Here is a 72,089-nt window from a genome sequence, read left to right on the forward strand (position 1 = left end):
TGTCCTCCTCTATAACCCCAGCACATCTTATCTGGCTCAGCCTCATCCGGTGTAATTGTATGGGTGTGTTGTAAACACTGCTTGAAAATTTTTTAATAGGATTCCTCCTCTACAAGCATTTATCATATTCCTCCCTTTATGTGATACAGTCTAGTCATTTTGCCATCCAATTCTCACATTTTATAACATACTGAAGTTGTTGGCTTGATGCTAGCGCTGGATAAGTGCTCCTTGATGTTCATTTGTGCATCTCAGTGCCATACACTCATACAGCTTTTGATTTGTATCTCCAAACATCCTTACAATTCAAATGATACTGAACACACATCTTATTAAATGAAAGAGTATACACTCCCTCTTTTACCCATTTTCCCTAATAAAAAAATACTTCTTTCCCACACATATTCAGGATTATTTCATATGATTATCAAAATAATGCTAGTATGCTTTAACAGATCAATCCCACTAAGTATTGGCTGCAAAATGTATCAATTTCTTTTTTAAGTTGTTATATTCTAAGCAAACATGTAGAAAATCTTTCCCTTTGATGCAATCTGATGTTGATGAAAGTGACAAAATATGGAAGTGAGCATAAAGTGTTGTTATTACACCAACTACAGAAGTATGTAATCTTTTCAATGTTATGGGCTTAATGTGAACTGATATATATTCCATGTGTTAAGTCAGTCCCAGTCACACAGAGTGATATTTCATATGTTTGACATCAGATCAACACTGGAGCCAAATACACTAATTTGTGATTTTTGGAGTGTAGCGGTTTAGAAAGTCCATTATGCTTCATGTTTTACAGATGTGGTCTCTGAAAACCCAAACTGAGGTAATGTGTCATTTTCAGTGGTGGACTTCTGAAACATGTCATCACTTCAAAATTGTATAGCTAGAGTCTGGGACTCCGAAAACCTCAAACCTCCCTGTCAAAGAGGGTAGAGAAGCGGGGGACCTGACATGTGGGGACCTGACATGTGGGGACCTGACACGTGGGGACCGACGCCCACTCACTGGCGTGATCCAAGGAACCTTTTTCTGGCACACAACCTTGTCTTTCTGGTGAGTAAATTCAGAAACAATAACAGATCCTCGCCCTTATGCCATACAGGCACTAATCAAAAATGAATGCACTATGAACTGCAGTATTTTTTACATTTTATTTTTAGACACCTTTTAAATTAATACAATGGTTGCTGCTGTTTTCCTGCTCCTTTGCACAATTGTCAGTTGTTGTATGTTATGTAGTGTTGGTGTATGTTTTGTTTGTGAAGTTTATGTCTTCATGATATGGTGTGTATTGTTTGTATTTGTTAATGTGTTGGTGGAAGCCAAAGACAAAATTCCACTAAGGTGGACAATAAAGTCAAGTCAAATTGCAGGCTGGGATTAGGGTTAGGGTTAGGATTAGGATTAGGGTTAGGGCATGCATATTGCAACCCCCCCCACACACCCCGTCTCTCCACACTGACTCTCGTTCTAATGACCTGCTTCTTTATCAATGTGTTATATCTGTATGTATTTTTAAATCTAAATTCTGTTACATGTTCATTCCTATGAGGTGTGTGAGGGTGTGTGTGAATGTGTTTGTGTGTTTTGCTTGGGTATGAATAGTATGTTGGCTTATTTTGAGTGGTGTTAGGTTTTACTCTGTGTTTTATTGTTTCCTTTACCTGCCTAGGGACTGCAAATGGAAATTAGCTGTTAGCTGGTGCAGATCATCTTTTCTCTTTTTTTTTGTTGAGATTAAAAGAAAACAAAACGCAATTAATTTATTTAAAACACAAGACAAGTGGTTGATAGGTGTTTTAACTGTACAAAGGAAATAAGGACTGTGCTACAGACCAAGAAATGGTGATGAACAAAATGTACTGTGACATGTGCAGTAAATAATTAAATCATGTATCAGGGGAGTTTATGTGCAATGAACAATGGTTAGTCCAGTTTATAGAAATATAGAGAGTGACCAGTTCAGGAATTAAAAGGAAGACGTGAAATGTAAAGACCACTTTGATAACAGAACAGTCATACAGCAGATTAGTTAAATACGTATGAAAACAACATGATGTTATCACAGAGTGTGTCTAAGAGATGCTTGGTTAAAGCCCTTTTTGTAACAGGTAAAAACAATTAGCAAAGACATCAAAAAGCTCCATAGAGCTGAAGAGAAACTGTAAAGTTGTTGATTATCCCCTGTGGGTTTTTGTTGCTACAAGTGACACCTTTCACACTGTTAAAATAAAAGTAATGACTAATGCAGCTTTCCAGCCTCTGAGTGGAGATTTCAATAATGTGTTACTTTGGTGACCCCCAGTGTTAGGTTCTAAAAATGCACTTCAGTCGTCAGCTCCTCTCATTATCCTCACTAACAAGATCTTGGCAGTAGACAAAAGCAGCAACCCTGGCCATTAGAGTCTGTTGTGAAGTTGAGGCACATGCGTGTGACCTAATTTCTGTAAATCTTTACACTAATAGCAGGAATGACACACACAATGTCCCATTTACAGCTCTTTATTGGACTAAAGTGGTTTCTCAAACATATGCCCATATACAAATTATAAACTACATAAATGCATTTCAAATCACATACCTGAATACAAATTATAAACTACATACAGGCTTTTCAAACACGTCCCTACATCACTGCAACAGGGCAACAGGCTCTTGTTCTCCAGGCACAATTTACCTGTTACTGTAATGTTCTTGATCTTATTTCCTCCCATAAATTCAAAATAATGTGAATATTTCCATGAAGTGAATGCAGAGATGCAGTGATATAACCGTAGCACATAGCCAGGTGTCTGCCTGCCAAAAAAGTAGTAACAGTGCACAATGCACATTTGTGGCAGATTTTCTTTCCTTGTGGTAAAAAGGTAGCTACAGGAATAGTTGGTTAAAAATAATAAGGATTACCCTTTTTCAAATCATAACTAAACAACTGAGTACTTAAACTGTGGGCCTAAAGTAATCTGAGTACTGTAACGCGTTACCCCCAACACTGGTCAACATTTACAGTAGCTTTGCTCATTTTTGCCAACAGATTTACAAAACCTATATTTGCTTCATTGAGAGTGTTTTTTAAATTGAAAAAACTGACATTGCCTCTAGAAAGATACAATATATTGCTGTTTTGTCTGTTTAATTAATGTTTTAATTGGCATTAACTGACTGGTATTGACAGAGGAAAAAGGACGGGGTAGATTACATGACGCAGGAGATGTTGCAATTTAAGGGCTGGGGGGAAAAAATAAAAAAACTACGATTTTGAAATGGAAAGAAAGACTGTTAGGGAGTGGAGAGGGGATGTGCAGAGGATGCTTGGTCTGTGTGTATCCATGCATGTGTTTGCAGACTGGGAGATGTGTTTACACGTGGGCATGCATGCGTATGTGCGTCCTTCCTCAGCCACATGGTAAATCACAACATGTCCTGATACCAGATCACAGTGGAAACTTGTGGCTGGAAAGTGGAACACAGGTTGAACACAGTGCTGGTCAACATGAAATCTATTTTTCATACCCCTACTTTCCACTGTCTGACACCGTTCTGTTTACATTCACTGACAATATTTGACAAATCATATAAAAACGATACATGTACATATTGTAATTTATGTTTAAACTGAATAAATGGATTACTTAATTCACTTAAATCAGTACATTTAATCAATATTTCAATGTCATATTTTTTGTATTTTTGTATGTATTGTGAGGAGTGGAGATCTTTCTCTTTAATGGAAGTTATTTACAGGCAAAGCAAACCTGAACAAGACAGAACAAAACTGAGCTTCACTAAAAAAAAAGCATCCAACAACACTGAACTGAAAACCAGAACTTAAGTTCAAACTGAACTAATGAATCAAAAACAGTTGGAAAGACACAAGGACAGGCTGGGAGCTGATTGGCTGATGAATAAACAGGGAGCAGGGCAGGGCTAATGAGACTAAATGCAGGTGTGGAGGGTAGAACATGCTGAGGACAAAAACAGAACTTCATCCATGAGTTAAATAATAGTCTATACTATAATCAGGAACAATCCTCTCAATATATACCCAGGAACCTTTACTAAAGACTAGAAACATCAGTCCTGTTTCCATTAAGGAAGTTCTGGGTAAAACTTAGGAGCATCCTCTCACTCGGTCCTCTCAGCTGTTTATGTGATCATTCTGCAACAGTTTCCACCTTTGCGTTATCGCTTATTTTGGCGGTTTCGATTGACGTAACATCCCGCTTTAAGTATAACCAAATCAGCACAGAGTCAACCTCAAGCCCCACCCAGGACTTTTTCAGGGTACCTACCCCGAGGCAGGCACTCGTTTTGCCCCTGTAAAAGTTCTGGGAGAAGTTCCTGCTATGGAGACACACGCCAACGGTCACGGCCCCCGTAAAATTACCCTGAAGTTCCTGCAGTGGAAACAACCCTATCTAATTGCTGTTGATTAACAGGAACCAATACATTTGTCAAGCAGAGTGGTCTGCACGTGACATCAGTTGGACTGACAGACGACTGCTGCTCTTATTTTAGTATGTTTAGTAGTTATGAGGAACATAGAGCCAGACTTGGACAATCCATAACACAATGGATCAAATGTAATGTAATAGAGGTTTATTATAGTAACAAACCCACTCAGCATAATCACTCATTGTTTATCCTAAAAGTAAATGATATGAATACCTGTTTCACCACAAGCGTCAACGTTAACCATAAATATATGATTTAAAGATGAAAAGGGTTGAAAGCAACACAGTCTCCACCAAACTACAAGAACTTCTGCCAAAAGGATACATTTGAAAGAATACAGGGGCTTTAAATACAGTAGAGTTACTTTACACCTCTTAACCACCATGTGCATAAACCACAATGGTATATGTACCTGTGTGATCACATCAAAGCTCTTCTCTCCCCTCCTCCCTTCTAGTGACCCTCCCTGACTCCAGTCCAAAGTCCATGCCTGAGGACCAGGTGATTGGTCTGAATATAAAAGAGACCCATATGTGTGCCAAGTGGCCACACAAACACACACACGCACACACACACTCATCACCTATTATACACAAACATCTTCACTTTTAACGAGCACATGCTGATCCAGTTTTGATTTTTGTAAACACTTCATCACACCACAAAACATTTTCCACTTAACTCAACACTCCAATGCAGGCATCTCAGCTGACACCTTTGAGACTACTTAAATGAAGGAGTCACTCACACTCTCTCACACACACACACACACACACACACACACACACACACACACACACACATATCACTGGCTGCAGTGATAGGGCTGCTGTTTATAGCAACACTACAAGACTGATTTGTTGTTGGTGAAACCTATATGCAAACTGGATTTTTCATGTAAGAGGAAGAGACGCTAACTGGGATCTTGTTACAAAATTCTGTAAGTATGATTCTGTCTATCTATATTTGTTCAGTTATTTCCTCACCTGGCTACTGTCGGACATCTTCTTAGCTGTGGTTTAAGGTTTAAGGTGGATTTAAACCTCTGTTGTATGTGTTAAAAATGTGGTACTTCTAAACCTTTTGCTTGGTCTTTAGAAGCAGCAGTTTAAACTACACCTGTGGTTTAGCCACCAAACTTTAATACAACTGTTATGTCCTTCAATTCATCTTAATACCACTAGAGATCATTGTACCTAAATTTGATCTTAAACCTGCAGACCTACGCTTTCATTTATCAACTATGTATACACTAAATTTCATGCATAGAATCTGATGTATCAGTTCCTTATTGTGCTTGATAGTGCACACATTTATAACCACTGCTGACCAGTCGTACACAGGTGTAATGCTGGGTGTAGCTTAGCGTCACCTTAAATAAAGCTACTTTGGGTTGTGGGTAAGAAACAGCATGGGGACAGCTTCTTCAGAACAACTTTTAATCTCTGTGGCACCGTGGCAGCACCAGCATGACTTCACTGTGTGGTGTATCACTCCACCCAATCTAAACTACTGTAAACACTATGGATAAACTACATAGTAGGATGACGTTTACCATTTTAAACAATGTAAAGATGATTAATTAAATCATGAACTATTATTCAAATCATATACAACAAACAGCCAATACCAAAATCATTCTATTTCAAAAGGAACTCATACCCTTGATGCCACTTTTTTTGTCTTGTTTCTCTTATACTGCTAACTAAAGCATTTAACACTTGTGGCTATATGTAAGAGATCCAGGGATGTGCTAATGACATTCAATAGTAATCAGTCTGCATTAATAATGGACTTCTACCTTTTAATACCATTCATTTTAATTGGTTTAACTAACTCAGGTATATTTTCTGTTATGCTGAAACTGATAAAAAAAAAAGTGAATGTGTGTGCATCTCTGTGCAGTGCAGAGGCTGACAAGCTATTTTATCATGGTCTTCAGCAGGGGTGTGTTTGTGGGTGGAGACTGGCATTCTCCTGTGAAAATAACAAATGACTGATTAACTCCGATTCAGTCTAAATCAAAGTTTTCACATTTAATCATGTTCATTCACATTTAAACATGAATTGTATAGTTCAATAAGCCTACATCACTCAAATGTGAGGAGATTGTACAGTGAATGTCCTGTGAAGGGTCAAAATTGACACGTTTATGCTGAGAGAGCTCTCAGTATACCCTGGAAGTAATTTCATACCCAAGTTGAATGTACCTCCATGGCTTTGAGGTTAGACATTATTATGGATTGAGCCCAGACCTTCTTTGGGCTTTCACAGCTTTTATATTAGCAGAAGACAAGGAGGGAAATGGTTCTCCTTCACAATTGATCTCTTTGTCTTTTATGATGCTTTTCCACTACACAGTTCCAGCACGACTCGACACGACTCGGTTTTTTTGTTGCGTTTCCACTAGGGAAAGTACCTGGTACCTGGTACTTTTTTAGTACCTGCTCTGGTGATGTTCCAAGCGAGCCGAGCCGATACTAAATGTGACATCAACAGACTGCCGGCCACTGATTGGTCAAAAGAGATGTCGCTGGACGAGTCATGAGCCGTCCCACACAGGAATCAAACCCGGCATTTTTAAATACCAGCAACAGCGTTACAGCCATAGTTACAGCCATACGGCTCAATTTTCTTGCTTTGTGTGTGACAAAAAGCCTCATACAGCAGCAAGTACACCACTGCCTCAATGTCCTCCATTGTTTATGTGTTTTGTGTCGCGTATAAAATGTAGTCACGGCAGTTTCGCGGAGCCGTGCTATGACGACCCCGCCCACGTTGAGGAGGTACTTTTTTGTAATGGAAAAGGTCTGTTCTGGAACCGTACCGAGGCGAGCCGAGCCGAGTAGTGCTAGAACTGTATAGTGGAAAAGCGCCATTACACTATCTAGAAACTTAAGCAGGTCTTAAGGGGACTGCTTTAAACCGTTTGCATTGTTGCCTTTTAAACAGAAACTTCTTTGTCTTATTATTGAAGTCGTAATCTTTTATGAATTTAAATGTGGTATTCCACTAGGGTCAATTCTTCCCTCTTTTGTTTTTATTGTATATACTTCTCTGAAATATTGAGCAGACTTCCAGAAATGATGCAAATCTTTGCTTTAAGGACCAAGCTAAGAGTGTTATCCAGTCACAACTCTCAAATTACATCTTCTGTTAATTTAAAAAAAAGTTGTATCTGCTTTTATTTTTTCTTGCTTGGACTAAAAATGGATTTTACAACTATAACTACTTATACTTATAGGAGTGAGGCAGTGGAGTGAGTTGTAGTGGTGATCGATTTAGCGGAGATGTAAAGAAGAGCATCATCAGCGTAGCCATGGAAGTAGAAACAATGAAAACTCATGATGTTATCAAGGGGGAGCATGTACTGTAGAGGATGAACAGGATAGGACCAAGCACCAGAGGACCAGTGACCAGTGGAGGAGGTGCAGTTGTTGATGTTGTTGAAATGCACTCTGTTTATGAGATTTGACTTTAGCCAGGAAAGGGCAGCACCAGTGATGTTGAGGGAAGATTCATGGTTGGATGGTAGCACCGCCTGAGGAGAGGTGGAGGTTGTTGTTGACTCTGAGGGGAGCTGTTTTTAGTGCTATGCTCTGAATGGAAACTGGATTGAAATGGGTCAAACGGGTCAGTGGAGATGAGATGGGCTTTTAATTTGGTGGTAACAACAAATTCCATTATTCTTGAAGAAAGGGGATATTGGAGATAGGCTCCAATATCAGGGTTGAGTCCAGGTTTTTTCATGATGGGATGACAGTAGCCAGTTTGAGTTTTTTGGGGACTGAACCAGACCTTAAGGAGGAGTTAATGGTTTGCTGGGGGACAGTCCTTTAACAAGATTGGATGAGTTGGGATCCAGAATCCTTCATGCAGTCCTAAACAACACTGTTACCTATGCACAAATATTTGGGACAAACATACAGATTGACTGTTTATTAAATTAGCTTTCTTTTTCTGGTTCTGGCATATAAGTGAACACACACGATTACATTTTGTCCGTTTGTCCACCCTCTTGCAGTGGTAATGGATTTGCTCCACAGTTCCGGTGTGAGCAGTACATACTACTTGCAGACCCAATACAACCACAGCCAGAGGTACTTCCTGTTAGTTTCCATGGCAACTGACCTACACAACACCTTCTTCCTGCTGTTCCCCATATGGTTCCATGTACGGCAGGCCGAAGCAGTCAAACTGGTGTGGGTGGCAGTAGTGGGAGACTGGGTCAACCTGATGCTGAAATGGTGAGTCATGTGACTGGAATGATGATGATGATGATGATGATGATGATGATGATGATGATGATGATGATGATGATGATGATGATGTTGTTTAAATCCTATTTTATTTATACATTTTGACACCATTCTTGTTTAGGCTTTTGTTTGGAGAGCGCCCCTATTGGTGGATTCAGGAGACACGTTTCTATGGCAACTCTTCCCAGCCTATGATAGAGCAGTTTCCCATGACATGTGAGACTGGGCCAGGTAGGAGCACACCATAGTAGTAACATGTTTAAGATGACTTTGGCTGAAATACAAATTTTAATATCTACTCAAGTCAAACTTTTAAAATTCACTTCCTCTCCTGACAGGAAGTCCATCAGGTCACGCCATGGGAGCCGCTGCTGTGTACTACACAATGATGTCATCATTCCTCACCACAGTGCTGAAGAAAGATGGAAATCAAATCAGGAAATGGTAAGATCAACTTCTCCTTTATCCGGTGTGTATTACCTATTGCACTTTGCTTTTAGTCATAATGTTAATGTGTGTATTTCCCCCCAGGTGTGTGTGTGTCTCACTGTGGACGCTGTTCTGGTGTGTACAGGTGTGTGTATGCATCTCTAGAGTCTTCATCGCTGCTCACTTTCCACATCAGGTCATCATGGGAGTTATTATAGGTATGGACAGCACACATAATGCTGTTGTTAAACTCTGACATCTGTGATCTGGATTTTAATTAAATCTACAAACTACAGTTAATAGATGAGAACTGTTATTAACTATTATCATTTTTAATTAATACATTTTGTATGGATTCATTGCTGTTTGCCACCAGAAAGAAAATCAGAGGCTGAAAAAATTCCCACGTCTCACCTAGTGACTGTTTTTTTGTTTGTTTTGTTTTTCTCAGGCATCAGTATATATTTAAAGCTACCCTTACCTTTGTTACATTTCTACACATTTTTTTGTTTAGGTTAAAATGCTATTAATAAGGTAATGGCACTCTCAAATGTTAGAGAGATCCACCAGGCTTATAAACCATTATTCCATTCTCATAATATTCTGTGAAAACTCTGACCAATCATATCATTTGGTCCGAATGATATGATTGGTCGAGCGACCTGCCTGTTTTCCCCATCCGCATTACGTAATCGCGCGCACACCCCCACCCAGAAGAGAGTCTGTTGTCTGTTGTGGATCCACGGCATCATAATACATCCATGATCCTCGGAGATAGCCGTAAACAGACAGTAGCGACTGACAATTACCGACAAAAACGAGCCAGAGCTTCCACCTCCAGCTGCTCCCATGGGGAAAAAAGAAAACTATATATATTTATAGTGCACGTTTGCGGACGGGAAAGGAATTCGGGGGTGGGACATAGGAGGGAGGAGGGGTTGTTGCTGTTCAAGTTTTTTCAAAGTGCTGTGTGAAATGCAAGAAAGATAAGAGTAGTTTTAAATGTGATATGTCTTTGAATGCGGCATAATGTTGTCTACGTGTATTTCTGTGTACATTTCTTCTTTGTTAAACTGAAGCCCACATCTCAAGATTCAAGATTCGGGATTCAATTTTATTGTCAATTACTATAGCATCCAAGATACCAAGAGAACGAAATTACGAGCAAAGCTCTGTCAAAAACACATAAAATAAATTGAAATAGATATATAACTAATACATTTTTTTTCTGGCAGAAATTAGCTTCCATACAGCCAACCTGCTACCAGTCACAGTTCTGCTTTTAAATTCAAATTTGCGTTATTTGTATGGCTGTAATATACTTACCAGGTTGTACAATGTTAACAGTATGAGAATTAATTTTAAGAGGGAAAAAGTGGTTTGCACATCACGGCAAAGAATAGTGTAATACAATAAAGGCAAATATTTGAAATCTCATTACTGAAAATTGAAAAGAAAAAACCTATTCCTCCCAGGTATCCTGCTGGCAGAATCCCTCAGCCGAACCAGGCAGATCTATGAGGCCCGTCTGCGTTCCTACCTCCTCACCTCCCTGCTCCTCCTCTCCCTGGCTCTCCTCCTCTACCTGTGCCTCCGGCTGGTAGGCGTCGACCTCCTCTGGAGCGTGGAGAAAGCGCGGCTCTGGTGCCACCGAGCAGAATGGGTCAGCGTGGACACCAATCCTTTGACCAGCTTGTTCAGAAACACTGGGACTCTGCTGGGCCTGGGTCTGGGACTCCACTCTCCCCTGCATGTGCACACCAGCAGAGTAGCAGTCAGCAGGGGGACCGATGGCACCATCTACAGGTTTATCTGTTTAAGTGTGACGCTGCTGCTGCTGCAGTTATTTGACTCTTTATTTAGGCCGCCTGTCCACAATGGGGTTCTGTTCTATCTGCTGTCATTCTGTAAAAGTGCCACTGTGCCTCTGGCTACTGTGGCCTTTGTGCCTTACTGTGTGGCTGCAGCACTGGGCTACAAGGGGGAGAAGCTGGCGTGATGCAGGTGGTTACACAATGCATGCACTGTTGGCAGGATGGACCTTTATGCATCATGTCAAATACTGGTGAAGCAGTGGCTTGAAATCTTCTCTATATGGCCAAAAGTATGTGGACAACACTTTAATGTCCTTTAGGTATTTCATGGTTTTGTCTTTGTATCCAATTAATTCAAATCTAAATGCTGCAGCACACAGTGACATTTTACATAACAGTGTACTTCTAAAAGAAAGAAGAAAGAACTCAAACTGATCTCAGCCATATCCAACACCTTTGGGATGAATTGGAACACTAACTGGAGACAACATCATGTGTCAGGATCAGCAAAGCTCAGACTTACAAATTAAAGGTCCTGATGAAAACATACTACAACATAGTTTCTGTATTTGTTTTTTTGTCTGAACTTTTCTTACTTATTTTTTTTCTGATTTGAAGAAAAAGTACGTATATACTGATACTTTTGTTACACCAATCAGGATTTAGCATTATTTGAATCAAAATCTGATGAGAGTGGCAGATTACATGTGTGGTTTAACACATGAGGCAATCCAAACTTTAACTTTGTTTGTTACAGAGATATAATTATAATTTGAAAGGAAGTTTTCAGAGGCTGATAATATATATTATATATTCTTTGACTTTTCATTCACTGCCATCATTAGAAGTTTGGTTTACTGTATGACTAAATGCCTTTCTAATCCCAGGAACATTGCACACTTGTATATAGTATCAGGAATTCATGTATATTGTAGATTTATATAATTGCAGATTATTTTACACAGAGATTGTTTATTGTAAATAGTATTTTATTTTTTAAATCTCTTTCACCATTACATGCCTACTTTTGTGTCAGTTTTTGAAATTCTCCATGGATCAATAAAGATACCTTACCTTACCTTTATCTTGACATTTCCTGCCTAAACTCTTCACATCATTTCATTTTAATAACTGCTCAAGGCTAAAACAGAGATCAGAGAAATAATAAATAAATAAAATAAAAGCTTTTGAGGCCAAACTTTTTTTCTCTCTTTCCTCTCCCATTTATCATCACACAACACCTCAGCTGTATCCTTTGACCCCTCCGAGATGCATTGCCCCTATACCATCTCAACAGTAAAATGCTACTTACTCTATAATGCATCAGAATCAATGATTTCCTACATTTTTCTGCAGAGGAATTACTCTTACTTTTTGTACTTTAATGAGCCCTAGTCAAAAAGCATAGCATTTTCATCTTTCCCAATAGGATCCTATAGGATTCCCATTCATTTCTAAAGACCCTGTAGGAATTCTATAGGAACATTTTTTGTTTCTTTTTGGATTTGCACAGTTCTTTTGGAAATACGTTTTTTTCTCTTTGGTTCCAATAAAACCCTCTAGGATTCATATGACTTTCAAAAAAATCCTCTAATATAAAGAAATTAAAACGACACTTCCAGTAATATGAACTTAAGACCCCGAATGGACGAGTACTATTAGTATTAATAGTATTACAGGTCAAAGTGTCCCATCAGAGAAGACAGCTTGGCAATCATTCTCCTTTCTCCCACCACCTCCACCAGGTCAAGGGTCAAGTCCTAATTCAGAATTTCTTTGACAACAGTATCAGCAATGGTTATTTTAGTACACACTTATAATATCATTTATCATACAGTACAACTGTCATAGTATTGTGTATGTTATACTTTTGTGTTATGCATTAACACATAAGCAACATGTTAACATTTTAGTCAGTCATTTTGGAGCTTTAAACTATTTCATGGTCAGAATAAACAACAGTTTCAGTTTTCCCATAGAATTTGTTTTATATTTCATACATTTGCTGATAATACTTTTGGCTCGCCCTCCCTTGCAGTGAGGAGAGATCAGCATTGTTTTTTATTCACATATAAAGCTTTGTTACAGTTACTGCCACCCTATATTTCATCTCTGTTAACCCTGAAATCACACAATATTGGTACCTGTTCGCAGGATTGGTTGTTGCTTTATACTCCATTATTCATAACCAAAATGGGAAAAATGTCTTTCTCTTATAATAATGCACCTTACACATGGAATCATCTGCAAAAGGTCTTAAAATTAGATTTTCTTTTACCATCAAAACAGCTGTTCAGCTTGTTTTATTTGATTGTAACTGTTTTAACTACTATCTTGAATGTTGAACTGTATTTATTAATTGTTTTATTTTTCATCATATTTTCTTTTATTTTTTTATATTTTCTTTATCTGATATTGTTTTGTGTTTTGTTGTGTTGCTGTAAATGTTTCTTGACACCATTGTAAATGAGGACTCCTCCTCAATGGTCTTTCCAGGTAAAATAAAGGTTAATAAATAAATAAATAAAGCAGGACTTTGAGTCATATAATGGAGTAACGTGAATCAGTAAAAGATGAGTATAAGGAGGAGACAGCGTCCTTCTGAAACGATGCTGTAGTGCTTGTGTTACTATTGGTTAAGTAGAGAGACAGATTGGACCAATAGCAGCGTTATCTGGACCAGAGGCGGTGTCACAGAACAGAAAGCGGAAGTGACGCTCGCTTTTCCGGACACATGGTACAGGTGGGCGTGTTCAGGCCGCTGATGTAAACACAAAATACGCCTCATCCCTCGTCGGATAAGAGTCACAGTGGACTGAATTGGTGAGATTAACCCGAATAGCCGTCGTTGGCCCGCGAAAAACGCTCCGTGTCCGTCGTGAGTAATATGCGTTAAGGAGCAGACAGGCGACGCCATGGACTTCTACATCAACCTGAAGGTGAATTTCAGAGGAAATTCCAAGAATTTCCTGCTGTCGGGATCCGAGACCAAGAGCTGGGAGTCGATGGAGGCCATGGTAAGCAGAGGGGACCGCCGGGCCCGAGTACCGCCGCTGCTCCCGCTGTATGCGCTAGTCAGTACCGAGTGTGATCCATGACTCTGTAGTGACACATCACAGTGTAGTGTAGTGTAGGGTTGTCTTTCAGCAGATAGGCTGTCAGCTCCAGGTAACGCTATCACAGAGCTGCCATTGAATGACTGGAACATCACCATCATGCAGCTTCTGTCCTGCCAGCTGATTTAAAAACGTGAAATGTGTCCGCAGACTTGACAGCACAGCGGAAATATCAATATAATATATAAGATTATTATAGTGATCTGTCGTCATGGAAACACTGTTTACCAGCTCAGCATAAGTGGTCTGACATGTATTTATGTGGTCACACCTCATGGAAACATAAAATTAAGTTATTAACAGCTTATGTGGGCTAACAGAGAGAATGAAAAACATGAAGTTTCCAAATATTCAGCCATGTAAATTAAGTGGGATATATATATATATATATAATGTTACAGTTTTAGGCCTACTCCCGTAATACATGTAATACAGAGCAGGGACACTGGTCTAACATCCTTATAGCCTTATAGTGGCATACCAGATGATTAAAACACTATACAGGCTGCTACATTCATTTAAACAGGCTTATATTAGAGACATGCCTTTATTTTGAAGTCTTCATGAGTATATATGTTCATATTCTATCCATAACATCCTCCAAGTCCTAATTCAGACTTTTACTTTGACAACAGTATTGAAGTATTAGTAGCTAATGGGTGGTTTTTTTATTATACATTTTTTATATTATACACTTCTAATATCATTAGCAGTTGAAGCTGGTCATGTCACAGCTTTAAACAATTTCATTGTTGTAGAGTTTAAAAGGAGAAGCACAATTTTTCAAGCCAGTGTCTGTCTTGCTGTGATCGTTCCTCCTCCTGTTCACACTGACCATTAATAGAGTCTTTCATAATGCAGTTCCAGTGTAAGTGATCGGGGACCAAGTCTTTATACTTCATAACCAGAGGCGTAGCCAGAAAAGAAATTGAAACTGGGCCTGAATAAAAGTGGACAGGCCACACAATTCATTCCATAAATAGCTCAGTAGCATTTACACAAAGACGTGATATGGACAAATGAAATATCACAATACCTCGATATAGATATTGCAGCAATATTGTAGGAATGACTATTGGTGCCGTCACCAAGTAATTAAACAGTTAGATTTTTTGATAAATAATCATCAGTAATGTGGATATAATGACTTAGTGGCTGACGATATCTAGTCATATATCACGATATCGATATATTGTTATATTGCCCAGCCCTAATTTTCACTAGGTTACAATCATGAAAGTGTTAAGCGTTGACTGTCATCATACTGATATCCATCAACAGCCCCTAAAAATCAAACCAATCCACTCTTTTCAGTTACTATAACAAGACGCTATATCCAGAATCTGAACAAGCACAAACAGCTGCAATGGCAACAACTTGACAGATTGACTACGGCAAAAAAATGAGCAATTCTAGGCCCATGTTTGATGTCTCGCTGGGGTCGTATTAATCCATAAATCGGCCTACAGGATGAGGCATAGAACAGAAGTCAGGGATTACTGTTGAAGATAGATATGATTTCATCGCGGTCTGATGAATCTGACTGTTCCCGTTCAGAAGACAAAGGGGTGATGTTGTTCATAGGGTTAGGAGTTCAGACATCTTGGGGAGGCTAGAAGTAGAGCATCTGGTCCGGATGCCTCCTGGACGCCTCCCCCTAGAGGTTTTCTGGGCACGTCCAACTGGTACGAGACCTCAGGGCAGACCCAGAATGCTCTGGAGGGATTAGATTTCTCTCCTGGCCTGGGAACGTCTTGGTATCCTCCAGTAAGAGCTGGTGAGCATTGCTGGGTTGAAAGACTTCTTGGTTTCAATGCTCACCCTGATGCCACCACGACCCAGCCTTGGATAAGCATCAGAAAAAGAATGGATGGATTCGCCATCAATCTGTGTATGTGATATGTGGTCACCACAGTGTCTCTCTGGCATTTTTTTGATGATGTGCCAATCACTGATATCAATGTTGCTCATCAACTCTTAAGTTAATTTGAGCTCTTTGTAAAAATCACCACCTGTATCTGAACTAGGAAAAGCTGTTTTTTGTTGGGTTTTTTTGTTAGAATTTTTATCAGATCAATCCAGACTGAGACACATACGGTAGAACTCTGTAGAGCTTCTGCTGCTGAGTCACTGGAGTCAAATAGTTTGTCAAATGTCAGAAGCAAAAAAGATCAACTTTCTTTTGCTGTAACAGGGACTCTGTGTGTTCATCTTCCTTTTGAAAACTCAGTCACACTCTCTAGTAACGTCTAGTAGATGCATCCACAGATTCCTATAAGACTGAAGTCAGGCAACTGAAGTCTGTCAGGCACAGCAAACACCACAAATGCCACAAATGTAAACTTGCTTGCATTCTTAGTCTGCAACATGTACACTGATATTTATCTGTGGTTTATCACCTCTGGGCAGTATCCCTGCCCAGAGGTGGATACACACTGTATACCTGCAGCATCACAACTCTGCTTAAAACTGACCATACAAAGATAACAGGCTGCTTTTTAGCCAATCAACTTGACTCATTATAAGGTGACTCATTTTGTTAGATCAAAAGTATTAACAGCTCAGTTTGTGGAGGCTGGATCACCTCATGCACATCTTACAGAACAGATCCACTACAGCTTGTGTGTCACTTTTACTTTATGGGCAGAACCGCCACCTGTAGTATATTTTTCGGCTTCGTCTATTATCTTCTATTTTGCATGTGTAACTACGGTGATTTTGTGAAGCCTCTGAATACTGCTAAAATGTTTATTACCACAAAGCAGGGCTGAGCCTGAACGCATCCTGAGTGACACTGAAGCTGCTGATTCCTCATCCAACAGTGTTACCAACATTTGTTTGGTTACTTTTAACCCTGATTCAAGATTTACATTTTATTCATTATTCATTGAACAATTAATCCAAATTGTATCGAAATTGCATCATAAACTGCTGCAATTTTCAAATCATAGCAGGGGCAATATTAGTCAAAGGTGAAATGTGTCAAAATACCATTTAAAGTAAGAGATGTCCTGACCTACACATCATATTCTACAAAGTTGCACAAAAATGACACTGAGACTAATGTTATAAATATGATCATTTCCTCTAATATTGCAATTCCAATATCAGTCAAAAGAATCGCAATTAGATACTTTTCCAAAATTGTGCAGCTCTGGTAAGAAGTAAACAAAATATTCAGGCTTTATTGAGACAAAAGGGAAACAAATGTACCTTCTTTTCCCCCATGGATTTAAGTGAAATTTTACTTTGTACTTATGATTTTAATCATTATAATGTAACATATACTTAGTTTTCAGTATTCCCTTTAAAAATCTGTCATTATAAGAGGCTTTTCTGTTCTTGACCACAGAAATACTTCAGACATTAGGGTTGTTGTAGTAGTCTGTAGGCCTGTCACAATAATTACGTAATTGACTTATCATGCAATAATGTAATTATCAACATAATCATGTCTATATGGGTCAATGAGGTTTTTTTGTGTCCATGTGGTTTAGTTTAAATTTAAAGGGGTATCACATTTCTGCTTTTAATCCATTTTGAGAGAATATATTAGAGGATTATGGCAAAAATGTCTAAGTGGTGTAACCATAAAAACTTTGTACCAAATAATTCAACTTGCTTAAAAACAGTAAATTGTCAATAAAACACCATATCAACTAGTTTAACATGATCTTACATTATAACTTTTATATTAAATAAAGGTAATGGAATACAATTGTTCTAAATATTACATTTACTCTGGGTTACCATGGAGATCAGGAAACATTTTACAGGTTTTAAATGAAGTCATTATTAGTATAAGTCCACTTAAATACACTGTAGGTGATAAAATATGTAATATTTATCATTCTTTTGTGGTTACACCATTTGACATTTTCAGGAGCATTCAGTCTTACTTTTGGTAAAAAATGGTGCAAATATCATTTCAAATGACATAAAACCAACAAAAATACTAAATGTACATTTTAACAAACCTGATGCTGCTTTTAAAACTAGTTTTAACAAATCTTTGAATTGCTCATCATTTCTTTACCTCCATATTGCCACACAAATGACAATAATATTGTTTATCACCACTATTTCTGAGACAATATATCGTCCAACTAAAATAGTTATCATGACAGGCCTGTGAGTGAGACCTCTTGTATGAATAAAAAGATAGTGTTGTTGATGACTCAGCACATGTACAGCATTATACCGAGAAACCGAAACAGTAAGTCATAAAGTTCATTGCTTCAGGTTATGAAATGACTTGTTATGCGTGCACCTCCCTAACCTTGATCATGTCACACTCAGTAAAGTGCTCAGTGGAGTAAAGGCGAGTCCAGACTGTGTGTGTGTGTGTGTGTGTGTGTGTGTGTGTGTGTGTGTGTGTGTGTGTGTGTGTGTGTGTGTGTGTGTGTGTGTGTGTGTGTGTGTGTGTGTGTGTGTGTGTGTGTGTGTGTGTGTGTGTGTGTGTGTGTGTGTGTGTGTGTGTGTGTGTGTGTGTGTGTGTGTGTGGAACAGAATCAGTCTGTCTCTGTGGCATTGAAACCCGTGTGTCTGCTGCTGCTGCTGCTGATGATGATGATGAGTCACTGCGGACAGCACGAGTCACATTTCAGGCAGCTGGACTGTTGTTGAGCTGTTAACCAACTGCTGTGAGTCTCACTCACAGCTGATTGGTAGAAAAACATATTCATGTGGAAATGGCTTTGGATGGAATGAGAAACGGAACGATGTCAGTGTAGCAAACCAATTTGAAATTGTCCAAAGGCTTTCAGGATTTTTCTGTCTCTCACCAGGTTTGAGTGTGTTTGATAAGGCATGACTCACCTGTTGTGTAGACTAGACTGTGTGTGTGTGTGTGTGGCTCAGATATTCATTTGCACTGCCAGAGGTCAAAGGTGAACATGGCCAAGCTGGTAAACAGGAAAGACATGAACTGCTGACACTAAAAAAAACCAACTTTGGATTCATGACTACAACTGTTAGTAGATACAGATCAGAATCAGTTCAACTCTATAGCAGCTTTCACACAGGTGATTGGAGTGCTTCACAGTTGATTGACAAGCCGATAAGAAGACAGAACAAGTGTAGACTGAGGACAACATAAAGACAAGGAAGAACAAATTACAAAGAGGTTAAAATGAAAATAATGAAATAAAAAGAGATAAAGTTGTAATCTGTTGATCAGATTTAGAAATCAGTGTGTTACTAGCCTCAGTTCCACTCACACAGTTAACCATGAGTTGATGAAGGTGTCAATAAGCTGCCAGCTCCACCAGTTATTACACCTGACCATGAAACAAACAGGAAAGAAGACATGCTGTTTCACTCATTCTGTTACATTGTAGAGGATCCAACAACCAGAACAGCTGTCATTACTTCAACTTCAACTTTATGTATAATCAGGGTTGGGAAGGTTACTTTTGAAATGTAATAGGTTACAGATTACTAGTTACTCTATTTAAAATATAATAAGTAATGTAACTATTTCAATGACTTCATCAAACTAATGTAACTTATTACATTTGATGACTTTTCTAATGTTCTAACCAATGTTTCCAGCTGTTAGGGTAAATGTTCCCATTAAGCACCAAAATCTAAGTGCAGCTGTTTTTCATGGATACTGACATGATTTATAAGAGAGATCATTTCTTATAAAGCAACATTTATTTATTCATTTTATTCATGTGTGCTCCAAATAAACCCATGTCATGATTTATTTACTAAATAAATAAATTGATTTCAAAGAATTAAAAACAGTAATATATGTATTCAGTAACATGTTAAATATTAAAAAATGAGGAAAAAACCCTCCTGAGCTAAATCTTAAAGGTGTGACTTCAGATGTAACCTCCTTTGTAATCATCATCATTTTCATCAGTAACTGTCATTTAATGACACATTTTTTTTCTTAGTAACTGTAACAGATTAGTTACATTTAGTTTGTAATTAAATGATATAATGAAAATAACATCCAACTAATTACTCCCCAACACTGTAAACGTAGCACTTTAATCACAGCATAGTTGATCAAAGTGCTTCACACAGAGCTCTCACAATGAAGAGAAATCACAATGATGATAAAAAATAAAAAAGTCCTGGATCTGGTCTCTGGTCAGATGATCTTAGTTCTCTGCCAGCGTGATTTTACACACGGCTCTTACTGTTTTATCATTTCTTCATCACATGTAGCTGTAAACCATCATCATTATTGCTAAAATGTAATCAATGATCAGTCATGCTCATATTGACACTCACTACACAGGATGTGTTACAATTGGGGAAAAAATAAAAAAGAATGAAATGGGAAATTAAATATAAATACAATTGATTAGAGAAAAGTAATTTATATTGAGTCTATAAGTGTGACTCTGATGGTCTGCTGTATAGATACATACAAATCACATTATCATTGTAGTTGGTTATCAACCTTTAAAAAAAACTGTTTCAGCTTTTAAATTCCATCTCTCACTTTATTTTTTCCATCCTCCACCTCATCACAGATCTCACAGCTGACACTGGAAGCTGACATTCATGCTGGTCTATTATTATAAATACCAGTTCAAGCACATTTCTTTGTGCGTGCCCAGGAACATACATCATACTGTACATACATAGTCAAACCCAATCTTAACATGATGAGTCACACAAACACATGATGACAGTGCTCATTCACAATCTCTCCTTGATGTCATTCATGGTGTTGCATTTCAGTCCCACGAGACATTAAAGTCCAGAGCTCGGTTGTATACCACTATAGTTGATTCATTGATTAGTTGCCAACTATTCAAATAATTGCCAGATATTTTGATAATCAATTAGAGTCATTTTTAAGAAGAAAATTGCCAAAGTCTCTTAATTCCATTGTCTCAAATGTCTCACATTTTCTGATTCTTTTCAGTCTCCTGTGATATTAAACTGAATATCTTAAGGTTCTGGACAAAACAAGACATTTGAGGACATGATCTTCGGCAGTGATCGACATTTTATTGAACCGAACAACTAATTGTCGACAGATGAATCGATAATGACAATAATTGTTAGTTGCAGCCCAAATCCACTATATCAGACGCCCCCCAATGCTGCCAGCCTCTGAAAGTACCTGGAACTTAGCTGTAGTACCACCTCCTGAGCAGCACCCACATTTAGTTCCACTTGTTCCCAAAGTGTGTGGAGAACAGTGAAAACACAAGCAGAGCACATGACAACAGCTACATGGTTAGTCCGTTTATTTGTTTATTTAACCCTCCTGTTGTCCTCCAGTCAAGGAAGGAAGGGAGGAAGAAGGAAGGAAAGGAGGGAGGAAGGAAGGGAAGGAAGGAAGGGAGGAAGAAGGATGGAAAGGAGGGAGGAAGGAAAGGAAGGAAGGGAGGGAAAAAAAGAAGGAAGGAAGGAGGGATTGAGGAAGGTAGGGGGAGGAAAGAAAGAGAGAAGGAGGGAGGAAGGAAAGGAAGGGAGGAAAGAGAGGAAGGAAAGAAAGAGAGAAGGGGGGATGGAGGCAGGAAAGAAAGAAGGGAAGGAAGGAAAGAGGGAAGGAAAGAAGGAGGGAGGGAGGAAGGAAGGATAGAAGGTAGGAAGAAAGGAAGAAAAGTGGATGGAGGGAGGAAGGGAAGAAAGACAGAGGAAGGAAAGAAAGAGAGAAGGAGGGAGGGAGGACAGACGGAAGGAAGGAAAGAAGGAAGGGAGGAAAGAGAGAGGAAGGAAAGAAAGGGAGAAGGAGGAAGGGAGGAAAGAAGGAACAGTCAAAACAGACAGGGTCAATTTGACCCGGGAGGACGACACAAAGGTTAAACAAAATTAAAAATACACAGTAATAATAAGCACAGAGGAATATGAGGGAGAATCGCCGAAAAACCCCCGCAGGGGCTTACAGAGTGGCATTCTCCAGGCAGCGAGATTACAAACACATAGTTCCATCTTTCAAAGAATGCAAGTATACATCACATCATCACTGCCACACTGAGAACATTGTGTTTTAATAAGATAAAGTCAATCAAAAACAGTAAAATAACCAAACAATGTCAGTCATTTAGTTATTATATGAACATGACATTGGACTCAGATTAAGTCTGTAAAATGTCAATGGAATCAATGAATGACAGGGCGTTTTATATGAAAATGTATGGTCATCTTATTGCCAGCCCTCTCCTGCTCTGTGACCAATGAGCTGACAGCACACTCACACACGAGAATGACAATGCAGAATCCGGCTCTTCTCATTGGTCGAGGTACTGTTGCTTGCAAGAAGATACCGGAAGACAACTTTTCCACAGACTTTCTGTTTGCACTTTTACTTATTGCACTAAATGTGCACTAATACAGGAATGTTCTGCTTTCTATTGTTTTCTGTTATTTGATACTGTAGGACAGTTCTGTTAAAGAAAGATTTATTGTATTCTGTTAAGTTAAGCAGGACTGAGTTCTGTTAAAAAGATTTGTTATTTTGCACAAAAAAATAAATAGTTGAATAATAATTAGTTTTCCATGTATTCGTATCACTCAAAAACATGCATCGAATTAAATTCAGGCTCAAGTCAAATCATTTAAAAATCATTTCACACACACAAAACAGCAAAAAATGTCACCAAGCAGGGAGGGGTGAACGCAATCGGGTCGGCCGGCCCTGCCAACTAGGTGTCCCTTATTTATTTGTCAGGGAGTTGGCAACCCCTAATACTGGTTAGTTAAAAGAAGTGATTTCAAGGCTCTTATAAACTGCTGTGGGGGTAATACGTTTAGACCCTCTGTATAAAATACTAAAGTGAGACAGTGAAGTACAGGTAGTTATGTTTGTTAGGTTCCTGCAGTGGAAGGCTATTAATAGTTAATAGCGTACTAATAGTGTACCAGTGAGGTACCGGTGAGCTCCAAAGAGCCTGGAGCCACTGAAAATTGTCCAAAAGACCAGAAGGCTTTATTGTTTTTTTTTATACGTGAAATTGGAAACAGCCAGTGTCATGAAAAAAGGTGAACTATACACCGATAGCTCTGCACCTCTGGATTTACGGTCAGCCACAGCACAGTTCATTTGTCTGAGTGCTGCTGAGTCACAGCTCTCAGTTGTAGTCTCATCAATGAAAAAGATGCAATTGGTGTGTAGGTTGAGATGTTATCAATTGTTGAATCGTACATGCAACATGAGTCCGTGTGGGTTCGTGTGAAGGCATAATGAAGTGAGAGCCACAGAGGGAGGGGCGTTACCTGGGTTACAGCATCCAGCTTTCAGCCAGTAAAGAGCCAGTAGGAGTGTGAACGGAGTCCCTGAGCACTGCTAGAGGAATCAGTGCTCAGGGACAAACTGTCTTCTCAGAGGTCATCTTTTTGATGCCGAAGACACACACACACACACACACACACACACACACACACACACACATGCAGAGAGAGAGACAAACTGTGCTTTCCCAATCCCCCTGGCAACTAAACGACACGATCAGCAGCATCAGTGAGATAAACACACACACACACGCCTCAGTCTGAGCCACTGAGTTCATACTAATTTGGTGTGAAATCGTCACTGCTTTATTTATGTCCACTTATGTCCCCTTTCTGTGTGTGTGTGTGTGCAGGTGAAGCGTTCGTTTGGCCTGTGCAGTCTTCAGCTGACCTACTTCGACGAGGAGAATGAAGAGGTGAGAGGATCTCGAGTTTGTCATCACGTTGGCTTTATTTGCTCACTCCCCGTTTTCAATATTTGCCTTTCTGTAATTTCACAAGGGTGCTCTTGTGGTTTAGTGCTGCACTTTTATTAACTTGGGGGATGTGCAAGAGACCTTTTCAAAATTGGTGAAACAGAGACTTGGTTTTTAGTTACTAGTGTAGATTCAACTTAATAGAATCTTTCCCTGTCTGGTAAATATTCACATCTTTCAAATTTCACACTCTCAATTGGTAACACAGGCTTTCTCTTATAAATGTGTAGTCCCTTTGCTGGGACAATCCTGATGACATCACTATGACATCATCAGTGTTGGTCTTTGACTGTGTAAAATTGGTGGCCCTTAAATCCTGAAACTATCACCAAACCAATAACAATCTGACAACACACTAAAAATGTCACAGATCTATATAAAACTTAACAACTTTACATATTTCTGTTTTCTTCTTCCAGGTGTCCATTAACAGCCAAGGTAAGATAACATCACCAGTCATAAGACCACAAAAAAATATGTGATATTTAAAATAAATTACAAATGAATGTCATATTAAAAATGAATGTTTCTGCTTCCATTCCAGTGGAGTACGAGGAGGCGCTGAAGGTAAGCAGAAATGCCAATTTTGAGACAAAAGGCAACTCTACATTAATCCATTTTAGCTGCTTATGAAGGGCCCTGACAGAGTATCAGGTTTCAGGTCAGGCTCAGGTGTGGCTCTTTTTGCAAATGGGAGCGTCCATGCCTCATGTGTTGCAAGTAGATACACAAGTGGAAAGAGTGAAAGAGAAAGAGTGCAGCCAATACTTGTTGAACCAATGGAATGGATTCAATCAAGTAAAAATACTGTATAATGTTAGGTGTATGGTTAAAGAAACCTGTAAATCCCTGAAATTGGGCCTATTAACCATAATTTCCCCCCAAAAAATGTGTAAAACTTGTGGTAATAAGTTGGAATGAAGTTGGCTAAAAAGGTCTAACACAAAATTGACCTGGGAGGACAAAATTTGAACTGTCAACGGGAAGACAACAGGAGGGCGGCTGTGGCTCAGGAGGTAGAGCGGTCGTCCACCAATCGGAAGATAGGAGGTTTGATTCCTGGCTCCTCCAGTCTGCATGTTGATGTATCCTGGTCCTTGTCCATGTACTTGGGCAAGATACTTTACCCCAAATTGCTCCCGGTGGATGCGCAAAATGTGTGTGAATGTAGTGTAAAAGCACTTTGAGTGATCATAAAGACTAGAAAAGTGCCATATAAGTATAGTCCATTTACCATTTTACCATTTAAAATGTGTTTTTATACCACAAGGGCACTTGGACATGTGTACAGGAGGGCCCAATCCCAAACCAGCTCCATCCACTTCCCATTTGTTTGCATGTTTATGTGGAGGTTTTGCCATATTAAGGGCCGTCCCAATCAAATTAGCACAGAGTGTAAGTGTACTGTGAAACCCTTAAATAGTGAGTCTGCATCAGTCGGTGCAACAGGAGAATGGAGGAAACAACCTACAGATGCAAGAGTACCGTCTTTCTACATTGCCATAATTTGGCAAGAAGGGCCCTCCACAGTTGTGAGTGTTACTTGATTTGGAGTGACACCTAGTGGTGAATTAGTAGTGGGTAGGGATTGTTATGGGATTGGTCCAAGGAGGTGGGGACTGAACTCCAGTGACTAATGGACAAACCGCTTTACCTCCTCACACACATCTGACCCCAAACAATAGCAGTGTTAGGGTCTCAAACCTTTCAGTCAGGGTCCGTCAGGTTGGGTTTGGGTTTTAATGATGTGAGTATAAGCTGAGTTCATATCTCAGTCACAAAAATAATTTTAAAACCAAGTAGCCCAGATCACCGTCACCTTAGCCAACTCCTCCAGTTCACCTTTGGGGTTCCTAAGGTTCTCCCTGGTCACGCTGGATACATACTATAATCCTTTAAGTGTTATTTAGATCTGTCCCAGAGTCTCCTCCCAGTTGGACATGCATGGAATACCTCCACAGTGAGGCGTCCGGTGGGAACCTCAGTCAGATGCTCAAACCAACTCAACTGGTTCATTTCAACATGCAGAGGTTCTAGTCCGACTTGGTTCTTGACATGAGCTCCTGAGTGTGTCTCTAAGAATGCCGCCCTGTGAATACCTATTTTGAGCATTCGTGTCCGAGATTTCAGTCATGACCTCATACAATGGATGAAGGTTGGAGTGTGGATTAACTGGTTGATCAGGTTCATGCTCAGCTTCCTCCCCTCTTACTACAACAGTCCAAACCTTAACCCTAACCCAACTCTGAACAATAACCTCCCTGTCAAAGCCATTGGTTTTGTGGCCAATACTTCATTTGCTGCTCTAGAAGCCATATTGTATAAAATCAGATCAGCATAATAGTTGTACAATTTACCCGAAATTTTCCCTAAAACCAAGAGTGTCTTTTTACATTTTATGGTTACCCTCTGCATGCTCGTGTGTTTTTAATTCTGATGCAGTCGGCAAATGGAATCAAGTGAGACTAACCCATTTCTGTGTTTTTCCAGAGTGCAGCGAGGCAGGGGAACCGTCTGCACATGAACGTGTACGAGACTCGGGGCCAGCCAGCAAGGGTCTCCACCACCAAGGCCAGTGGAGCAGAGCCCAAGAGAGGCTTCAGACCCCCACAGCACTGCCCTACTCTGGCCCAGGTGGTTAGTCGCAAGGTCCAGGCTGCAGTGCCAGAACAGGGCATGGTAAGACCCTCTACACAGGACTTCATATTGGACACAATTCTTAGGCAATTTATCAGTTATTTAATCTGAAACTAAGGAAGCATTTCTAGAGTTTGTCAAAGATTTAATCACTTTGGAAATGATGCATCTCACCAATCTCAGTGTGAATACACTTATACACTCAAAATATTATTTGTAAGTTCAGAAGTACAAGATTTGAGAAACAGCATAAGTTTGTCATAAATTGCCTCAGAAACAAAACTACAAAAAAAAACAATAAAGAAGAATGGTAATGGTCAGGTATGTGTAACGCAGTATAGATATTCAGGCTACTGTCATTATCTGTATCTGTTATCTGTACCCCTTTATATATGGGTCAATGAGGTTTTTTGTGTCCATGTGGTTTAGTAAAATTTAAAGTGGTTAAAATGTAAAAATTGCACACATTCTTTGGTAGTTACTACTAGTACTAGTTTGGCATCATCTTACATTATAACTTTTTATATTAAATATAGGTAATGGAATACAATTGTTCTAGATATTACATTTAAGCATTTCAGTTTTAAATGAAGTAATTATTTGTATAAGTCCACTTAAATACACTGTAGGTGGATAAAATATTTAATATTTATCATGGCCGATCTCTTCTCTCATTTCCAAAAAAGAGTCTAGTGTTTTCTGTTCAGTTTTAAAAATAGCCCCTGCATGATGAAGGCATATCGATTTAACATTTTATGCCTGAGCTCACCTCGGCCCAGTCACCCAGCTTAAAAGCATTGATTTGTGCAGGTTGTCTCTAGGAGAGCAGAGCTGACAAAGAGAGGAAACCAAAGTCAGTCATATTTGCGTAAGAGAAACAGCATATAGAAGAAAAGGCTAGCATCTGACAATTGAATGTTTCTCTCTCAGTGTTGTAACGTCACCATTTTATGCATAGAGGTCTGTATTTTGTCAGGTTAGTTTCACTGAATCTTAGAAAGAGCCACGTGTGTGAGGCTTCACATAGAGTCAAACTGATTAAAAAGAGAGAGACAATGCGTATATGGCAGTTATATGACAGTTGTTTGTATTGCATTTTATAGCATAAAGGCTGGTAACACATATTTTGGGAAATTATGGACAATGGGTCTCATTTAAATGAAACTATATCTCATTTTCTATTGTCCTCCTGGGTCAAAATTGACCCTAGGACAACAGGAGGGATAATAAATATCTTAATTACTGATAATATATTAAACATGTTATCATACAGGTTCTAGTTAATGAATATTCTCTTCTGATCAAAGCAGGTGATCATGAAAGAAGTAAAAGGGACCAAAGAAGAAGACAAGACTCCTCCAGCCTGGTTTACCTCTTACATGGAGAAGGTAAAGAAATATCCAAAAACACAATCAATTTGCTTTGATGGATGAAAAGGAGCAGATGATGCAGATTACAAGCCCCAAAAACACTATCAGTGATCACTCTCCTCTCCTCTCCTCTCCTCTCCTCTCCTCTCCTCTCCTCTCCTCTCCTCTCCTCTCCTCTCCCAGTTTAAGGACCAGGTGGTTCGCGAGGCGGTGGAGAAGATCTGCCGGGAATTCTCCGGACAGTGTTGCATCCACAAGCCTTTGGGGGGTGGAGGAGGAGGGGGAGCGGTGGGAGGCAGAGGGGAAACAGTTGGAGGAGCGGAGGCCCAGCAAGTCCCTGAGATTTCCTCCTCCACCTTACCCGGAGCGCCATCCTCCTCCTCCACTCCTCCCTGCTCGTCCTGTAGGGGGCAGACTACAGGGGGAGGCTACCAGTGCAGGTACTGACACCAATTCAGTTCAACACAGCGTTTATATTCTTTCACTTCTACTGCAGGCGTGCTTGATTTGACTGTAACTGCAGAAAACCGGGCGGAGATAAGCCTCCTGAATTTGCAACCAAAGTCCTCTAAGAACTTTCATTTACAATTTCCAACTCAGCCTCCATACTGGGAAAGAGGCCGTTAAAATTATGAGCCATAGCTCAACCATGTCATGTGATATGTTACTTTAGGACACTTTACCAGCAAATATTACTGAGACCACTACAGAAAAATTGTAGATGTATATCCATGAATTCAAATTATAGATACTACCACTGACTATCCCTGCAATAAATTGGCCACAATTTCACATAACACAGAGTTATTTACCTTTAATTCCATAAATTCTGGGCCAGAAATCCCTCCTCAGCTATTAGCATTTAGCTGAACGTAGCACTACAGCCTGACTGAGCTGCTAGCATGTCTGTAGGGTCTTACTCTTGTTTGTTTTCAGAATTTAAAGTGTTTAATTTATTGACCAGTTAGAGGTTAAAATGCTGTAAACAAAATGGTGACATATTATCACCTTACTGTGAATGTGTCGACCAACATGTCTCTTTAGCTGCTAAATGCCCTGCTATATTCGCCAGCTAGCTAGTTGCTAACTGTAAGGTAGTATATACTGTAGTTATCCTCCTGCTGCTGCTGGAAACAAAGATTGATAAGATACATGATGATGTTGATAATTACATTATTGTCTGATAAGTTGATAACGTCATTATTGTGACAGGCCTACTTATTAGAGTTATTATTATGATATTATCAATAAACACTATGCTTAAAGGGTAATTCTGTTTTTTTAAGACTCATTGGACCTCCTCTTTAGAATGTTCTTTTTATTTTTTCTTCTCTCAGATTTACTTTTAAAAATAGATATATTATAAATATTATATTAATATTATAAAAACATGATTTTTTGTCAATAGGGTGTTTTATTAAATGTCTCTGGCTATAGTGCAATACTTCACCAGCTCTGGATTTGATCTTTCTTTGTTGAGTTAAGATCAAACCTGACAAACCTACCATGATGTCAAGAGTCTGGGAAGTTGCACACAGTCACTGATCTCTGCTGTTATTCATCAAGAAATTGTTCCAGCATGCAGCTTCCCGCAAATTGTTGTTTTTTTGTAACCTTTATGAATAAAACTTGTCATAGAGGTGTTTGTAGTTTTTTTCTGCTTCCAGCTAGCCTAAACACATCCTGACTTGGGACTCATCTCACACTCGGAAAGAAAGAAAATTTCCCAAAATGTTGAACTATTTTTTTTTAACCTTACTCTACTGAAGTATTTATTGAATTGCCTAAAATATTTTCCATTTTCACTTTACCCATTTAGATGGTTACTTTTTATCGTCTTAACATCTATTAATATTTACAAGTTGTTTTACTGGGCGTCTTTGTTCACAGGGATCTAAGTTTTAGTCATGCTTTATTCTGTAAATGTAGAGAATGATGAGATGGGAACAAAAGGGAAAACAGTGTTGACTCTACATACAAGTGTTTTCTTTTCCTAGTATATGAAACTAAAAGATGGAGTTCAGTTTCTGTTTACGTGACAGCGTGACTCCAGCCGCACTACTTTCTCTTTACTTAAAGTAGGATTAGGGTTAGGGTGACTTAACTCAGCTTGTCTCAAAGGTCATTTTACAGCCTTTGTAGTTCATAAAACCTTGTGAGTGTGCACTCTTAGTCATGGTGTCATTTCAGTAGTTGGAATTACCCCCCCTATCTCTCCCTTCTTTCTCTCTCCCTTTCATTTTCTGCCTTTTTCTCTCCACCCTTTCTCCCTCTCCCTCTATCTTTCTTATATTCCTGTCCATCTTTGTGTGTGGTCAGTGTGTGTACAGCCTGTACTCTGTGTGAGCCCTGCAGTTTCTCTCATGATCCCAGTCACAACCTGGTGAGAGCCAGGACTCCTCTGTCCATCCCGGAGCACGGATCACCTGCACCAGACCACAGCAGGTAGGACACAACAATCATATCGCAATGACTTCAAAATGCTATAGTTGAATATTTTTCTATATATATTTGAGATATAATATTCAACAAGAATATATGATAGCATGCATTTGAACAGAATTTGAATTGTGATATGATGTGAAAGTGAAGAGGCCACTGGTGTTGACTAGGGCTCGACCAATACTGGATTTTTGGAGCCGATGACGAGAGTTAAAAAAAAATCTGATATCAATGTATTGGCTGATAATCTTACATATACTGAATATATACATACACACATTTCTTTGTAATAATCCCTCATATGTGGTTATCAAACACTTGTGACTAAGATGTATGATATTAGAGAAGGGTAGGTAGGGTAACTTTATTGATCCTTCTAGGCGGAAATTCAAAATTAAAACGACAGTATTCTTGAAAAGTGATAAAAAATCAAATAAAGTAAACAATAAAACAATCTCCAAATACTATAAACAAGAAACTATAAATATAAAATACATTAGTGGGAGTAGGGGGTACTGGGAGCTGTTTAACAATAAACTGTAATATAAAATGACATCAGTGCACTGAAGGAGTAAACTTCACTGGGAAATTGACAATAATAAATATCTATCAATAAAAAAACAACCAAAAAACATCTGTATGTATATATGAACTTATGTAAACAGAAGTATATAACTTTAGTTTAGAGAAAGGATGAAATACACTTAAAATGCTGTCTACTTTATACATATTGGTACATATTGGATCACATGTAGGCCGATACTGATATATCTGTGCCAGATATCGGCTAACCGATATATCTGTCGTGTTCTATCGTTGACATCAATGAATCATCACTATGTTCGACAATATTTAACACATTTGCAAGAGGATTTGCAACCAGGTTTGAAAATGACATGCTAATATTCAGCAGCTATTAAGTGTACCATAATGACTAATGATTAATGTATCAAGTTAGCATGCTAATAGGCTAATTAGCTAGTTCTACAGGTATTTGATTACAAACCAAAGTGGTGGACTAATTGATTTTTTTTTTATGATGATGAGTCTGGATGAAAAGTTAAAGAATCAGAGTTATTACAGTTCATCCTGTTGAGAATATGAATGCTTGAACCAAGTTTTATGTCAATCTGTTCCAAAAGTCAGGATTGTCAATCTGGACCAATGAGGTAACCAACATCCTTCCATCCATCCATAGAGCCATGTCACTAGAGCTACTTTAAATACATATTAAATGAATGTCATGTTTACATTGAGTGACCATGCTCGATAAATGGGAAAAAAATCAGCCAGTCAGTGCACCACACAGAAACACCCAGAAGTGACTAACTGAACAGGGTGACATGTGTTCACATATTAGTCTTTAGTTATGACTGGAGATGATGACATCAGATGCTGTCAGACTCTATTTAAAAGCTTCCTGACACTTATGTCCATAAATATTACAAAATATTCCCGCCTTTTATTTGTGTCCTGTACACAGATGAGCAGAGGGGGTAATGCAATGCTCTTTTTTTCCTGGACTACCAAAGCACTCACACACAATAATGTGCACGAGAAAATAGAATAGTGCAGCTTTCTTTATTAATAATCTACCTATGATGTGGGCTCAGTTGAAAATGTATTTATTTTAATCTGGCTTTTAATTACTGTCATTTAACTTATTTTTACTAATTGTCTAATTTTTGCAAGTGATCTCATTTTAATATTTTATGTTTATTTGCTGTTTTTTTTAAATATATACTACATGCCTTGTATGAAATGTGCTTGATAAATAAAGTGTATTATTACTGTTATTATTATTAGTAGTAGTAGTAGTATTTTTGGGGGGGTTCACTGCTCCATTTAAAACAACACAGTGAAAACTGTACACCTGTAGAGTGCTACAAAATCATACTGCATTAAAATGAGAACTAATATTAGATACATCATTAGATAGAGATTTAATGAGAATTATTATTATGAAACTATGAAATCATATAGATGAAAGATGAGGTGGTTAAAAAAGTACATTCTTTTGTTTCACCAGGTTGTTTACCATCATATTTTTTATCATTATTTTATTGACATCTCCTCTTTGTCCAGACACACACACACATTTTTTTGTAGTTCACTTTCAATGGTAATAGCTACATCACTTATGACATTATTAAAAATGTTAAGTTTTAAAGTGGAACTACATTCAGTGGTGACTGCTGTGTTGTTATCTAACAATAGCAAACTGCTGGTAAGTCATATTGAAAGCTGAAAATAGCAGATATCATCTAAATTGATCCTGTCCATGGTTCCGGATGCAATTTAGCTTCTGAGCTAATGTTTGCTAATGTTATCATTTCATTGACTAACAGAATAAGCTGCTGCCCTTCTCTTAATGTCCAAAGATCCTGATTTAAGTTTATCAAAAAATATCATTTCATGTGCTTGAACGTATAACTGAGGGATTCTGGTTCCTCCTTCCAGGTTTTACAGGCGAGGCGACCGCAGTTTCCGGAAGGCGGAGAAGCAGCGGCTGAAAGCGGAGAAGCGCCTGCTGAAAGCTGAGGTCAAAGAGATCAGGAAACAGCTGAGGATGGAGAGGCGGGGCTTACAGTGGAGCTCCTCCCACCGAGATGGAAGCTCCTCCCCCGTGCTTCTGCAGCCTCGAGCCACCCAGCATAACAGCCCTGAGTAGGTCACTGACAAAACACAACTAGTCTAGAGAAGGTCTTGTTATTTATTGAGGAGAGTCAGCTGCTGAATGTTGGTAGCTTTAAGCTGCATGATTCAAGCGTAGATTCATTTCAGTCTGCTGGGAGAGACAATAAACCATCTAAGCTGGTCTGTGCATTAGTAAAAACATCTTTAAAATAACAACTTTCGCCAGGCGTCCAAAGCGTCCCTGTCCACTGGTGGTTCCAACCATGACTGCTGCATTTCTGGACGAGAACCTTCCCGACGGAACCCGACTGCGTCCTGGGACCAAGTTCATCAAGTACTGGAAGATGAGGAACACTGGAACAATCGGCTGGAGCGCCGATACTAAGGTAAAGAACCTTTATGTAGTCCAGTCTGCTCTTTTCTCTTGGCGGGGTCAGTGACAAATAAGTGTTGGCATGTTGAGCAATTCAAAAATATGTTAAAATAGTTTCAAAAGCAGCATCAACTTTGTTAAAATGTACATTTAGTATTTTTGTTGGTTTCATATCATTTGAAATGACATTTGCACCATTTTGTACCAAAAGTAAGACTGAATGCTCCTGAAAATGTCAAATGGTGTAACCACAAAAGAAATATTAAAATAATATTACATATTTTATTCACCTACAGTGTATTTAAGTGGACTTATACTAATAATTACTTGAAATGTAATATTTAGAACAATTGTATTCCATTACCTTTATTTAATATAAAGTTATAATGTAAGATCATGCTGAACTAGTTGATATGGTGTTTTATTGAGAATTTGGTGTTTTTAAGCAAGTTGAATTATTTGGTTATTAAGTTTTTATGGTTACACCACTTAGACATTTTTGCCATAATCCTCTAATATATTCTCTCAAAATGGATTAAAAGCAGAAATTTGATGCTGGGTCCACAAAAAAAGAATGTGTGCAAGTTATTCATACGTTTATTTACATTTAACCCCTTTAAATTTGACTAAACCACATGGACATGAAAACTTCATTGATCCTGGGGTCATTTCAGTATAAAAGTTTAATCCTTTTGGAAGTACAAATTGTGGTCCTTGATCAGATTTTCTTTGTGTTTGTCACTATGAGCATCATACATCACATTACACAAAGTAAACTGATCCTTTTAATCATATAAAACTATAGATTTTTACACCTCGAAGAAACAGAGTTAATTCTGCTGCTGATAATTATATTGTTATATTGTATTACAGCTGAAGTTCATGTGGGGGAACTTGGCGGTGGGATCTGGGGACCGTTGGAGAGAAGTGTCTGTTCCCTTTCTCCAGCCAGGACAGGTGAGATGGCAACATGGAGTTTTTATTTTCACTAATATTTAGAAAAAGAACCCTGAACTATCTCTTTTTTTCCCCTTTTTTTCCTCTTTGTGGCACTGAATCCCATAAACAAGACCAAAATAATAAAATAAAAAATCAGCAACAGCATGTACCAGTAACAGCATCTCTTCCTGTTTGTCCAGGTCGGCATAGTGAGCGTGGCTCTGTGTGCTCCCACTGTGGAGGGCTCCTACACCTCCCACTGGCGTCTGGCCCACGCCGGAGAGCAGTTTGGACCCAGGGTCTGGTGCAGCATTGTGGTCGACCCTCTGGCTCCGGCGCCTATGATGGTTGATGGGATACTGGTGTCCCCCTGTGTCACGCCACAGGTAGAAGGAATATATGAATGAATATGTGAATGAATGACAAAAACACCCATAGACTGATACATAAAGGCTTACTGTAGATATGGTTCTGTGTCAAACTGACTTGACTTTGTCTGCAGGGGAAGAACCCAGTGACAAAGGATGGGAAAGCCTGTGCAGCTTCGAGGGAGCAACCTCTCATGTCTGTGGACCAAGAAGAATACTACATCCCTTCTGTTGACCTGCTCACTGCACAGGTAACCCTCTGCAGTAATTAGCCTGCTGTATACTTTGCAATGCTGCAGGTAGCCAATAAGTCTAGAGATGAACTGATCCAATTTTCTTTTTCTTTTATGCAAGCATCTTTTATGCTGTTGGGGTCATTTTGCTGGTATGGTTTGAGTCCACTTGTGCCCTTACGTCCTAAACACACCAAAGAGCAGTGAAAAGCGTTTTTGCGGGAAAATTGCTTCGAGACAAACCTGCAGCCAATCAGTGCACAGAGTCGTCTGACATGTCGGTTAATGTTTCAATACATTTCTTCCTGCCAGAAACGCATTAAACAATGAAAGATAAACTTATCGTGGCTGATTCTGCACACTTCATACGGGATGACACCACGTTGTACAATTCTAGAGATGCAGAAAAAAAAAGAAGGCTTAATGGACAGAGATCAGCATTCTGCTTGGTGTGACTGCTGAGTGTTGAACTGAGATGTTAGAGCTGCATGTGGGTCAGTCTTTGGATGTGCAGTCTTATCATTTTTCTTGCACTGGCTCGCCCTTCTGCTTCAAGTTGAAACCCACCTCACACACAAGTGATGAAATAGGGGGAGACCTTTGGGAGCCGAGTGGTGCATGCCGCATTATCGCAGCATCCCTTGTTCAACTCTGGCAAGAGACCTTTGCTGCAGGTCATTCTCTCTCTCTCCGTTTCCTGTCTGTCTCTATGCCATCTACTGTCAAATAAAGGCAAAACATTTATTTATTTTTTTAAAGTGATGAAATAAGCTGGTGGTGCACATATGTGACAGCACATAATAGAAGGTGCATGTCCATTGGTAGTTTATTACTGTGGCACACAGAATGACAGAAATGAATGGTCACGCCCCCCCGCAACAGAAAAAAAAACAAAACCTTTAACCACTCTTCAGTATGTTCATGTAGTTAGAGGGAAGTTTCACTGCTAATGAGTGATCAGCTTTATCCTATGATGAAACATTCTATCCTGATGGGAGTGGTCTCTTCCAGGATGACAATGACTCCATCAATAAAGCACGATGGGCTCACTGAATGGTTTGATGAATATGAAAATGATGTGAATCATATGCTGTGACCTTCACAGTCACCAGATCTCAACCCAATAGAACACCAGATTTAGACAGCGCTCTCCTCCATCATCATCATCATCATCAAAACACCTAATTAGGGCATATCTTTTAGAAGAATGGTTTTCATCCCTCCAGTAGTGTTCACAGACTGTAGAATCTATACTACACACAAACACACGTTATGTCACGGAATATGTCATGTGACTGAAGCTAAAGGCAGTGATTGGTGATACCTGCTCCACTTTATACACTCAGTATTGGATCAGTGCGTCCCTAACAAATCAGTTTCTTATTATTTATGATTAATTTATTAATCACACAGTCAATAAAATGTCAAAGTTAGTAAAAAAATGGCCATCACAATTCCCCAAGGCATAAGGTGACATTCTCTCACTGCTTGTTTTGTCTGACCAATATTCTAATACCACAATATATTCAGTTTATAATGAAATACAACAGAGAAAAGCAGTAAATCATCAGGCTGGAGATGCATCATCTGTTCCTTTAGTATCACAGAACTCATAGTCCTACAGTATTGACAACCACATGTGCTTTTCTCTCTGTCTCTTGTTTATCTCTTAGGATCTTCTGTCTTTTGAGTTGTTGGATATCAACATCGTCCAAGAGTTGGAGAGTGTCCCAAATAACACTCCTGCTGGTAAGAAAGGCTGTAGGTGGTTTCTAGTTGTTGGGTAGTTGGTTGAGGAACATAGTTAGCTTTTACTGCTAGTTTTCTATCAACAATGCAGATATGTGATATTTCAGCAGTGAAAAAAGCCTCTGATGCTGGACACACCTGTTGCTCTCTAAAGGGAACTGACTCATCATCAATCTCTTGTCTCAATCTCTCTGTCTCTGTCTGTCTTTTCTCCATCCAGACATGACTCCCTGCATGTCTCCTCTGCCTCAAGAGGGCCACCTACAGGACAAGAGTAGTCCTTCTTTGGGTCTGATCCAGGAAGAGACAGAAGTTATCAATAGCATCATGGGTAACTGGAGTTTCCTATTATACTCTTTTAATTATACTGCTATAATGTACATCTAAATGAGCTACAAACGTGTATTTATGCTTGTAAACCCACAAATGTTAGAAATACATATCTCAACTATTTAATAAATCCGCCCTACATGTCCAAAACTTGTTTTTGTGTTTGTCCCTGGTCCTCAGATGTCCCACATGGCGCAGGATCTGGAGCTGAAGGGGGCGGAGTCCCGGCTCAGGAGGAAGGCGAGGATGACATCAGCGGGACTCAGTTTGTTTGTGAGACCGTGATTCGCTCAATGACACTGGAGGAGGCCCCTGACCATGCCCCTTTAAGAGGGTCCCGCCCAGGTACAGGTAAAGGTCAGTCTGCAGGTCAGAAGCTGTCATTTTTAGTCGTGTTGAGACGATCAGTAGATATACTTCTATTCTTGATTTGTATGTTCAGCTCCGGCAGTATTTTCAGAATCCATGTTTCTTTTCCTTTTGAATCTGATTGAAAGAGAAAAGTTCATCAGCTGTCTCTAACATTCCATGTCCTGCTTGCTCTCAGTGGTGCGTCCAGCTGCTCAGGGCGGCTCCTGCGCTAAGAGCAAAGTGGAGGAGAGCCCGGACAGCAGCCCCGACAAAAGCCCCCTCAAACCACCTGCTACGCTCAAAGCTTCCCTGCCATCCCCGCTGAAAGCCTCCCTGCCCGCTCCCCTGTCTGTGGCCCCGACCCCAGGGCTTGGCCCGAGCTCAGCACCGACCCCGCTCCACGCTCCGCCCAGAGCCTCCACACTGCAGGAGCACATAGCCACAGGTGACGGCAGAATACACCACAGTGGGTTGGTGGTTGAGTTGACATTACTTTCATTTCAATTTGACAAATCCAAACCAGACCAGCAGCTGGAGTTTGACCTAAAACCAGAAACTTGTGACTTCACTTTGACTTAAAAGTCACAGGATGCTTGATTTTAGAATAGCATTTGTGTGTTTCAAGTTGCAGAAAAAATCTAATTATGATAAAAGATCACAGTTGATTTTGAAGTTTTTCTCACAGAAGTCCAGATGCTTTCAATTACATGCAAATAAACAACAAAGCCAAGTGGTGTTGGTTGCTATGTCAACGAACAAACAAGATGGGAAACAGCGTATAAATAACTGGGAAAATAAGCCCCTCACTGAAAATACAACAGAGCAGCTTCATCACGTTCAACCCAATAAGAAACCGAAATATCATTAACCTGAGCATTACTACACAGATTTACTCAACAAGCCCAAACATTATGTACATTATATGTAGGTAACATGCATATGTAGTTCTGTCATGTTGCCATCTGAACTGCACTGTTCACCAGCTCACTTTTTTTTTCGTATCCAGTTCTTCTTTCTCACTTGGAATAAACTATGTGGAAGGTTTATAGTGAAGATGCCAAACGTCACCTGTAATATTACCAGAAGTCATATTCTGTCAACAAATTAGAGTGCTGAGTGTCAATCAGGCCCAGGTGGACCAGGTGTTCTTTCTGTGACAAAACTGTACAGGTGTTTGGGGACATTTCTAACATCAAATACACACACTTTTAAGTTAGAAATTAAAAACATGTTTATGTCCCTGTATCTTTTTACCATTTGACTGGAATGACTTGAAATCCTACCCACACCTTAAGATTGAAAATGTATGTTAACCTTCGTCCAGTGTTTAGGACAAATCTGACCTGAATATGATTTACAACTTTCATCTGGTTGCCTCAAGGCCTCATGATTTCCTCCACACTAGGCATTTGAACGTATAAAATAGCTGATTGCCATTTTAATTGAATATTGAGTGGTTTAGTAAACACCTGAAAAATGACCACCATAAGACATGAATGGGTAAGACTATAATATGTTCATCTATTAGATGGAAAACATCACCATACACACAACCACTCATCCACACACGTAAGCCCTTCATGTGAACTACACCCTCCAGACCAAACAATGTATCATATCTTTTCACAGACACCATGTACAAAGCTTTATTTGCACCTTCCTCTCATTTTACAAATGAGGAGGTAACTGATTCAGTGATTTCTGTCAGAGAGACTCTGGACCATGTTACTCATGTTAACCACTAGTCTGAGACATTGTTTCACAGCTTAAAAAAGTCTTAAACAGATTATAAATCATCACCAACATTTGGTGATGATTTATAGTTTTTGTTTTTAATATAAGAGCATGAACACTTACATAAGGGGGGAGCAACGAACACAGGAGGAACGTTAAAAAAGTATCCACCCAGTCAACTTTTCTGTCAACTGATGTACTTTGAATCAATCCAACAGCATCCAATCATGTTGCTCAAAGCAGGAAGAAGGTGCATTTGACACGCACACCAGCACATTATCACATTAGGACATTAAAATAAGGACAGTTTCTTTGTTCTTTTAGTAACTCGCCAAAAGGGTCAAAGTGAACCTTTTGGCTGCTGTCTCTGCAAAGTACTGATCATTTGTGAGATAGAAGTATTAAACAAGCTCTAAAACCCCAACTGTACACTACCTGCTCAGCACTAAACAGCAAACTGACACAGTTAGCTGACTAGCTGGTGAACATAGCAGAGCATTTAGCAGCTAAATAGCCAGATAATTCACTCAGGAGTTGGTAGAAAGTTAAAACAAAGCTAAAAGTGAGTGAATATTGGACTTATATTCACTAGGTGGACAGAAACATGACTCTAAATTAATGATAATGTTGCTCCATAACTTCTAGTTATGCAACAGTTAGCTAACAAGTTCAACATATATGTATATCATTAGCTTAAATGCTAATGATATGTCTGTTGTTTCTGCTGGTTTAAAAGTCATGAACGCAAATGATTTAAGAAGCATACATTATTTCTGTAGATTTACTATCACCATATCATTTGCTTTCATGATGAAACACTATTCACACAGTCTGCTGTAAATCTACAGTGATATTTTCTATCAATGATTTGTATTGGTGGCAGTTGACATATTAGCTTTTTAGCTCATTTGCAATATTGACAACAGAATCACTTAAATTGGGTCAAAAATATGTTGAGTAAAGACATAGAAAATGACTTTGACTTGTATTTGGCCCAACTCATCTTGTCCTTCAAGATGCTCCAATCAGCCCTATTGATTCTGTCTGGAACTGATAAACCTCAAACGTGGAAACTCAGATGTCTTTGTCTTCGCCCTCTGTATTCCTTAATGTTGTACTTTTTTGGGCTCTAGGTAAAAGTTTGTCCATCTTCAGTAATAGATATTGGACAGCAACAAAGGATATTGCAATAATTTAAAAGATGCATATAAGGTCATGTTAACCATGTTATTTTTTACTTTTTTTTTTTAGCTTTCTGTTTACCTCAGTGGAATCAGACTGAGATAGTATTTTCCTTGCTTGAAAGAAATAAAGTTTTTTGGGATATACACTTATTTGGTTCCTTCCGAGAATGAGATGTTCAGTACAGAGGCAGAGTCGGGACTAGTTTAGGACTACTGTTATCCTAGCGTAGCTTAAAGACCGGAAGCACAGGGAACAGGGTCATGTGGATCTGTCGAAAGGTCAAAAAAACACTTATTTGTTGTTGGTTTAAACAAACAGAAAATGTAAAAGGTTTTTGGTGAGGTTACATGCTAAAACTATATCTTGATAAACAATAGCAGCAGGAGATGCTACACTGTAGTGATGGGTGGATGGATACACTGCTGTTCCAATGCATAACTCCACCAAAATCCACAGACTCTGATTTTAACATTTGTTTTTGTCTGGATAAAAATTAGCACAAATGGGCTAATTACTGAGCTAGGCTAGGCTAACCATATCCTGACCCAAGCCTCTTACTAGGTCTGTTAGACCTTTAAACAGCATTTTATAGCAATAACATTGTTCAAAGAGTTAAAAAGCTAGATATAAGAAACTGTGCTGATTTATTTTGAATACTTTTTATTTGCAGCCCCGACAGAACTTAAAAAATAGTCCCTGTATCCTCAGTGACACATTTCCTTGATCCCAACACAGGTGAAAGCGAGGATCCCAACATAGAGAACATCTGTGTGGAGTCCACAGCGAAGGACAGCGAGAAGGAGCCAGAGGAGGGGAAGGAGAAAGTACTAGAGGAAAAGAGGAGTCGCTCCTCCTCCACCTCCTCAGAGGATTACATCATCATCCTCCCTGACTGCTTTGACACCAGTCGGCCACTGGGGGATTCCATGTACAGGTACTAGACTTGTGGGCTTGACATTAACAGCGCCTGTGTTACACTGTGCACTTACAGTTTGTGTCATCATGGAAATCTGTACCTGCAAAAAATTGGAAACCTATTCATATACTTTCTTAGAATTATTTCAGAAATTGAATACACTATGTTTTTTAGCCCCACCGCAATTCCCCATTCTTTGTCCCGTTGCAGCTCTGCTTTGTCCCAGCCTGGCGACATCTCTGCCAAGACCCCCACAGACCCTGACAACCCATCTTCTGAGCAGCTGGGCAGTACCACCTCTGATGGGGAGCTAGGCGAGGCAGATGAAGGCGGTGCAGCTTCAGTGACGGGCATGTCAGGTGCCAGCAGTGCCAATGACATGCTGTGTACCTCTCAGACGCTGGATGATGAGCCACTGACACCTGAGGTGGTGGCACCGCCTAAAGCCATCGTCACACCAAGGTCCGTATGAAGGATATAAACACAAAGCTAACACCAGAGACATGCATTCATTTTCTAATTATCCCAGTTGTATTAAATAGTAAATTGTATCATATGTTCCAGTTTTACTTTGCTTTGACAATTGAATGTACTGTTCTTATTCTCTAATTATTTCCAGTTGCATTGAAGCAGGTTTTCTTTTCTTTTTATCATTGTTAAGCTTCTGTCAATGAAATCGAACATTTCCTGCTCAGATGTGTCACATAAAAAGCCCAGCAGCTCTAATCAAATAATCTCTCCCAATCCTGATTGGCTTTTAATGTGAAATATTTGCACGAAGGGTTATTTGACAGAGACTGAGAAAGGAAAAGAAAAAGTAAAAGCAGATGGAAATAGTGGAATTGATGTTGTTTCACTGACAGAATTACTGATGTAGAAATAGTGTGGAATATTAACCAGTAGGAACAGAACTAGAACGGTAAAGCTGTGGGTTGTAAAATCCAAAAGAATGCACTGATAGATGCTTAGCTCTGGGGAATGGCTATTCATAGTAGGCTATTAGTTTGTTAGGGGGCTGGTGTTTGTTATATTGGTTGTAAATACTTGAAAAATATCTTTCTCTCAATGTTGTACAGTCCAGAGAGCAGCGGAGAAACAGACGTTGATGCTGCTGCTGCTGCTGCTGCTGCAGGAGGAGAAGCTGAAGACTCTGAACTGTACCAAACTGAGGATGGTAAGCACATTGCTGTATCACCACCATTTAGGAAAGAACAAGACTGCAGCAACACTTGCAGCACTGTAAGCGTCATGCTGATTATGCCAATCAGTGTATTATTGTCTCACAGCCTCTGGTTCTGAAGAAACCCGGACAGATGCTGCTGAAGCTACTGAAGACACAGAGGAAGAAAACCCTGAAGACCCCAGGTCTCACACACACTCAAACTTAAAGGATACGTTCACAAATTTTCAAGTGTGTCTTCAAACATCAGTCAGGTGTCCATATAAACAGTCAAAGAGGTTTTCCTCTCTGTAATCATTCCTCCTGTTCATACTGACTATTAATAGATCTCCTTCAAATGTGCTTTCAATGGAAGTGATGGAGGTGTAAATCCACAGTGTGTCCACACAGTCATTTCAAAGTAGATGTGAAGCTTATATGAGTCTTCATCAGTGTGAGTTAGTCATATCAAGTGATATCTGACACATTTACAGTCTTTTTAGCATCAAATTCCCTCTTAGTGTTTCCCTGTTGAGCTGTGGTGGAAGTATAGTAACAAAAAGAAGAGGAAGGAAGAATGATTACAGCAAGAAAAACCAGTTTCAATGTTCATGAATGCTCCTGACTGTTGTTTAAAGATGGACTTGAAAAAATGCAAACCCGTCCTTTACTATAGCATGTGTGCTTTAGTGTGTAGACTTAAATGTTAGTTCGGTCACTAAAGGGACACAGACTTCTTGTAGAACAGCTTATACAAATGTGGATGGTGTCACACAACTAACAGGCTATCATAGCTTCCTCTATGTTGGACTTTCCACTGTCTCCGCTGTCAAGATGGCTTACTATTGTCAACGACTCTTAAGTTCATCAGGATGTAAAACTAATTGTACAGAATTACTTCCTCCCAGTGAGAGAACATTTCATTGTAATAACTTGATTTTCAAAGTTTGAAATACTGCTGTGACCAGGCCTCAACACAATATAAGAGAAAACAAACTACTGTGTGAAAATGTTGATTCTTTAAATGCATTTCTTGGAGCCTTTGATTGGACCGATTTCAAAAGACATCTCCTAAAGTCCTATTACCTGTCACAAGTGAAAAACTTTAAACCTGAGGCACAACGTTTGTCTGTGTCATTCAACTTTAAAAAAATGTAATACATCATTATTTCCATGGAAATGCTGAGATAGGAAATGCTGTCAAGGCTTTCAAACTGTAAATGTCCCATTTTGGATGTAACCTCCTTATTGTCTCTCTTTAGGCATCCAGGCATCACCAGCGGTCTGGTGAAGGGAGCTCTGTCAGTAGCTGCTTCTGCCTACAAAGCCCTGTTTACTGGACAAGGACCCACACAGGTCAGCAGTCGTACCTCATATCACACGTGTGTAGTAAAGACATTCACCGCCCTCCTCATGTGCTAAAACTGACGTGTTACGCCACATACTCTTCATTCTGTTCATTGGAATTCTTACTCAGTGCCTGCCTGAAATACCTGCATTTGACTTTCATCACAAGTCTTAAACTCTAAAAGTGACCAGGAATAGTACAGTATTTGATCAGATTCCTGGGTAAGGTGTACACTAAGGTATCAGACACATCAACCCTTTTCACAGCTGGCATTCTGACTTGTAAAAAGCAGGAAAAGCACAGCTGTAAATGATAGTATTCACAATGGTTTCATTCCATTAAATGCCCCCGTAAACCATGTCCGTCATCACGTTTCCAATCAAATCTCTCTTTTCAGGTGGTTCATGTACAGTATATCATTTCACTAAAATATTCAGTTATTATTTCCAAATAAATTCTTGAAAGTTCTCTGGAATTAATTGTAATTTGGTAATTACTTGGAATAAAAATTAGCGTTTATAAGCAGGGGTTAGAAGCAGAATCACTAAATTAAATTGGTTCTTCATCTAAATTAGTTCTTCGTATATATGTCCAACTGCATGCTTGTCTGTCCAAAAATGTGACAATTTTGGACGTTCAGCTGACCTGCTGTGCACTAATCAAAGGGGTCTAGCTCATACTAGCTTTGCATTAAACTGGAATTTAGTATACGGGATGTACAAACTGAATTTTTATCCTTTTATTACACTTTTGCTTTTGTATTTTTGGTTTAGGAGAAGGTAAAAAAAACCCATCTTAAACACATTCCTTCAACATGTAGAGGAATCCAGAGCTCGACCAGCCTATCATGTTGTGTAGTTACAGTTGTTAAGTTGTGATTGGACAGTCGCTTTTCTGGGAGGGGTTTAGCAAAGGGTTAGTTATCAACATTGTCAGTTGATGTAATGCTAGGACACAGGTATCATGGACTGATCAGGTGGTGTTGTTGTTGTGCAGCCACCAGTGGACGCGTCTACCCAGGACACCATGATGGCCGTGCTGGTAGAGATGGGATTCGGGGACCGTCCGCTCAACCAGCGGCTGCTGAAGAAACACAACTACAACCTGCTGGACGTGGTCAACGAGCTCGTTCAGATGACCGACAATGATTGGTACTCCACACGCTACTGACCAGGGAGAGAGGACATGGAGGGAGAAGAACAAAAAAGGAGAGAAAAGGAGGTGAAAGAAAAATTGATAGACGAAGACAGAAGAGGAGGAGGCAAGACTGGAAGAGAGCATTTTATTTCTGCTCATCTACCTTTTTAACCTTCCTCCTTCTGCCCATCTCTGCTCTGATTGGTCCAATTGGATGGAGATCAATCTACTCTATGACCATATAAGGAGACATTCCAGAAAACTCTTTGGGAAACTGTACTAGACCATTAAATACCCACTGTCTGTAATATTACATTCAGCATAGGCCTTGATAGTGGCAGGTCGACTACTTTGCAAAGGAAGTTAAGAGAGATGAAGAATGTGACTCTCAAAAGAGCTATGTGTAGCATTCCCTAAAAAAACCACATATCCTATGAGCCTTGCTGCAGCCTACAAACGGATGATGTTCTATTTATTTTGAAAAGTGAAGCAGTGAAGCAGCAGTCTGACAGACTTGACAGTTAATGTGTGATGCAGCTCAGAGGCTACAGTGGTTTAATACACCAACATTAAAATAAAAGTAGTCATTTGTTAGTGTTGAAATGCTACACACAGCACCTTCCTGCTTTAACCTTTTACCTGGGATGGTGATCAAATAGGAAATGTCCACAGCCGCACTGAGAACAGTTGTGAGGAGATCCACATCACAAGTCACTTTTGTATCTAGCCATTTTAAGCAGAGCATGTGTACACATGCAAGTCAGTCACAGTGTATATTTTTGCCACACAGCAAACAGCTCAGAGCTCTGGTATACTTGCTTTTAACAATATCTTTGTGTGAGAGTGATGGCTTCCCCTCATATCCTGCGTTTTTCCTAAATTTGAGCAAATCCTCAAAAATGTAGATCCAATTCAGTCCATGAACAGGATGTGATTGAAGGTCAGAAGCAGACTCTGAACAAATGAAAGCAACAATGATGAAATGCTTTCAATGGAGATTTATAAAGCTTGTTGCTCAATAACTATCTCAAATGTTAAGTTATTATAATGTGCAACATGAGAGGTTCTCAAGGAGTGTTGTCCATGTCTGCCAGGCATGATTTGGCCTATATCAATCTATCAGCTGCAACAATTATTTTCCTCATCAATTAATCTGGATTATTTGACTAGGTTTTTTGGTCTATAAAATATCAGGAAATGTTTAAAAATGTTGATCACTGTTCTCCAAAGCCCAAGGTTATATCCTCAAACAGTCCACAACCCAAAGATACTCAGTTTACTGTTATGGAAGACTGAAGAAATCAGAAAAGATACACATTTGGACTTTCTTTTCTTAAGATTATGACTCAAAACAGTTATGAGAATAGTTGGTGATTAATGTAATAGTTGGTAATTGATTAATCAACTAATTGTTGCAGCTCCCAGTCACACCAGAAAGCAGCAAAGTAAGTTTATCCTGGTGATAGATACTTATTGATGCACGAATACAATCGTGTCACTTTTGGTCTCACAGATACATTTTATCCAATTATCACTCACACTTATTCAAACAAAGTAAGTAAAGCAAGTATATGAGTGTCAAATGCCCTTGCCTACACATTGATGTTGGTAAAAGCAGGTATATCGTGGGCCTTCGATCTTGGTACAAAGTGATTGTCTGTGCCCCTTTTAGGTTTAAGTATCTTTGACTATGGCTGCAAGTTTGATTCATTTTTCTGTTTGTTTCTTTCATAACTTATGTCCATATCACTGGAACATATTTCTTAAGGATTCCACACATCTTTCACTGTACTGTACACGTAACCTGCTGAAGACGAGTAGATGACTACTGAAAGCAGAACCACATTCCCCTGTGTTGCTTTGGACTTGGAGATAGCATTTGCGCATGAAAGCTGACAAGACACAGAGACAATTCATCTAACCCTAACCGATATAGACTTCTTCCTGGGCCACGTTTGTGTCTATAGGTTCGAGCATCTTTCTTAAACCTGTTTGTTGTTTCGAACATGTTAGCTGGATCTCACAACAGGAATCCTTTGTGTTCTCCGAACCTCCTGGTTAGATTAAAGGTTTCGGAACGCTTTAAATGAACCAGTTCGTAAAAGACAAGACACTGTTAGATTATCTGACAAACACTTTGTTTGAAATATACTGAGGCTTGAGGTTCCAAGTGAAAGCTTTCCATTCCAACGGTTTAAAAAAAATCATTTTTTTTCTTTTCTTTTTACATATGACAACGATCTTTACAAATCAACCTAAGAGACCAAGGCTGCTTTAAGTTGAGTTAGATGGGCTACGTTCAATGACTTTGATGCAATAATTTGACATTTTCGGAAACACCCTTGTTGCTTTCTTGCTGAGCGTTCATTGAAAAGATTAGTATCACTCCCACTGGCTTGGAGCGTATTAATCTTCGCACCCAACTCTTGGCAGGAGGCAAATAAACGTGTCTTCCCCCTTAATGTCGAACAGTTGCTTTAGCCAGCACGCAGAATTCAGATGTGTCCTCATGACTTGCATCTCTTCAGCAAAGCTCATATTTCTATAATCTTGCATTCATGTTATCCGTTTGTGCTTCTTCAAAGGTGGTCAAATGTAGGGACTGGTACAGTCCTAAAGGATGCACAGACTTTCCTTTGAGCACATTAAGAGTTTGTACAGTAACAGGAAGGTCATTCCGCACTTAAACTGGAATCTAACAATGTGTAACAATGTGAAATGTGTATTTTTTTCCCTTCACAAACGTATGAATATACAGAACCTCCTAGTCGGAAGCAATGACTATCAGTTGACTTCATTAGTTACGGTTAAGATTTAAGATTATTTAAGGTGTTTTATCTTCGAATGCTTGAAGGCTGTTTGGAAATGTAAAATAATAGAGCCGTGGATGTTGATGTATTTTTTAGGCTTATTGTGCGGTGGTTGAATTTGCTCTGCTGTATGTTGCGTTAGTGTTTTCCTTTGTAAGAAAAGATTAATTGAAGATTGTTTTTTATTTTGCACATGAGAGGACTATACGGGGTTGGAGTTTTAGAAATCATTTTTAAGAAATCAGCACTTGTTGTAGAATTAGGATAAACCGTGTGCAGAAAAATACATTTATAAAACAGTGGTCAAAAATAACTTCAGCACAGAAACACTAATTCTGTTTTGTTTTTTATTTATTTGGGTTTTTTGGCAAAGCTGCAAAGTCAAATAAAAATCACTGTCATCAGCAAACAAAAGACGTAAACCCTGCATAAGGGTAAGTTTAAACCATATGATTCAGCGTTTTTTCTACTTTGTAGCAACGCAGAATAACATAGATATCAGGTTTTGGATACACACACACTACACTGATAGTAGATCCAATCATTGTTGGTTTGGGTCTGCACATGAAATTTGTTGACAGAAGAAAAAATGTCACCACCCTTTTTTTTTGGGACTCTTGGTGAATAGCTCCACACTTTTTGGTTAGCCTGGTTCTAACCAAAGTGTTAAAAAAAATAATGTGGGTTATGTGCTGGACTATTTGTTGGTGCAGTAGCTTCCTTGAGTCTTGTCTTCATTGTGAGGATACTAGGCAACCATCTCCATGAAGCTACAGCACCCAGCCAAACCACTCTTAAGCTAAGATAAGCTAACCAGCTGCTGGCTGTAGCTTCAGAACTACCATACAGACATCAGATTGATATAAATCTCCTCAACGTCTCAACTCTTCCTTCAGGAGGTTAGACATCAGATGTTAGCTTTAACGTTGAGTGATTACCAGCTTTGCAGCTCAGCCAAAAAAACCAAAACAATTAAAAACCCACATAACTTGATATTTGTTGGAGATTTTAATGGGACATTTTCCGCTCAGCAGTGTTCATTCTACAAAAACCAAAGTTCTGACTGAAAGTATACACAACAGTGTGTAGCTGTCACCAACAATACAACAGTACAGTTTTATACAAAGACATCGCTGTTGACATTGGATAGCCGAGTTTACTTACTGTGTAATATGATGTGGAGGAGCTGTTAATGTAGTGCTGCCAGCAAGATGACGATAAGTAAAAATAGATGGTATTTATGAAGGAAATGGGAAATGTGTCAATGAAACATAGTGTTTGTGTTTTTTTTCTTTTTAATCAAGGTGTCCCATCCTGATAATGTTGTGTTTCAGTGTCACTGTCTAAATTGAATGCAGCACTAAGAATACAGTATCTAGGGGGAAACACAGTTTACCTGAACTTCACATCATGTATACCAGGGTTTCTAATCCATTTTGCATCACATCGACTCATCTAAATCTTGCCACAGTCCTATTAAAAGACAACTGTTCATGATCTCCTGTAGGTATTCAGTGAAGCCCTGCTGCCCGTGTCTAATCCCAACTCCTACGTGGTCAAATGAATCCTGGATAAATGTGCACTTAATGAAGGTGAATCTCTGACATTCTCAGACTGTACTGTATTGTTTTGCTTTAACTAAATTTATGTGTTCCATGATGGACGGTCAGGTGAAATATTTTCATATTGAGATATATATGAAAAGTGAAGTGTTTTAAGCTAGAAGAGAAAAGCTGGATGGTTTGAGCTTTTTTTCTGTGTTGCACTTTATGACATGGTTATGATGTACAATTCAGTCTGTCTCCAAATAAAGTCATTACACTACATGAGGGAGTTCTGGTGCATTTCTTTTTTCAGTAACATGAAGACATGACTGCAAAAGGAGCTGAGTATATTACAAAAGGATGAACATAGCGTCACTGACATCTGCACTGTGCATGACTCAAGAAATGTGGTTGCCTACAGTATGTGGATAGCATCTATATGATTAAGACTGCTTTTGGTATCGGGCTGTTTGAGTGGGTTTGGGTCCCTGTAGCTGGATTTAAACTTGATGTGAGGAATTAATGTAGTACAGGAGTCTGGATAAGTAGTTTGGAGTAAATATGTAGTTTGGATTTATAGTTGAGCATCTGATTTCCCCTGTTGTTCCCCCGTATCACCATAGCAACGTCTAACATCACACCACAGTTACATCTATAACTGTAACTGTTATAAAATAATATTACCCACGTTTACATGTATTCATTCATAGAGAGCAGTGATCACAGTGAGTAAAGGGTTTAAAGTAGAGATGAGCTATAACAGAAAAGCCTTTTTGTCAATTGTCTTAACACAGTCTTTAGAATGAGAACAACAACAGCCAATCAGTTTTTTTGCAATCCCTATGCAGTATTTTCTATTCATAGCCCCAACATATAGTTTCATATTTGAGGAGGCGTACATCAATGAAAGCATAGCTTCTGTCCCTACATTAGTAGATTCACCATAACCCCTTTAAAGACAGGCTCACTATTTATCAAGTCTGTCTTAAAACAATAATCGGGAAACCAAATGAACATTGAAACCTGTTTTTCTTGCTGTAATTATTCCTTCTGTTCATGCTGGCAACTGGTGTTTTCAACATTCAACATTTTCAATAATGTATTTCAATGTAATACAGATGAAGGGGCCCACTGAGTATGGATATGCACAGGGCCTCATTTATTGTGCTACACCATTAATAGCATTGCTTAGAACTGCTGACTTATCACACCGCCTGTCTGAGGCTGAAGTTCAGTCAACACTAAATTAATTATTAATTAAGAAAATGCTGAATAACTGCTGCGGTAAGCTTCCACAAATAGACAGTGTAATACCGGAAGTAAGGTAGTTTCGTCTTCAAAATAAGAGCAGACTGAAAGCGTGCGATCACAAGGATGGGTTCACGTGAAATGTATCACGTTATAATTTGAAACTCATATTTGAATGAGGAAACGGTGTGTGGAGAACGGATATTAAATGTGGCTCATTTACACGAATTGATGAAGTTGTACTCAGTGGTGTAGTGGTCCCTGGAGAAGTTGGTATACTCTCAATTTTTGCCCTTTTTTAACGCAGCCCAGAAAAACGCCCTGTTTTACAAACAGTGACATGTAAGACTCTATTTAGTTTACCCAAAAATCTGTCAGTAGTATTTGCTCATTGTCACATCATTTCTGCTGCTTGATCTCAGGGAGGAAGGATTATGTAATGACTAAACCAATACTGGCCCACAGACTAGTGAGAGACAACTATGCATTGTGAGTGAACTATTAGTCCATCTACACTGTGGATGGACTAAGGAATAAGGAATGACACCTATTCTCTCACTCGGCAAGTCAGTAGTTTATTTTGTAAACTGTCTCTTTGAACAGCTGATTAGCAACAGATAGTGTGGGCCAGATGTGCCACTGTTATAAAATGAACATGACTTGATCAGGAGCAGTTTGTAGGTATTAATGGTCACACAGGCAGCCTGCATGAATGTAAAATATAAAAGAGGCAAACATGGTGTTTCAGTTATTTTTTGAACATACTACTGAATGGTGCGCATCAGGGGAGATTTAGAAGTGGGTATACGCAATGCTGACTGAAAAATAAGTGGGTATACGCCGTATACCCGCGTATACCCACTTATTATACGCCGTATACCCTGGACTACACCACTGATTGTACTTCATGTTTGAGTTGAGACATGATGAGATCCTGCTGACTGCGCACAGTGGATCATACTGTGATCAATATGTTTACACTGACAAGGGTTTAAAATGTATGATGGGGCTGTGTACGGAGGGTCAGGCTCATTCATACAGCATACAGAAGGATGAATGAGTGCGACCCTCTTATGGTCATTCATTCACTGATCTGACGTGAGGAGCCACCACAATCCACAAACACTAACACACATATTAAGGAGCACACAGGTTGTGATGTGACTTTAGTGTGCACACAGACAGATCTCTCTCCTTAGCCTTCGTGGTAGGATGAAATGACCGCAGCATGTTTTAACCAGAGATAGATCCACACTTCTAACACCCTTGAGGAAAATGATCCCATCAGATAGAGGACATGATGTGTGACTCTCTCCACACATCAGCAGCAGACCGTTTCATGACGCCGTGCTATATGGAGAAAGTGTAGTAATACATCACAGAGAGTCCTCTGCCTGAGACTAACTGACTTTCACATTAAACATGAGAAGTGTCACGTTATACGTATACGTATCAATTAAAAATCATTTAAATTGGAGTTGTTTAATGTTTTTTATGGATATGACATTTTCCTAAAAAAATAAAAAGGTTTATAATGCTACAAATATTGATATCTTGATAAACAAAACAGGAGATAATACTTTTTTCATCAATACAATTCTGATGTGTACTTAATGGAATCGACTGTGTGATGGAGTCTGCTCTGACGTCCATTAGAGCTTTACTTTGAAATGCGTGACAGGAAGTGGTTGAGTGTTGCATTCAGGGTGATGTGACGCTGTCGGATTCAGAATAGCGTCTCACCCTCACGGGACCGAACAGGACTGTGTTGACTCCCGGCAGGACTAAAAATGAAGACAATGCTAACGTCTTAATCTAAACGCTCTTCAAACAGGTAAACTGTCAGCAGTCAACTGCCACTCTCTAATATCTGAGACATTTGCAAGAGGCGGGAACACAGGAAATAAAAGTACGACGTCGTTTTAAAAGCGCGTTACGATATGTTTCGTTTACCGAGAAATTAGCTTTAACATTAAAAAACAAACATATAACCCTGTGTACAGTGACGTGATAGTATTCAGAGAGACATTTCTTATAGTTTTTCTTTCACTTACTACACAGTGTTGTTGTGGTGCAGGTTGTTCCACTACAAAAAGTGTAAATGTTGCTTTCTGGGTTAAAGTTTCATGTGTTTGACATTAGATGTGTGATATCTATGTGATTGATAACATGTCCGACCCTCACACATAGACCCTGACATACTCACTGACAACACAGTAAGTGCGTAGTTCTTACTCCACCATGTGTGTGTGTGTGGGTGTGTGTGTTTGTGTTGTGTCTATGCAGTGGAACACAAACTTGCATTAGCTATATTTAAGTATGGAAACAGGAATTGTTAAAGAAGGTGTAAATCCCCTTTAAAATCCAGTGCAGCCATGTTTTTCAGCCATCTTCAGTCTCCAGTAACAGGCAGAGTCCAACACTCATATATTCATGTGGACATGCTGCTTATCTGAAGTCCATTAAACATTCCACAGATCCCTTCTCAGTGACAACTCCTATCAACATATCTCCTCCTTTTATGCGAGTTAAATTTAGTCATCTGACACAGTTGAAGAGGTTCAGTATCATACACAGAAGCTAACTCTAAATGAAAAGTCAAGATGTGAAGATAAATGCCCTTTTAATTATTTTAGATCCCATATCCGATTACATTGTTTACCTATTGTAACAATAGAAAATATAATTCTCATTTGCAATCCAAATTCCTCCCAACATGATGTCCTATCTCTTTCACTCAGAAATATGTCACTGTATGGAAGTTCAATACCGTCAAAATAGTTTCATCTGGACTTTGAGGCTTATAGTTTTTTACTTTTTGTCATTATATTTATTTATATATCTGTCTTTTAAGGGCTGCAACTAACAATTGTTTTCATTGTCAATTGATTAATAAATGAATTGTTTGAATTATAAAATGTCAGAAATGTGTTGATTTGAAAATTGTTGATCCTTGTTTCCCAAAGTCCAAGATAAGGTCCATAAATATCTTCTCTTGTCCAGTTAACTTAACTTAGCTGGAATCAGACAATTTTGACTTTTTTTTTCTTCATCAATTATCAAAGTAGTTGGTGATTAATTTAATCGTTTACAACGAATTGATTAATCGACTTATTATTGCAGCTCTACTGTCTTTCACTTTGAGTCTCACTTTTCTATATTTATTAATACTTAAGCGTAGTTTCTTAATACAAAATCCACAACAAAACAACCGTAATAACAAAATACATATAAACATTTCAACATGCTTACAATAATTTACTAGTGCAATTATTTTGTAATGCAAATTATGAAACTTTTTTTTTTTTTACAATCTTGAATCCATTTTTTTCAGACCGAGTGAGTGCTCGGCCCATCTTTTCTTTTTTATGCAGTTCACTTTCCCCCAGCATTGTCCATTCATCCTTAGATAATGAGTCCGTTTTTCGATGCAGTACATTTCCTCTACTAGGGATGGGCACGATTAATCCATGATCGATAATTGATCGTTAAAAATGTTGTCGATCACATTAAATTTTTATCGATCAGACGCTGGTTTCCAATAGAAGTTGTGTTGCGTAGTGTGAGCCTTGAAGCAATGCAATGAATTTCACTATGTGGCAGCAATGAGACATCTTACCAACGGGGGGCGATATTTGACAAAGAAAAACGGCTCAGCTTCCTACCAGCTGCCGTAGATATCAAACGTAAACATGAAGAGGTCAAGGCGAAGTTTGCCGTGGGACCCTTTCAAACTAAAAATGACGGAGTTTATTGTAAATCCTGCACCTTGGCCAGGCTACCCAGGATAGCACCACAATGCCTCTGCATCCCGGCTACTTCGGTCCATCAGAGTGTTTCAGCTGCTGGACTGACTGTCACCAGGCTGCCCTTACTGATCCCTGAGCATGCTAAAATGCTAACATGCTAATCAACAAGAATCCGTAGGCTGGAGTTACTTTACTTTGTTAGCAGTGGACAGTCACCACTGTAGCCTTTAGGTGAGTCTCTCTTGTTGTTTTACGAGGCTCTAGTTAAATAAGCATAATCGTGAAGTAACACTATCTCTGTCACTCACTCTGCCTCTTTCTCTCTCGGCTCGGCTGGGGGCATTTTGGAGTCCTTTAACGTTATATTTTGGCAAAAACTCTCAGTCTGGAGTAATATTCTGTTTTTGATTAAGTTGTTATTAGATTTGATTGTTTTTTTGGAAGTGTTTTCTAATGGCGTTTTTCCACTACACAGTTCCAGCAAGACTCGCCTCGTTTTTTTTTTGCGTTTCCACTAGGGAACGTACCTGTTACCTGATACTTTTTTAGTACCTGCTCTGGTGAGGTTCCAAGCGAGCTGAGCCGATACTAAATGTGACGTCACCAGACTGCTGGCCACTGATTGGTCAGTAGAGTTGTCGCTAGGGGGGGGGGACATTGGATCATGTGTATTTTGTCTCGCAAAGCTATAATTAAGGGCCACTTAAGCCACTTTGTAACTAATTTGGCGGTATGCTTAGGGTCATTGTCCATTTGGAAGACCCATTTGCACCCAAGCTTTAACTTCCTGGCTGATGTTTTGAGATGTTGCTTCAATATTTCTACATAATGTTCTTTCCTCATGATGCCATCTATTTTGTGAAGTGCACCAGTCCTTCCTGCAGCAAAATACCCCCACAACATGATGCTGCCACCCCCGTACTTCACAGTTGGGATGGTCTTCTCAGGCTTGCAAGCTTCCCCCTTTTTCCTCCAATTGTAACGATGGTCATTATGGTCAAACAGTTCAATTTTAGTTTCATCAGACCACAGGACATGTCTCCAAAAATGAAGGTCTTTGTCCCTGTGTGCATCTGCAAACTGTAATTTGGCTTTTTTATGTCGCTTTTGGAGTAATGGCTTCTTCCTCGCTGAGTGGCCTTTCAGCCCATGTCGGTACAGGACTCGTTTCACTGTGGATGATGACACTCTCTTACCAGCTTCAGCCAGCATCTTCACAAGGTCTTTTGCTTTTGTTCTGGGGTTGATACTCACATTTCACACCAAAGCACGTTCGTCTCTGGGACACAGAACCCGTCTCCTTCCTGAGCGGTATGATGGCTGGACATTCCCATTGTGTTTATACTTCCATATAATTGTTTGAACAGATGAACGTGGCACCTTCAGGCATCTGGAAATTGTACCCAAGGATGAACCATACTTGTGGAAGACCACAATTCTCTTCCTGATATCTTGGCTGATTTCTTTTGATTTCCCCATGATGTCACACGCACAGGAAGCAGTGTGTTTGAGGTGTGCCTTAAAATACATCCACAGGTGTGCCTCTAATTAACTCAAATGTTGTCAATTAACCTATCAGAAGCTTCCAAACCCATCACATCATCATCTGGGCTTTCCCAAATAGTTTAAAGGCATAGTAATCTTAGTGTATGTAAACTTCTGACTTTGAAGAAAGTAATAAATAATTGTCTAAAAAATTATCCCTCTCATTATTCTGGCATTTAGCAAATATAAATCATTTTTGTAATCCTAACTGACCTAAAACAGGAAAAGTTTCGTCTGATATAAAGTCAGACAGTGAGAGAAAAAAAAGGTTATGTGTCTTTTTATACAGTGTATGTAAACTTCTGGTTTCAACTGTATTTCCTCATTGAAGTTTCTTAAAAACATAGTTAAAATCTCGTCTCGTCTCGATCTCGTGAACCCAATATCTCGTATCGTGAGCTGAGTGTATCGTCTCACCCCTGGTTGTCTCTGGAAGAGTCATGAGCCGTCCCACATAAGAATCAAACCCGGCATTTTTAAATACCGGCAGCAGCGTTACCATAGTTACAGCTATACGGCTCAATTTTCTTGCTTTGTGTGTGACAGAAAGCCTCATACAGCAGCAAGTACACCACTGCCTCAATGTCCTCCATTGTTTATGTGTTTCGTGTCGCGTATAAAACGAAGTCACGGCAGTTTCGCCGAGCCGTGCTATGACGACCCCGCCCACGTTGAGTAGGTACTTTATTGTAATGGAAAAGGTCTGTTCTGGAACCGTACCGAGGCGAGTCGAGGCGAGTCGTGCTGGAACTGTGTAGTGGAAAAGCGCCATAAAATAGGCTCAAAGTTTAAGAGCACTGTAGTGATTGATATGTGAAGAGGTTTGGCTCGGAGCTTCGGGCTCAGCTGCTTTTACAAGCGACTCGTATCATGGCATTTTTAAGATAAAAAATAACGATTGATCGATAATTGATCGTTAATTTTCCCGATGATCGATCAAGAAAATGTATTCAAATGCCCATCCCTATCCTCTACAGCCTCTGTCCTGGTCTTGTGAGGTTACATTTCAGCCAGCTATCTGTGTGATAGGCTTTTTACATTCAAGTATCAGGATTTTGAAGACATACTGTAAACATCCTTCTTTTACATTTTGTTGATTATTTGTATTTAAAGCAGTACTAATAGATTTTTGGAGGCTTGAATGAGCTGAATAAAATCCATTCACATACAGCCCTGTATCAAGAGGAAAACAGGTGCACGGTTACACTTGGTTACATTTTTGTCCAAGACTTTCATAAAGCTCCTGAAATATGATGAATATATTAAAAGCATCACAAAGTACATTATCATCCATATCAGGATCATTTAGCCATCATGTTTTTGTCCTACTGATGAATATTCAATAAAACATTGAGACCAATGCAGGCAAGAGAAAATAAAGATGATACAAATGTTTAGAAAATGTAAATAAAGTAAGATAAATAAGAAAATAAATAAATAAAAGAGTAAGAGATAAAGATTATTAAATGTGAAAAAAAAGTTGGTTAAAATAGAATAGGAAAAAAAGTACAATGAAATAAAAGAGATAAAGTTTAATAAAAGCTGGACTTAAACTAGGTTACAAAAGAGATTGAAAGACATATATATTTGTGTAATTTATATAATAGATTATAATGATGGTTGGAGGACACATGTAAATGAGCATTTTTAAATGTCAGTTTTTACACCAATTATATTGCAGTACTGTAAAAGCTATTATTATTCTGGTGGCAATTTGGGGATTTATATTCCGTTAATACTAAATTAAGCAACTTCCCTTTAATGTAACACCAAATTTAAATTTAAAAAAAAAAAAAGTCCCTCTGAATGACAAAAATCCCAACATAGTTTCATCAGCACACATTATTAGAACTGCTTTTGCATCTATGGAAATAATAATGCTAAAGTAACAAGTGGTTACTGATTTCTTCTTATCTGGAAGAGTTGAATCATCAATCCATGATGTCATCAGTTAAACATCTATTGCATCCCTTATTAACATGTGACAGCATTACACAGTGGTACAAACACTAATCATCACTCATCATGTTTATCCTACTTCTCTTTTCCTCACTGTTTGACACTGTGAAGGTGCTGCTGGGAAACTGAAACTGTCTATGTTGGTCTGTGTACTTTCCTCATCTGCAGCCTATCAGTGTGTGAAGCCAGTGTGCACCTGCAACATTCACTACAGCCACACACAGTCACTGTTACAATGGAGACGGTTCATATTTAGAAACTAGTGTCCTCCTTCCTCTTTCTTTCAGTAAGTCACCACACCCTGTGTGTGTGGGTGTGTGTGTGTGTGTGTGTGTGTGTGTGTGTGTGTGTGTGTGTGTGTGTGTGTGTGTGTGTGTGTGTGTATGTGCATGTGTGTGTCTAAAATATTGAGAATAAAAAAGAAAAGAAAACCATCATATTGAAAATACAAAAATTGTAATTTTACAAAACAGTTGTAAGATTTTATAACAATCATGATGCTATTAAATACATTCTTAAATTAACAAAAAAAACAAAAACCGTTATTTTATTTTATAGGAAAGATAACATAATTACAATAAAGTCATAATTTTACTAAAAAATGTGCCTTAATTGAAAGGTATATATATTCCAAATAAAACAAAAAGTTGTTGTAACTCTAAGAAGAAAATATATTTTATTATTATAATTAAGTACATTTGTAGATAAAGCTGTAATATTTCAAAAATCATAATGCTATTAAAATAAAGTCACGATTTTACAAACAAAAGGAGCCTTAATTGAAAGGTTGTTATATTTCTTATATATAAAAGCTGTAATATTTCAAGAGAAAAAATTGTACATTTAATAAAAAATCGTCAAATTTGAAATAAAGGAGTGGAAATTGGCAGCTGATTGGCTCCTGTGTTGTTCTGTCAGCTATGGGCACTGCTCCCAGCAGGTGTGTCGGTGGCATTGACAGTGGGAGTGGCCAGGCGGAGGACGGTCGGCCTATCGTAGAGAAGGATGACACCAAGAGGCGGAGCTCCGGCAGGAGACACAGTTCAGGAGAGACGGTGCACTGTCCCACCTGCCAGGGGACTGGACGTATACCCAGAGGTAACACACACACACACATATACACACACTTAACACATCACAATGAAGTCACAGTGGTTGGAATGAGAAATGACATCATCCATTCTTGAGCTTCAAGTATGATTATTTGCATTATTGATAAGTTTATTGATTATTTTTGGGATTTAGTGTTAAATATAGGAGGATTTAACTGCTCAGGAGATCACATCAGCTCCCATGTTCCATGTGTTACAGGTGAGGAGAGTAAGCTGGTGGCTGTGATCCCCTGCACTGATCAGAGGCTGAAACCCAGACACACGTAAGAATAACAGCAATCACATAGAACTCATATGACGAGCTGATGACATGTCATTCATCGTTTCTTCCTCTCCTCTCACAGGAAGTCGTACGTCGCTGTGTCTGTCGCCGTGTGCCTATTGGTCAGCTCCCTGGTGTTGTTCTTCCTGTTCCCCCGCTCCATCCTTCTGTCTCCCGTGGCGGTCCAGTCATCCTTCGTTTACTTCACTGAAGACGGCATCTTAATAAACATCACGGTGGGTGGAGGGGGGGAGTATAGAGTGATGAATGAAGAAAGAAATGTAACTTTTAATAATCCTAACTGTGATTTCTTCTAGAATGTCTTGAACATCACCAACAACAACTTTGGAGGGATGCAGGCCTACAACCTGAGCGTGCAGGCCCTCAACTTTGACACAGTGGTGGGATCCGTCTCCATCAAGAACGTCACATACGTCAAACCTCTGTCAATCAAAATGGTGAGACGTCCCGCCCAAACAGGAACACAGAGTATCATGTAGTGATGAAGGACAGCTGCACAGGATAGCTTACTTATTAACATTATTACTGCTAGAGGTGCACCGATTGGGAAATTCAGGGAATACAGGCTGATACCGATATTTGGCACATACATTAGTGCATCCTTAATTACTGAGAAAATGCAAATATGTTATTTAGCACGCGCATTGTGATTTACCAAACCTGAAGGTAATGTTGGTGACGCTAACTGTGGAGAGGAGGAGACGGAGGCATGTTTAACCTGATAATGTAATAATATCCCCATAATGTTATGGGTTAGGGTTTTTTTATTGAGTTATTGGGAGTTATTACATTATTGGGAAATGATTACATTATCAGGTTGCCTGTTATCATTTGTGCAGTTATTCTTAGTAGATCACCCACCAAATGTACGCAAACTAAACGTGCAATATGTTGTACTGCACACTCAATTTAGTGCCCTTGATTTGGGATCTTGGTAAATCAGGCCGTATGTGTGTACATGGAACAGCACTGAAACTGTAGATGTTTAGAATACAACACTGACACATGTAGAATCATGTTTTTAAAATTATCGATATCGTTGGAATCGCTTTAGAACGATTTGATGAACGATAAAAACTCTGACTGTCAATCAAAACCTTATTTATTTATTTGAATGTGGCTTTGCTCCTCTCTCACTGCAGACTGACGCGTCGTTAATGCAGCAGGATGACAGAGATTTATTTACATAGATCTTTATTATTACTAAGATGCTGGAACTTTGTTCTCTATTATAATATAAAAAACAACAAAGTTAGCAGATCTGTGTTCATACTGTGTGTCACTGCTGCAGCGGTGCACTTTTACACACAGCGCTTCAACATGTTAATACTGAAACATCAACAGCAACTAGTGTGTGAAATACTTCTGATCAACACACTGAATCAGCACACACCTCTGAACTCTGCTGCTTTTCTTTTTATTTCTACAACATACTACAGCAGTAACAGCTCATCAACAGTTAGCTGCAGACACAGCTGGAGCACGCAGCTCGTACTGGACACAGCTGTTTACAGGACGCTATCGTTCTCAGTGTGACATCACAACTAGTCTAGAGCCAATCATGGTGCAGTATGCTACTTGCACGTCTGTGATGAGGTAACTTGAAGCTTCCAGTGTACAAAAACTAAGAATAGACTTTACAGTGAGAGGAGACATCCTTTGTTCTGTAATTCAATTTTTGAAATAGGATTTTTCAATGAGGGTGAAGAAATAGATGAAATGTTAAGGTTTTTAATGATGTAATTGTACCTTCTTTTTTTTTTTTTTTTAAATGAACACATTAGACACATATTATTATTATTCCAAGCAGAGTGTCTATATGCTGAAGCCAGATGCAGGATATCTCAGGAACGCCTTGAGGGAATTTCTTTAAATTTGGCACAAACGTCCAGTTGGAGTCAAGGATGAACTGAAAACACATTAAAGGGACATAACTCTTGAATTCATAGGCTAATTATGACAAAGTTTGACACAAATGTCTAATAGGATGCTAAAGGTCAAAGGTCAACTTCACTTTGACATCATAATTTTCTGCAAAAACATTTTTCTGGCCATTTTTCAACAACATAACTCTTACTATATTTCACATCTGGTCGGACACTAATTGTGACACTACTCTTGGGGGCCCACTTTGAAACTGTGGTGATTTATTACATTCCTTCAAAGTTTTCACTAATATTCTATCTGAGTCTGGACAGTAATGGATGTGAACTGAAACTTGAGGCGGTTATTATATAATAACAGCTGTAACTTCCCTCTGCTTCTCTCTGTCCCTGCAGTACTCCTTTGTGATTCCCGTCAAGGTGACAGATTCTGAGCTGAGGTGAGCTGCCTGCATCACTTTACATACAGACACTAACATTCTCTCAGGCAGTAACACTTTTATATTATATTTGTGTTTTAACTCACTGGTTCTTTTTCATACAAATACTGTTCTCATTCACTAATTATCTCCAAAAGCTGATTCTTTCCACGTTTGAAGCTACCGTTAAAAAAAAAACCTCTCAAATGTTCACATTTAAAAACAACAACTTTGAGCCACTGTAAAGGTTTTAATGTGAAACATGTGACAGTAACTCAGTGTTTGTGTTAGAGAGGAAAGTGAGAGCAGCAGAGTGGTGAAAGTTTGACTTTGCACTGATGTGGACATATACATTGCACTGAATTGATCAAGAAAACTGTTAAAGGATGTGTTGAGCTCATATTAACAGCATCAGAAAACAGGAAGTCTTCCTAATATATACTAATATATGATACAGTATAAAACAGGGGACAAGAAATGAGTTGATTTTTCTTTTTTTCAAACCTAAGCCTGGTTCTATCTGCAGGTCAATAACAGCAGACATTTGACTTGTCAAAGCAGAACAAAATACAGGTGGATTTGATAAGTTAGATGATTGTTAATCAAAACAAATCAATCTGACTGTTGTGAAAAGGACATAATTACAGTCAATCAATCTTTATTTATATAGCACCAAATCACAACAAGTCATCTTAAGGCACTTTACACATAGAGCAGTTCTAGACTGTACTCTTTAATTTAATTTAAAGAGACCCAACATTCCTACATGAGCAGCACTTGGTGACAGCAGCAAGGAAAAACTCCCTTTAACAGGATGAAACCTCAGAACCAGGCTGTAGGGGGGCAGACCATCTGCCTCCACTGGTCGGGGGTGAAGGGGAGAGAGAGGAGAGAGAGGAGCAGTGACAAACAATCAACATCAAATAATACTACACACTATATGTTAATAGTATGATATAATGTTATTTTGGGGAAACTGTGATGGACATTTTTCACTTTTCCAGCCATTTTATAGACATAACAATTACTTAATGAATCCAAATAAAATAAAATCAGCAGATAATCAGTAACAAAAAAACGTTTCATTGCAGAACTAAAAATGTTGCGATAACCAAAGCTTTTCACTCTCAGGAACACTTGCTGTTTGTACCTCAGGTTAATTCCCCTGAAGGTGATAAACATGTTTGTTAAATCAAAGTGACAGTGGTGATAAACCTGTGTGTTACTCCTTCAGGCTTTTTTCCCCCTATCTTTACCTACAAGCAAAAAAAAAAAAAACACTCATCCACTGTTGTTCATTTTGTATTTTCTTTTATTTCTTGTGTGCAGATGTGGAAATGATCTGAAAACACTAAACACAGAGATGAAATAATACACTAAACAGTCATTATTATTATACTATATGATGTTGAACATATAAGTTTATAACAGGGGTAATACCTCAAAGCTAATGTGTGTAGTGAAAAACATTTTTATTCTGCTAAATGAAATGTAAGCACGAGTCAATGACTTGACCTTATTCTGTACTTGGATCAAGATATACTAAGTATTAGAACTTTGTGGCAGAAAGAAGTCAAAAGTATACTAAAGTACAAGTAGAAGCTTTAGTATTAAAGTAGAAGTGTAAGTCTTAGTATTAATGTACTTAGTCTTAGACTGTTCTTTATACTTATCAGTATAAGCCAAGTATACTTCACTATACTATACTACAACCAATGGCAAGTAGTTACAATGAAATACATTGCCCTTTCCAAGACCTCCGACCTTTACCTTATCTTAACACAGAGAACCTGATGACCACCAGACCCCTTAATGTAGTTAACATGAGCATTCCTCAGGGTCAAGGCAGGGGTCATAGATCCACACATCCAAAAAATCACATCTTCCTATCCTGACATCCACCAAGGAAATGAAGTAGGAGCACATTCCAGCACACAGCACAGTTACAAGACATTAAAATGATCAATTCAACCACACAGTGTGTGTGTGTGTGTGTGTGTGTGTGTGTGTGTGTGTGTGTGTGTGTGTGTATGTGTGTGTGTGTGTGTGTGTGTGTGTGTGTGTGTGTGTGTGTGTGTGTGTGTGTGTGTGTGTGTGTGTGTGTGTACACGTGTGTGTTCAACGTCTGTGTACGTGTGTGTTCAACGTCTGTGTACGTGTGTGTTCAACATCTGTGTACGTGTGTGTTCAACATCTATGTATGTGTGTGTTCAACATCTGTGTATATGTGTGTTCAACATCTGTGTATATGTGTGTGTTCAACATCTGTGTATGTGTGTGTTCAACATCTATGTATGTGTGTGTTCAACATCTGTGTATGTGTGTGTTCAACATCTATGTATGTGTGTGTTCAACATCTGTGTATGTGTGTGTTCAACATCTATGTATGTGTGTGTTCAACATCTATGTATGTGTGTGTTCAACATCTGTGCATATGTGTGTGTTCAACATCTGTGTATGTGTGTGTTCAACATCTATGTATGTGTGTGTTCAACATCTATGTATGTGTGTGTTCAACATCTGTGTATGTGTGTGTTCAACATCTATGTATGTGTGTGTTCAACATCTGTGTATGTGTGTGTTCAACATCTGTGTATGTGTGTGTTCAACATCTGTGTATGTGTGTGTTCAACATCTGCTCATTCAGTGTAAAACGTGTATCAGTCATCATCATTGTTGTGGTAATACTGAGCTTTCTAACTTTCCGTCTCTTTTCCTCTTCTCTCTGCAGTGATTACTGTAAGAAGGAGTCATTGCCTGTCCACATTCTGTACCTTCACCTACAGTAAGTATCATCATGTTCCACTACAGCTGGGTGCTTTCACAATTTGAATTCCCTGAAGTTGAAATAATCATATTTTTAGGATATCTTGTGCAACCCAGCTGAGTAAAAATAATGAAAGAATTGCACCATCTGCAGGGATGGCTGCATTATACATAACATCCAGGTTATCCCACACAGCTACTGACTGTCTACATCACATCCTGTTTAATAATCAGACTGAGCACAGACAGAACAGACAAGTCCGCTCACTAATTCATATCTGAATAAAGTCCAGTCTGAACACTGTTGAGGTGACGCCCAACACTTCAGCTCTCATATCCAGAGATGATACATCGTCAAAAAATACTAAAAGATCACAAATCAGTGAGGAACGCGGGCAGAGATATTATTGATCAGGTACAGTGATGTCACAGTTGTGAATGGAGAGTTTTTGTGGAATAATGTGGGAAAGGAGAAAAGGAGAATAGGAGAATAGGACAGTGAGTGTTATCAGTGCAGAGGGACGATGTGTTGACTTCTGACCCAGTTAGTACTCACATGACTGTGTTTCATTCACATACTTCACACTGAACAGGAAACAAACCCAGTGACTGTGTGTCTTTATTTGATTATCTCTCAAAGATCAACTGAGTGGCTGCATTCAGGATTCAAGAACAGTTTAAATAGCATTGTAGCTTTCACCAACTTGAAACTTCACTGCTTCTGTGATTCATGTAAAGAGAGAGAGAGAGTTTGTTTTTCACAGCCATCATTGTCTTCCTGTCTTCTGTTTGTTTTCTCTTGTGTAATGAGTTGTACTTACATCAGTGTGTGTGTGTGTGTGTGTGCTCTCTCTACACTCAGTTCAAGTGTGTTACACTCAAACAAACTAAACAAAAAGACTCCCAGAGTGCTCTGTGCTTCTCTAATCCAATGCAGAATGATAAAAGTGCAGAGTTTGTTTTTCACATCCATCATCTAAAGAAGGAAAGATTATCTGTGCTCATTTCAAATCTGAGTTTAAGCAGCGAGCCTATGAGCAGGATTTATGACATCACAACTAGTCTGTACAACACCACAGCTCCCAGTAGCTCCCAGTAGCTGCCAGTAGGTGGATCTCAGCTTTCTACTACTTTACTAACTTGTGTGTGTGTGTGTGTGTGTGTGTGTGTGTGTGTGTGTGTGTGTGTGTGTGTGTGTGTGTGTGTGTGTGTGTGTGTGTGTGTGTGTGTGTGTGTGTGTGTGTGTGTGTGTGTGTGTGTGTGTGTGTGTGTGTGTGTTGTCCTGCAGGATGTCCATGACAGTTTACTACCTGGCCCACTATGAGCAGCTCTCTCTGGACACATACGAGTACATCGACTGTGGAGCAAACAGCACCATACCACACAGTGTGCTACCTCCACCTCCCTGATGGATGGATGGATGGATGGAGGAACAGATGAACAGAGACACTGTTTATGAAGTGGAATAGTTGGAGGTGTAATGTGTTTTTTTGTTTTCTTTTTCATGAACTGTGTTGCCAAAATGTTGGATAAAACCTGGTGATACCTATGAAGGTTTCTATTAATGTTCCTCCTGGATTAATGGATGGATGGATAAGGAGGCAGTCACTTCCACCTTCCTGTGTCTGAAGGAAGAAAGTGTAGATATCACTCTCATCCTCTCCACCTTGATGGTTGTCCAACAGATCACGTTGGACACTGTCCAGTAGATGTTGAGAAGGAGCCAGCACCTTGTTGTAAACAGTGAAGATACACTGACAGTCTTAACGCTGGTGCAGTGATGCTACCTGTATCAGTGAGGACCTGATTATACTCTGATTTAAGATCACATGATGTTACAAAAAGTCCAGGCAGTCATTTGACCATGTTCTGATATTTTGTGTTGGTGTAGATTTTGACCACTGTGTAAAAAATACTGTTCAATACATTCAAATGCATCTAATTTTACTCAGTGCTGCATTTTGTCTTTCTTTTTTTTTTAATTGTATTATTATTTCTTTATTTGGGGTCACTTAATATGATTAAAACAACAGTTTACACACATTAGTCAGATCTTTAGAGAGTGATCCATCTTTCCAACATGTTCCAGTGTGATTATAGAACATGAAGAATAGATCATGGGCTGTTTTAACACAGAATTTAAAACTCTAATTGAGAAGGTGATTCTTTTCATCGATAATATCATAGCAGTCCTCTGTTGATGTCTGACTTCCACCATTACATCTAGCAGGTACGCTCAGTATCCCAAAGAGATATTTTGTTATCTGTACGTATAGAACACTGAGAGTGGACTTTACAGTTCAACTTTTGAAATGAACAGTTTTTTCATATTTTTTCATTTACTACTGGATTTTTCAGTGAGGCAGAAGAAGATGGAATTTAAATGTTTTGCCTTTGTTTGACAGTATGTGGCATAGGAGGAAACATTATCTGAAGTAGAAGTTATATCTGCTGACATGTCTGAAGGCGATCTTTAAGTTTCAGACTGAACAGAATGATACAAATAAATACTATCATGACACACATGTTTATGTTGTATGGGTTACGGTTAGGTTAAGAAACTCAAAGCTCCAGCAACACTTCATGATGACCCCGATGAAGGCAGCAAGCTGAAACATGGTCAAATAATAAAGTTCTTCTACACTACAAGTATTGCTGGAGCTTTGACTTTTCCCAGACTTTTTTCTTCCTTCATGCACTCTGGAAGGAGGTGAAGTTGTGCCAGAAAACCTCCACCTTGTTTTTTACAGCATGTTAAATGTTTTAGAAATGTCTTAACCATAAAAAAGACGCAGTTTAAAAAAAATTTAATTTCAGTTTAATAGAGACAAATCTTGTTGGAGGTGCACTTTAACTGTTGATGGGCATCTCAACCATGTCTTAAAGGTCCAGTTAATTAAAAGGAAACTGTGGTGAGTTGAAAACTAATAGATTTTTGGTCTTAATGCAGATTGAAACTAAGAAATACAAAATATTTTTTCTGACCATAATCTGTACATCAGATATTCTGCTGTCTATAAGGTTTTAGTATGAGTGAAGCTTATAAAAAAATACTACATATCCCATAATGCAACTGAATACTTTCTTTTGTGATGCCGCAGAAATGCAGATTTTCTGTATAAATTGGGCTCAAGGCCCAGATGACATCATCAGGATTATTTTCTCAGACTGTAAAATCGGTGGACTGACACTTTAAAGTTGGAAACTAGCCTGTCTGGAGTCTCACTGAAGTGAGGCGTCACAGATCTGTCAGGACTAACATGATCCTGAAGCTGTGTGAGCATGTGAGCGGTCATGTGACACTTTGAGCAAGCCGAACTGTTGTTGAACTGTATCTGCTGAAAGAGCTCAGAGCTGTAATTCATCTTCGGTTCACTGAAAAAAATCAATCCAAAACACTAAAAATCAACTAATAATGAAATGCACAATAATAAACTGATAATAATAATAAAGCCATGCATCCGTCCAAGTGGGAGTAAATCCCTGCAGCCAGCTGGTCTCTCATGTATGTGTGTAATTTTGGATGCATACTGCACGTCATTCCTCCACTTAAAGGACAGGTTCACAATTTTTCAAGCCTCTCCCACAACAGTCAGGTGACTGATACACGTTATTCTTGCTGTATTCATTCCTCCTGTTCACACTGACCATTTTTTTTCTTTCATTATTCTGATGAGTAGATCCCCTCCATATGCATCCTCCTTTTGAGAAAAATGCATTTCAAAGTAGATGTGAAGCTTATATGAGTCTTCATCAGTGTGAGTTAGTCATATCAAGTGATATCTGACACATTTACAGTCTTTTTACCATCAAATTCCCTCTTAGTGTTTCCCTGTTGAGCTGTGGTGGAAGTATAGTAACAAAAAGACTTTGGTACTAAAAACACTGTAACGTTGAAACATAGAAGATGAAGATTTGACTCATTTGGACGCTGAAGCTTCATATTAGCTTCACATCAACTTTTAAATACATGTTTACACAGAAGGAGGACTGTGGATTTAGTCTTCCATCACCAGGTTTGGGAGGGTTACTTTAAAATTGTATTCTGATACAGTTATTAGTAGTAGTAGTAGTAGTAAAAATGTAGTCAGTAACGTAATCCAAGTACCATAATATTAAAGTCATGTAACGTGATTACTTTCCATTACTTTAGGATTATTGCAGTACCAAATATGTAATAATAAAGACATAGGGCAGATATTCAGAGCAAAATTGGCCACTTTCTATACAAATACAAAACCATCTAATTGTCAAAGACCAGCACTAATAACATAACACTGTTACATGTATTCCATTACTCCCTAAACCTGTCCATCACGTACATTGTAGACACATTATGAAGTGAATTTTTCATGTATGCTGTTCTGTATACTATCATCCTATTTACAGTGTATTGATACAAACTAGAGCAACATCAGTGCCTAAACTGAGATATAATGAATACAGTAGTTTAAAGGTGTAACAGTCAGTAGGGGGCGTCGTTGTGTTTTGTATTAAACGTACTACTTCAACTGTTGGTCCATCAGTTTGTGAGTGACTGAATGTAAACACACAGACTGTAGATGAATCATTTAGTCCTTCGTTGTTAGTTGGTTGCTTTAAAAAGAAATAACAAATGAAAAGAATAATATTTTTAATCGTCTGTTATATTTCTTTATTCCATCGCTCCATGACACACTGATCACTGTCTCCTCTTCATTTAAACATGATCAGAACAGATTAATCACAGATTGAAATAGAATACAGACATGATGACAGGAGGGTTACACATTGGTTCCCATTAACTGATGCAGCCATGATGACGATGCTGTTGAGCTTTTAATATGTAATCCACTGAGGTCATGATAGACAGGCTTCCTCCTCTTCCTCACCACTGCTGTGTGTACTGTAAAGACTGAAAGATAAACAGGATTTATTGTTTCATTTACAGTAAAAGTTATTTACTCTGCTAGTTCCAGCGAGAGCTATGATTGAGCAGTCAAGTATGTCAGTCATGGAGAGGAGAAGGAAAGAGGAAGACAAACCAAACTCATCAGGGTGATGGTACCTACTGAGTATCTGTTGGGGATCTTGCTGCTGTGATGGACAGGTGTCTTCAGGTCACCATTACAGTGTGGACACTGTCCTCCAGCTGGAAATAACACATGGAAAACATGACATATACTTACAAAATCATGTTAAAGCTGCACTTATCACCAGCTGATGAACATAACGGAGCTTAAGTAGCTGAAGAAGCAGATATTGTGCTCAGGAGCTGCTGAAAACAACTAAAAGCAGAGTGAATATTGGACTTACTTTCATCAGCTGAACACAAATACAACCTTTAATAAATTATCATATTATTCTAAAGATTTGAAATAACAAATTATATTCTAACAATTTTTGCACACACACACACACACTTCACACACACACACTCAACCCAAAAGCCAGGAGTCCTAAGGCTTTCACAGACTTCATCATAAACCAACAGTATACTGACACGATGGAATTGGATCATTTCCTCCATCATCCATAATGATATCCACAGAAATAGTCAAGCAAATACATAACATATATGTGAACATATATGTAATATATGTATATATGTAAATACATGAAATGACCAAAGAGTGTACATATAGTATACTATGTACATGTATGACATTCATATAAATAAACACACTTTGTAGTCGTGTCGTCGGACTTGCGGTCGCATGTCTTGGATACTCGGGCAAAGAGAGGGGCTGTCAACTGATCACCACCTGGTGGTGAGTTGGTCTGATGGTGTGGGGGGGGTGCCGGTCAGACCTGGCAGACCCAAACGCATTGTGAGGGTCTGCTGTGAACGTCGGGCAGAGTCTCCTGTCAGAGAGAGCTTCAACTCCCCGAACCCGCTGGTGGACACCGGCGGTGAGGGATGCTGTCAAGCTGAAGAAGGAGTCCTATAGGGCCTTTTTGGCCTGTGGGACTCCGGAGGCAGCAGGCAGGTACCGACAGGCCAAGCGGGGGGCGGCTGCGGCGGTCGCTGAGGCAAAAACCCGGACATGGGAGGAGTTCGGTGAGGCCATGGAGAACGACTTCTGGACGGCTTCGAAGAGGTTCTGGACCACCATCCGGCGTTTCAGGAGGGGGAAGCAGTGCACCGTCAACACTGTGTATGGTGGGGACGGTGCACTTTTGTGTGACAAAGGTGGACAATTACATTGCTTTGATTAAATAAGACTCACATTTGAATATATGCTTTCACTTTCCTCCCATTAATCTTGTCCAGGTGCCAGGAAAGCAGTAAATCTGTGGTCACTGATACCTGAGACACACAGTGAGGGAGCAGCCTGTGTGGCCCTTCATGAATCATTCAGCAGGATTCTTTCTAATGGGAACACTGTGGAGCGTGACGGCCTGCCTGCTGTTTGTGTACATGTGTGTGTGATTAGTGTTTGTAAGGTCACGTAAGTAAAACCTGGCGTAGTGACGGTGGGTTTATGATATGTCATCTGATCAAAAACATGCAGAGTTGAGTACACACAAAGCAATGATGCTTATGGTCACATGAGGAGATCAAAACAATGACTTCAGTCTGTGCCTGAGGGATAACACAGAGATCCAGGTGGAAAGGGCTCTCTGTGTGATCTTACAGCAGTCAAGTGCTTCTCAGGTCATGGACAGCTTCTCTCATCTGGCATGAAGGAGGATTCAGAGTACAATATTCACTCTTCTTTAATCTCTGGTTTGGTCCAGAGATTAAACCCCTAACCCCTAACCCCTAACTCTAACCCTAACAAGCTTTCTAGCTGCTAAATGCTCCACTATGTTCATTAATGATAAAAAAGAGATACTCTGGTCATTTATTTCCATAACGTTGGGAGATTTGCAAGATACAGATTTCCTGACTTTTAAGACAAGCCCCAAAAGCACTGGATCCACACCACTAGTTTTTAATGTAGGACTTCTGTTATAAATCTGTCATCTCCAAGCGCAGATCTAAAGGACAGGTTCACCATTTTTTTAAGTCTTTGTTAGAACAACAGTCAGGAAACACTGAAAGCTGTTTTTCTTGCTGTAATCATTCCTCCTGTTCATACTGACCATTAGAAGATCTCTTCATAATGCTCTTACAATGGAAGTGATGGAGGACTAAATCCACAGTCCTCCTTCTGTGTAAAAATGTATTTAAAAGATGATGTGAAGCTAATATAAAGCTTCAGCGTCCAAATGAGTCAAATCTTCATCTTCTATGTTTCAACGTTATAGTGTTTTTAGTACCAAAGTCTTTTTGTTACTATACTTCCACCACAGCTCAACAGGGAAACACTAAGAGGGAATTTGATACTAAAAAGACTGTAAATGTGTCAGATATCACTTGATATGACTAACTCACACTGATGAAGACTCATATAAGCTGATCATCTACTTTGAAATGACTGTGTGGACACACTGTGGATTTAGTCCTCCATCACTTCCATTGAAAGCACATTTGAAGGAGATCTTTTAATAGTCAGTATGAACAGGAGGAATGATTACAGAGAAGAAAACCTCTTTACTGTTCATATGAACACCTGAATGATGTTTTAAAAGAGACAAAAATGTTCTCCCCCATTTGAAACAAACCCTTGAAAAACCCACCCAAACCTGTGATTCAATAGACCAGAGGATAACAAATAAGCTAGTTAAGTTAGTTATTAATTAGAGACACTGGCAGCAGTATGAAGCTCCACCAATTAACAGGCAGCCACAGTGAAAAAAAGTAGCAATACATGTCATTTTTCCTGCACTTCATAGTTCAGACCATTTTTAACTGCACACAGACTTGGGACCTGCAGCTTTATACAGGCTGAACGGTCCTGCCTGTGACTAATAAATTAACTGTGACATTTAAAATTGGTGGAGTGCCTCTTTAAGTCCACTTTGATTTATATTCTCTTTGGTTTTCATTAGTTTGGGAACAGTTGTTATTTTTAATTTGCTAATATTTCACTGCAGACACACTGTGTATCATAGTGATGGAAAAACACTTAAGCACAGTCATGAATTAATCATTTGTATCACATTAAGTGGCGAGCTCTGGCTAGGGCTTGTGTGTGTCTGTGTGTGTGTGTGTGTGTGCATGGTCTTC

The 72,089-nt window shown here is 39.0% G+C and overlaps 3 protein-coding genes across 11 annotated transcripts; all 3 read left to right on the forward strand.

Moving 5' to 3' along the window:
* Positions 1 to 8,490: 8,490 nt before the first annotated feature.
* On the forward strand, positions 8,491 to 11,154 carry LOC134000066 (glucose-6-phosphatase catalytic subunit 1-like). Its single transcript, XM_062439371.1, has 5 exons — positions 8,491 to 8,714; positions 8,848 to 8,957; positions 9,065 to 9,170; positions 9,258 to 9,373; positions 10,631 to 11,154. The coding sequence occupies exons 1-5, from the start codon at positions 8,497 to 8,499 to the stop codon at positions 11,152 to 11,154; spliced, it is 1,074 nt and encodes a 357-aa protein (XP_062295355.1). The 5' UTR covers positions 8,491 to 8,496.
* Positions 11,155 to 13,734: 2,580 nt separating this feature from the next.
* On the forward strand, positions 13,735 to 49,293 carry nbr1b (NBR1 autophagy cargo receptor b). Of its 8 annotated transcripts, none has more exons than XM_062437907.1 (23): positions 13,735 to 13,986; positions 23,646 to 23,708; positions 24,188 to 24,206; positions 24,313 to 24,335; positions 26,259 to 26,447; positions 27,713 to 27,793; positions 27,959 to 28,215; positions 30,095 to 30,220; positions 32,678 to 32,884; positions 33,081 to 33,240; positions 34,101 to 34,184; positions 34,367 to 34,552; positions 34,669 to 34,785; positions 36,441 to 36,516; positions 36,737 to 36,847; positions 37,027 to 37,203; positions 37,394 to 37,642; positions 40,852 to 41,050; positions 41,243 to 41,494; positions 42,109 to 42,206; positions 42,319 to 42,443; positions 43,454 to 43,547; positions 44,536 to 49,293. In XM_062437907.1, exons 1-23 carry the CDS (start codon positions 13,885 to 13,887, stop codon positions 44,685 to 44,687), a joined length of 3,147 nt encoding a protein of 1,048 aa, XP_062293891.1. In that variant the 5' UTR covers positions 13,735 to 13,884; the 3' UTR covers positions 44,688 to 49,293. The 8 variants fall into 8 exon arrangements, with proteins under 8 accessions (XP_062293891.1, XP_062293896.1, XP_062293893.1 ...); XM_062437912.1 differs by having other exon boundaries at positions 42,319 to 42,397; XM_062437909.1 differs by having other exon boundaries at positions 37,027 to 37,197.
* A 2,695-nt stretch (positions 49,294 to 51,988) lies between these two features.
* Positions 51,989 to 65,941, forward strand: LOC133998893 (transmembrane protein 106B-like). 2 transcript variants are annotated; one of them, XM_062437915.1, is made up of 9 exons: positions 51,995 to 52,112; positions 57,700 to 57,817; positions 58,450 to 58,629; positions 58,843 to 58,906; positions 58,988 to 59,141; positions 59,223 to 59,363; positions 61,206 to 61,249; positions 63,960 to 64,013; positions 65,283 to 65,941. In XM_062437915.1, exons 3-9 carry the CDS (start codon positions 58,452 to 58,454, stop codon positions 65,401 to 65,403), a joined length of 756 nt encoding a protein of 251 aa, XP_062293899.1. In that variant the 5' UTR covers positions 51,995 to 52,112; positions 57,700 to 57,817; positions 58,450 to 58,451; the 3' UTR covers positions 65,404 to 65,941. The 2 variants fall into 2 exon arrangements, with proteins under 2 accessions (XP_062293901.1, XP_062293899.1); XM_062437917.1 differs by lacking the exon at positions 57,700 to 57,817 and having other exon boundaries at positions 51,989 to 52,112.
* The last annotated feature ends 6,148 nt before the right edge of the window (positions 65,942 to 72,089 follow it).

Source organism: Scomber scombrus, chromosome 18 (genome assembly GCF_963691925.1).
Source record: "Scomber scombrus chromosome 18, fScoSco1.1, whole genome shotgun sequence".
In the NCBI taxonomy this organism is placed as follows: domain Eukaryota; kingdom Metazoa; phylum Chordata; class Actinopteri; order Scombriformes; family Scombridae; genus Scomber; species Scomber scombrus.

Bases quoted from the DNA above. Each gene is read 5' to 3' on its own strand.
- LOC134000066 (XM_062439371.1), top strand. From the start codon at position 8,497: ATGGATTTGCTCCACAGTTCCGGTGTGAGCAGTACATACTACTTGCAG. The intron at 8,715-8,847 runs GTGAGTCATGTG...ATTCTTGTTTAG, and splicing joins GTCAACCTGATGCTGAAATG to GCTTTTGTTTGGAGAGCGCC. The intron at 9,171-9,257 runs GTAAGATCAACT...ATTTCCCCCCAG, and splicing joins GGAAATCAAATCAGGAAATG to GTGTGTGTGTGTCTCACTGT.
- nbr1b (XM_062437907.1), top strand. From the start codon at position 13,885: ATGGACTTCTACATCAACCTGAAGGTGAATTTCAGAGGAAATTCCAAG. The intron at 32,885-33,080 runs GTAGGTCACTGA...AACTTTCGCCAG, and splicing joins ACCCAGCATAACAGCCCTGA to GCGTCCAAAGCGTCCCTGTC. The intron at 42,444-43,453 runs GTGTGTCTTCAA...GTCTCTCTTTAG, and splicing joins ATACGTTCACAAATTTTCAA to GCATCCAGGCATCACCAGCG.
- LOC133998893 (XM_062437917.1), top strand. From the start codon at position 58,452: ATGGGCACTGCTCCCAGCAGGTGTGTCGGTGGCATTGACAGTGGGAGT. The intron at 58,630-58,842 runs GTAACACACACA...CATGTGTTACAG, and splicing joins GACTGGACGTATACCCAGAG to GTGAGGAGAGTAAGCTGGTG. The intron at 64,014-65,282 runs GTAAGTATCATC...GTTGTCCTGCAG, and splicing joins ATTCTGTACCTTCACCTACA to GATGTCCATGACAGTTTACT.